Source organism: Mobula birostris, chromosome 8 (genome assembly GCF_030028105.1).
Source record: "Mobula birostris isolate sMobBir1 chromosome 8, sMobBir1.hap1, whole genome shotgun sequence".
Lineage (NCBI taxonomy): Eukaryota > Metazoa > Chordata > Chondrichthyes > Myliobatiformes > Myliobatidae > Mobula > Mobula birostris.
The window spans coordinates 145,664,218-145,736,306 of record NC_092377.1 but is presented as its reverse complement, the minus strand read 5'-3'; the positions used below and the strand labels follow the sequence as shown (position 1 = coordinate 145,736,306).

The following is a 72,089-nucleotide window of genomic DNA, read 5'->3' as shown; positions in this document are numbered from 1 at the left end:
TGATACTGATTTTATTAAAATGATCAAGTGCCAATATTAATCTGGACAACTGAGTACCTATCATCATCGTTATCAGGTGCCTCGTCCAGTTTGAGCTTTGAGTGCCATGGCCCACACACTCCTGTTTCGGGTCAAGTGGATCAATTCATTGGTATTCATTTCCAATTTTCTGGCTGCTGTCTCCATCATTATTTGTCTTTGTCTTCCTGTTGCTTTCTTCCCTTCATCTTTCCCATAATTACGTGCGTTCTAACTCCTCCTTCCTAACCACATGTCCAATGAAGTTACGTTGCTCTTTCATGATCTCATACATTATTTCTCTTTTTGTGTTTGCTCTGCTCATGATATCCTCGTTAGATATTAGTTTCTTCCGTGATATTCTTTGCATCCTCCTCAAAAACCACATTTGTGCTGCTACAATTCGTTTCCTCATGTTATTAGATATTGTCCAACATTCTGAGCCATATAACATAACTGGATAAACGTAACATTTCAGTACTCTAAAGCGGGTTGTCATGCCTAGTTCAGTATTGGTTTGTATACTCTTCATTCTCGTAATTCACTTCATTAAATGCCTGCACTGTTCTTCTATGAAGTCATCTGATGTCTTTTTAAGGTCAATATTAAGAAGTCCAGAGTTAGTGTGGTGAGTTCTTTAATTGAGTTTGGCATTTGAGGCCTGTCACAATTTGCGTTCCAACATCCCGTTCAAACCGAGGTAAATAGTGCAACATTGGCTTCTTGGATTTAGTGCCTGGAATAGAAATTAGAGTTCTCAGCTGCTTAGGCAGAACACAGCCAGCTGCGAAGAATAGATTTGGCATATCAGAGGAAAGATAAACGAAACATACGTTCAACAATCGGCGTGATAGCAGGTGTTTCCTGCCAGTTCAATGGAGAGGCCATATTTGCCGAGACATTCACGTATCACTTCAGAATGTTGAACAAACTGTGTGTACACACGGAATAAAATATTAAAAACTAATGTTCCAAGGCCATTTTCCCGATGCATCTCACTAAGGATGAAAAGCAGCATTGCATAAACATTTTCCTAAAACCCACGGCGAATTGTCTCGAATACTCAAAAAAGACACGCGTGACATATTGTTCTGTAGCACTTTCAATTGTCATTGCTTGGGTGAAATCTATTGCAATGCCAAATTGCACTATCCCTTCGATATCTGCTACCAAGCAGAGAATAATATACGCCGGTATAAGATCGCAAAATAAACAATCAGCTCACATAACATGGATAAATGCCGCAAAACTGCCGATATTTTGTATTATACCGAAAAAAAAGACCCGTTTGTTCTTGAAGTATCGTGAATGTAGTAAAATACTTCTGACCTAATTTGAATTGTGCCTATTTTTATTGGTGTGCGAATTGTATGAAAAAGTTTGTTGATGAAAGAATGAACTGGCAAATGGCTTATTATAGAAAATCCATGATATTCCTATATAATAAATAGAATACCATGAGGTGTTCCAGAAATGGTGTAGTATGGTAATTTTTTATTGTGAACAGTGGTACTGCTTATGTAGAACGCGTTGATCGAGAAATTATGCTGAAATTTGGTACACGAAGCGGAGAAGCCTCTTGTGAAGTTCCAATTTGTGAAATGGGTAGGATGGCTTCCGCCTTTGTTAGATATTTACTGGGCAAAGTTTTAGGCACTGTTATATCAGTAGGCATTATTTATATCAATGTGGTTCTATTAATGAATGTAGAAAGATGCGAAGTACATTTGGCAAAATCATTGTCAAGTGGCTGTGGCTGCTGTAGAAATCTGTGAAAATTCATCTTCCATTCGGGACGTAGTGAACCGCCCCTTCTCATTTTTTACGAGTTCTTTCCATCTTATTTTTCTAAAACATTAATACTGCAGTCCAGACCGTAGTGTTTCCACACACTTTCCATCACCCATCTAAGCTCCTTTCATTGATCAGATTGCTGGAAACTTGTGGATCCGTACCTCATCTATTGTTGTGCACATTGTATGTTTCATACGCCACTCAGCAATGAAAGCAGAAATTTCAAGTTGTAAATGCAGCTCAGTTTTCAGAGCAAATGCGATGGTATCAAATCTCCTCGGTTCTGATCTGACTTTCCTTCCACATTCCTGTACTTCTGTCATGCTTCCCTTTTCATTTTCTATATTCTTTATGTCAGGATTTACCTGGCAGCGTTCTACTTTGGTCACTCTTTTTCTTGCAGACAGAAAGCCTCATAGCAAATGCAACAGTATTTCTAAGCCAAATAGTCCTATCTGGCCTATTGAGTGCTTCCAGCAGTTCTCACTTGATTTGCCTTGCAATGACTTTTGTTAGGCTCTAGGCGTCTCCTCTTTCAATTTTTCAGTTTGAGATTGATGGTAGGAGATTGAGTATATATATTGCCCAATCCTAATTTCAAGAGAAATGCTGAATCTCTGCCACTTTCCAGAAAAAGGATTTCCACTACATGTGGCGAAGCTATAATATGCGTGCACAAATGTCACACAAAATTAATGTCACACAACATGCAGTGCTGCACCTCAATATTTTTAAACCCCCAACTATACTAAAATAAGGTACACAATGTTCATTTTAATAGTGAAATTATTCAGTAATAAGCTTATATAGCACCCGAAGACACTGAGATGTTTTCGCAAGAAGCGTCTGAGGATGGCTTGGCACCAACTGGACAGTTCCGTTGACATGTACTGTTGGATGATATGTTTTGAAACCTTCGTGGATTTGGTTTACACATCAGTACTCGAATATTAAATAGATGTAATAACGATGAATCTTAGACATGTTATTATTTTTCAAATGTTTTCTAAAAAAAGTTGAAACTTAATTAATGAATTTTGAACTGAAATGCAAATTTTATTTTCAAACTGTTTCTTTTATACTTTCCTTAATGGTAAAAGGATGAATGCACGCAATAAGCAACAGAACTCATCTTTTGTTCATGTTAAAATCCATAACTATGTGAACTATGTCATTAATCAGTGTTAATCAATGTTCGAAATTGCCAAGGGTTGCAAGAGAATTTTTAGAAATTTATTATAAAGAGTTTTACACGGCCCAACAAATAGTAGTAAGGATGTTGTCTACAACTAACAACCCGAGATAGAAAATGCATGCAAAAATGGCAATACAGGTATGACAATAGACATGGGCGATTTCATTATGCACACAGATCAGGAAAATCGGTCTGGTGCTGGATCCCAAGGGGAGTGGGGAATTTCCAGAATACCTACGAGAGGGCATTTTAGAGCAATTCGTGGTTGAGCCCAGAAGGGGATCAGCAATTCTGAATTGGTGGTGTTGTGTTCGAGGGACGGCCTGAGCTAAGCAGTTACGCCTCGGATCCATGTTCCCCACCCCCCACCACTTCTTAACGATGGAATGCACTGAACTCCAAGTGTGTGCAATGAGCTTGAAATTATCCTGTACCCTTCACATAGTTGTGCTTCTCGTTATCCTGACTTATGTTTAATACACTTTTGTCTACGTTTTGGTTTTGTGCATTGAAAATCTACTGTACGTTTCAACCTTGGAGATAGAAGGAGAATTTACACTTATAATTTCATTGAAAACCTACTATTTTCCAATTTTCCACGTCAATGAGTTGCAAAGGTAGTATACAGTATTGCTACGGATGAAAGTATAATAGTAATTACAAAGGGAATGCTTTTTTTTTCAGCGTCGCTTTAGGGTTTACTAGAAATTTTTAATTCTTAATGTTAACATTTTTTGTAACTTGTTGAGAGGTTAAAAAATGTAATCTTTAGTAACTTGTTGAGAGCTTCTGGATTTTATATTTGATTTGAGATGATGCGCTATGTTTTGTTGATTAGCTCAAAGCTTTACTTCAATGGAAAGCAGCCAGTGAGTGAGTGGGCCAGTGAAAGAGTGGAGATTTGAGGTTTTGACTGGAGAGATTCTGTCAGTTTTGGCAGTTGGACTGTGCAATCAAGTCAATCAAGATTTGAATAGCTCAGCAGAAAGCAGTTGAGTGGACAATCAAGATGTGAATAGCTCAGACTCAGCCGAAAGCAGTTAATTGGGCAATCGAGGTCAGGTGACCAAGCAGTTTGAACAGCTCAAGCAAATAAATTGATTGGTAGCTCAAGCGGAGCGGCCTGTGGAAAGCGGCCAGTGAGTGAGTGGAACGTTGAGGCTTTGACTCGAGAGGCTTCGACGAGAAGAGGAGGAGGACGAGCTTGTTTGCAGTTAGTCTCTACAATGCCTTCTGAAACGGTGATGTGCCTCTCATGTGAGATGTGGCAATCTTGGGGGAACGTCCTTCTCCCGCAGAGTCACATCTGCCAGAAGGAATATCGAGCAGCATCTGGATGACCTTCGACTCGTAATGGAGAATGAAGTAGTGATAGATGAGAGCTACAGGGAGGTAGTCACAGGTAGGCTGCCAGAAGCAGGTCGTTGGGTGACCCACAGAGGGGCTAAACGAAGGTGAGTAGACAGGTAGTGCACAGCACCCCTGTAGCTATTTCCCTGAATAATAAGTTTATCGTCCTGGATACTGTTGGTGGGGACGACCGACCAGGTGTGAGCCACGGTGGCAGGGCCTCGGGTACTGAGTCTGAACCTGTGGTGCATAAGGTTGAGATGGAAAACAGGAGAGCTGTCGACATTGAAGACTTTGTTGTCAGAGGAGGAGACAGGAGATTTTGTGACGTGAGAAGGACTCCCGCATGGTTTCCTGCCTCCCGGGTACCAGGGTCCGGGATGTCTCTGACCGGGTGCACGACATGCTGGTGCGAGAGGGAAAGCAACGAGAAGTCGTGATACATATTGGCGCCAACGACATAGGCAGGAAGAGGGATGAGGTCCTGAAGTGATAGTTTCGGAAACTAGGCAGAATGCTGAAGAATAGGACCTCAAGGGTGGCGTTCTCAGGATTTCTGCCAGGGCTGCGTGATAGTGATGCTAAGAATTGGAGGAGATGGCAGTTGAATGCGTGGCTAAGGAGTTGGTGCAGGCGGCAGCGTTTTAGATATTTGGATCATTGGGATCTCTTCTGGGGAAGGTGGGACCTGCACAGATTGGATGGGTTGAACCTAAATTCGACGGGGAGCAATATCCTTCTAGGTCGGTTGGTTAGCATGGTCGGGAGGGTTTAAAATAATTTGCAAGGGGGATGGGATCCGGACCGATAGAGCAGTGAAAGAAGTGCATGGAGTAAAGCCAGATCTAACATATAGAGAGGCTTTGAGGAAAGAGAAGCAGGATAAAGGGTGTAAAGGTAGAAGGTAGAAGGGCTAAAGTGCGTGTACTTCAATGCAAGAAGCATCAGGAATAAAGCTGATGAACTGAGAACTTGTAAGCATACATGGAATTATGATGTAGTGGGCATTACAGAGACTTGGCTGGCACCAGGGCAGGAATGGATTCTCAATATTCCTGGATTTCAGTGCATTAAAAGGGATAGAGAGGGGGAAAGGTGGAGGAGGGGTGGCATTACTGGTTAGGAATACCATTACAGCGACAGAAAGGGTTGGGTAATGTAGCAGGATCCTCTTTTGAGTCAGTATGGGTGGAAGTCAGGAAGAGGAAGGGAGCAGTTACCCTATTGGGAGTATTCTATAGGCCCCCTTGTAGCAGCAGAGATGCCAAGGAGCAGATCGAGAGGCAGATTTTGGAAAGGTGCAAAAACAAAAGGTTGTTATCATGGGTGACTTTAACTTCCCCAACATTGATTGGCAACTGATTAGTTCCAAGGGTTTGGACGTGGCAGAGTTTGTTAAGTATGTCCACGACGGATTCCTGTCACAGTATGTTGACAGGGCGACTAGGGGGAATGCCATGCTAGATCTTGTATTATGTAAGGAACCGGGTCAGGTCACAGATCTCTCAATGGTTGAGCATCTGGGGGACAGTGACCACCACTCCCTGGCCTTCAGTATTATCATGGAAAAGGATAGAATCAGAGAGGACAGGAAAATTTTTAATTGGGGTAGGGCAAATAATGAGGCTATAAGATAGAATTTGCGGGTGTGAATTGGGATGCTGTTTTTGCAGGGAAATGTACTATGGGCATGTGGTCGATGTTTAGAGATCTTTTGCAGGATGTTAGGGAGGAATTTGTCCCGGTGAGGAAAATACAGAATGGTAGGGTGAAGAAAGCATGGGTGACAATTGAGATGGAAAATCTAGTCAGGTGGAAGAACGCAGCATAAATGAGGTTTAGGAGGCAAGAGTCAGATGGTTCTATTGAAGAATATAGGGTAGCAGAAAAGGAGCTTAGGAAAGGGCTGAGAAGAACAAGAAGGGGGCATGAGATGGCCTTGGCGAGCAGGGTAAAGGAAAACTCCAAGGCATTCTTCAGTTATGTGAAGAACAAAAGGATGACAGGAGTGAAGGTAGGACCGATTAGAGATAAAGGTATGAAGATGTGCCTCGAGTTTGTGGACGTGAGCTCTGTCCTCAATGAATACTTCTCTTCGGTATTCACCAATGCGAGGGAACTTGATGACGGTGAGGACAATACGGGTGAGGTTGATGTTCTGGAGCATGTTTATTTTGAGGCAGAGGAGGTGTTGGAGTTATTAAATACATTAGGACAGATAAATCCCTGGGACCTGACGGAATATTCCCCAGGCTGCTCCACGAGGCGAGGGAAGAGATTGCTGAGCCTCTGGCTAGGATCTTTATGTTCTCGTTATCTACGGGAATGGTACCGCAGGATTGGAGGGAGGCAAATGTTGTCCCCTTGTTCAAAAATGGTAGTAGGGATAGTCCGGGTAATTATAGACCAGTGAGCCTTACGTCTATGGTGGGAAACCTGTTGGAAAGGATTCTTAGAGATAGAATCTATGGGCATTTAGAGAATCATGGTCTGATCAGGGACAGTCAAAGCATGGCTTTGTGAAAGGCAGATCGTGTCTAACAAGCCTGATAGAATTCTTTGAGTAGGTGACCAGGCATATAGATGAGGGTAGTGCAGTGGATGTGATCTATATGGATTTTAGTAAGGTATTTGCGAAGGTTCCACAAGGTAGGCTTATTCAGAAAGTCAGAAGGCATGGGATCCAGGGAAGTTTGGCCAGGTGGATTGAGAATTGGCTTGCATGCAGAAGGCAGAGGGTGGTGGTGGAGGGAATGTATTCGGATTGGAATGTTGTGACTATTGGTGTTCCAGAAGGATCGGATCTGGGCCCTCTACTTTTCGTGATTTTTATTAACGACCTGGATGTGGGGGTAGAAGGGTGGGTTGGCAAGTTTGCAGACGACACAAAGGTTGGTGCTGTTGTATATAGTGTAGAGGATTGTCGAAGATTGCAGAGAGACATTGATATGTTGCAGAAATGGGCTGAGAAGTGGCAGATGGTGTTCAACCCGGAGAAGTGTGAGGTTGTACAGCTCGGAAGGACAAATTCCAATGCACAGTACAAAGTAAGTGGCAGGATACTTGGTAGTGTGGAGGAGTAGGTGGAACCTGGGAAACATGTCCACAGATCCCTGAATGTTGACTCACAGATAGATCGGTTAGTTAAGAAAGCTTATGGTTGTCAGCTTTCATAAGTCGAGGGATAGTGTTTAAGAGTCGCGAGGTAATGATGCAGCTCTGTAAAACTCTGGTTAGGCCGCACATGGAGCACTGTCTGCAGTTCTGGTCGCCTCGCTATGGGAAGGATGTGAAAGCATTGGAAAGGGTACAGAGGAGATTTAACAGGATGCTGCCTGATTTAGAGAGTATGGATGCAGGGTGACTTGGATAGGTTGGGTGAATGGGCAAATTCATGGCAGATGCAATTTAATGTGGATAAATGTGAAGTTATCCACTTTGGTGGCAAAAACAGGAAAACAGATTATTATCTGAATGGTAACACACATCAAAGTGGCTGCTGAATGGAGAAGGCCAGGCAGCATCTCTAGGAAGAGGTGCAGTCGACGTTTCAGGCCGAGACCCTTCGTCAGAACGAACTGAAGGAAGAGTGTGTACGAGATTTCAAAGTGGGAGGGGGAGGGGGAGATCCAAAATGATAGGAGAAGACAGGATGGGGAGGGATGGAGCCAAGAGCTGAACAGGTGATTGGCAAAAGGGATACGAGAGGATCATGGGACAGGAGGACCGGGAAGAAAGACAAGGGGGGGGGGAACCCAGAGGATGGGCAAGGGGTATATTCAGAGGAACAGAGGGAAAAAAAGGAGAGTGAGAGAAAGAAAGTGTGTATAAAAATAAGTACCAGATGGGGTACGAGGGTGAGGTGGGGCATTAGCGGAAGTTAGAGAAGTCGATGTTCATGCCATCAGGTTGGAGGCTACCCAGACGGAATATATGGTGTTGTTCCTCCAACCAGAGTGGTTGGATGAATGGTGGCCGATTAGGAAAAGGGGAGGTGCAACGAGACCTGGGTGTCATTATACACCAGTCATTGAAATTGGGCATGCAGGTACAGCAGGCGGTGAAAAAGGTGAATGGTATGCTGGCATTTATAGCAGGAGGATTCGAGTACAGGAGCAGGGAGGTACTACTGCAGTTGTACAAGGCCTTGGTGAGACCACACCTGGAGTATTGTGTGCAGTTTTGGTCCCCTAATCTGAGGAAAGACATCCTTGCCATAGAGGGAGTACAAAGAAAGTTCACCAGATTGATTTCTGGGATGGCAGGACTTTCATATGATGAAAGACTGGATCGACTAGGCTTATACTCGTTGGAATTTAGAAGATTGAGGGGAGATCTGATTGAAACGTATAAAATCCTGAAGAGATTGGACAGGCTAGATGCAGGAAGATTGTTCCCGATGTTGGCGAAGTCCAGAACGAGGGGTCACAGTTTGAGGATAAAGGGGAAGCCTTTTAGGAATGATATTAGGAAAAACTTCTTCAGACTGAGAGTGGTGAATCTGTGGAATTCTCTGCCACAGGAAACAGTTGAGGCCAGTTCATTGGCTATATTTAAGAGGGAGTTAGATATGGCCCTTGTGGCTAAAGGGATCAGGGGGTATGGAGGGAAGGCTGGTACACGGTTCTGAGTTGCATGATCAGCCATGATCATACTGAATGGCGGTGCAGGCTCGAAGGGCAGAATGGCCTACTCCTGCACCTATTCTCTATGTTTCTATGTTTCTATGATCAGAATTTAAGGGTTTTACTCTTTGGAGAGAAGGAGCAAGAGAGGAGATATGATAGAGGCATACAAGATATTAAGAGGAATAGGTAGAATCGATAGCCAGTGCCTCTTCTGCAGTGCACCTCTGCTCAATACAAGGGGACATGGCTTTTTCGTAAGGTGTGGGAAGTCTAACGGGGATATTAAAGGAAGGTTTTCTTTACTCAGAGTGGTTGGTGCGTGGAGCACACTACCTAAGTCAGTGGTGGAGGCAGACACACTAGTGAAATTTAAGACACAACTAGACAGGTATATGGAGGAATTTAGAGTGGGGGGTTATATGGGAGGCAGGGTTTGAGGGTCGGCAGAACACTGTGGGCGGCAGGGCCTGTACTGTGCTGTACTATTATATGTTCTATGTATTTTAAATTGAGAAAATGACACCGTAAAATGTGAAAATAGTCCTGAGGCCTAAGTAGTTTTCCAAGGCACTATATTTTAAAATGGAAGCAATGTTCTATTATGAGAATAAGATAAGCTGTGAAGTTGGTACGATCTGATAGTGGAAAATAAATGCTGGATATAAAGCAATAACCATGAAGTTGCTAAAATATATATTCAATGAAAGAATTCGTAAGAAATAATAAAGTAATATACTAGGGAAAACTTGAGCCTGTATAAACAAATACACAAGAATTGCAATTGAGGAAGAGCGAAATTGGAACATTGTAAGTTGCTGCAATAAGCAAGGACAATGATGAAATTGAAACTGTGAAAAAAAAGCAAACAGAGCTAAAAAAAACAGCATGTAAAATCGATGTATCATGCTAGAATGTCCGGGAAACTGCCAACAGTGTGCAGTAATAAGAAATTTGAATCGATGCTTTCGAAATATACGTATTTATTTATTGAGATACAACCTAGCCCTTCGAGCCTCGCCGCAAAGCAATACCCAGACTTAACCCTCTACTAACCACGGGTCAATTTTCAAACACCAGTTGGCTGCAGACCTTTTACGTTGTTGGACTGTGGAAGGAAAACGGATCAACCGAGTTGTCAAGGGGAGAAATTGCAAGCTCCTTACAGACAGTGGCAGGAATTGGACTTTTTTTGCTGGTACTGTAAGACGTTGTGCTAACCACGTCGCTTTTCCACAATATTGCAGAACCAGCACTCATGGTAATTGTGGAAGTAAAAATATACTGCTTCCAAAATAGTTCTCGAGAAGCTATCATGCTGAACAAACGTAACTTTAATGGATATATTCATACACATGAAGGAGCTGGCTTTGGGTTTGTGGCTGTTATCACGTTCACACAATATTATGGTTTATTTTTCACATTGACGGGTAGTACAATCATCATCCCTGATAATCAACTATTCACCATCACGGTCCACAATTATGGCTTCAGATAGGACTTAAGGAAACATTTCCAGTCGAAGTGAAAACATGAAAATGAAATTTCAAAGCTGGAATTTCAAAGAAAATTATTGTGGAAGTACAAATTATCATGATTACAATCCTGACATTAATTTTCTTGCGGACCTTCAGAGTAAGTACAACAAAAACAACAGCAACAACACCAGCAACTACAGCAACAATACTACTACTACTACTAAAAATAATAATAATAATAATAATAATAAAATATGCAATAAATGTCATGTGATAGTGCCTTATGTCGTGCTCAACGGTGGGAAGGGCTTTACTTATGATGGATTGCGCTTTACCCATTATTTTTTGTGGGTAATCCCTTTGTATGTTAAACGTGTTAACATACAAAGGGATTAATGGAAACTGTCATGGTCTGGTCCGTGAAGACCGCATTCCGGTTCACGGTCCGGTCCGTGGACTCGGTACTCCGGGTCTTCCAGCTGTCCCTTGTTTGAGTTAATCATAGGCACCTGATTCCCATCTTTGGGCTTGCAATATAAGTAGCCCTGGGCTTGAGTGTGGGCTCCTGGTTTGTCTTGTCAGCCCCCCTTGGAGCAACTTGCTGATGGATCGTTCGTGAAACCATTGTGATCTCTAGACCTGGTTGTAGGACCACCGCTTCATGGAGCCTTGTTGCCACTTGTTGGAGTAATATTTGCGGTATGGATTCGGTTGTTTCCCGGGCCAGCTGAGTGGCCCTCAGCCACTCCGAGCTAGGTGGGGATCCGGCTGTTTCAGTGGCCAGCGGAGGTTGCTGGCTGTAACTGCAACTCGGCGCAACCCTGAAGCAGAGATGGATCCGTCTGTCGTTCTTTGTTTTTTGTCTCTTCTTGTCCTCACCTCTGTGGGGTAAGTCAGGCTGTTTTGCCGTTGCCCTGTGGGGGGACCTGCCTTGTCTTGTCCTTGCCACTGTTGGGTAAGTCCGGCCGTTCTGCCGTTACCTGACGGAGAGACCTGTCCCAACTTGGTGTGGAGACGAAGTTGAGTCCCGGCTTGTCTTAGGATAAGTCCCGGCTCTATGTTATGTTCTGTCCTGTCTTATGTTAGTGTCGTGTTAAAGATGAGTCCCGGCTTGTTGAAGGATACGTCCTGGCTCTATGTTGATGTTCAGTTCCCAGTCAGTCTCTGAGCTTCAAGAACCCTAGCCTCGAGGATCCCGCAGCAAAGCACAAGACTCAAGAACCCAAGCCTCGAGGATCCCGCAGACAAGCTCAAGACTCAAGAACCCAAGCCTCGAGGATCCCAAGCCAAGCTCAAGACCCAAGACCCCAGCCTCTAGCTTCAAGAGCTAAGACCCCAGCCTGTCTCCAAGCTCAGGGCTCTAGACCACAGCCACATCCTGTCTGGAAGCCATGTCATGTCCTTGCTTGGTTCCGGGGTCCGAGCCCGAGGCAAGACCCAGGTTCTGGGTCCTTGTCCAGTCTGGGACTCGGAGTCCAAGCCTTGTCTCCTAGTCCCGGTCCCGCTTTCCCTAGCCCAAGTCTGCATTCTTGTCCCTGCTCCTTGCCTGAATCCTGTCACGTCCCTCTTTAGTCAAGTCCTGTTCCTTTTTCTTCTGTGTCTGCGTCTCGCATTTGGGTCCGTTCCCAGCACACCATTGTGGCAGGAAACTACATACTGGCTACAGAGTGGTAAACACGTTGCCTGTGTAACATTATGCTGAACACTGAAATTTCCTGCTTAAATAGAAAGAAAAAATATACTGAAGATTATGAAATATAGCACCAATAAGTCGGTAAAGTGTACTATATGAAAAGCATGCAAGGTACTGTTCTAGTCACGTGCATAGCCTAACATTTGAAGCAATGGTCTTCATCTTTTTAATACTTTCAAAAGAACCAGGTTGAAGATGGGGTAGAAGTACATTATTAAAATTTATGCAGTGGAAGCACATGATATCGGTCCAACCATATAAAGAACCTGGCTGCATTGTACTATTCACAATGTTACTTTTCATTACTTTTATTGAACATAAACGCATATATGACACAATTTCTTCCATTTAACAGCTTCCTCTATTTTGATATTGAGAGAAATTGACTATCTTCAATTATTTCGGAAAGAGGGAAGTATGAATAATGACTTTTTGGTGGAATGAACAGATGTTCTGGACAGTTGGAAGCTCAGCAAGGAGACCAGTAGGGGACACATTTTGATGAGTACTTCATTTTGGAAGATGTTGGTGTGATTTGTGAACAACTGAAGTGTGGTGCAGTAAATGCAACTCCCAGATGTGTATACGGGTATTTGTGGAAGGAGAATTACCGTTGTCTGGGGAACGAGTCGTTATTAGCTGCGTGTCCGGTTTCCGGATAGAGGCAAATGAGCTGTTCACATGGGAATGCCGCCGATGTCATCTGCTCTGCTGACGGGAGGATGTGGTGAGAGCAGATGTGCCTGAAATGGGAGAGATGCGTTTGAGAGCAGAGTTGATGGTTGAGGAAGCGATGACCCTTTCTTTAAAAAAGGAGGACATCTCTTTCGTCCTGGAATGAAAAGCCTCATACTGAGAGCAGATTCGGCGGAGACGAAGGATTTGTCAGAAGGGGATGTCATTTTTGCAAGAGACAGGGTGAGGAGAAGAGGGATAGTCCAGATAGCTGTGAGAGTCGTAGGCTTATACTAGACATCCGTACCCCATTGGAGCCATTTCGTGTCAATTCGTGTCATTTCTTGAGGTCGTATCCCATCCGTTATTTATTTATTTATTATATACTATTTTTTTTCTCTCTCTCTTTTTCTCCCTCTCTACCTCTCACTATACTCCTTGCCCATCCCCCGGACTTTACCCCTCCCCATTTGTTTCTCCTTAGGCTTCACGTCCCATGATCCTCTCAGATCCCTTTTGTCAATTAACTGTTCAGCCCTAAGCTCCATCCCTCCCCCTCCTATCTTCTCCTATCATTTCGGTTCTCTCCCTCCCCCTCTGACATTCAAATCTCTTACTAGCTCTTCGTTCAGTTTGTCCTGACAAAGGGTCTCGGCCCGAAACGTCGAGTGTACCTCTTCATATAGATGCTGACAGGCCTGCTGCGTTCACCAGCAACTTTTACGTGCGTTGATTGAAATTCCAGAATCTGCAGATTTCCTCGTGTTTCTGCTTTGCTCACTCAATGATATCTCTCTGAACTATTCTTGTTTCCCGGCTTTTCTTGTAACTGTTAATAAAATCTATTTTGTTAACGCTTCAAAACGCGTTGTGTTCTGCATTTATGTCCACCCATGCTCCGCACTTGTGACATAGTCAGCATGGCCTTATAAAGGGCACGTTGTGCCTTATGAGCCTGAATGAATTATTTTGAGGATGTAACAAAACACATTGATGAAGGTAGAGCAGTGGATGTAGTGTATAAGGATTTCAGTAAGGCATTTGATAAGGTTCCACATACAAATCTCCTTCAGAAAGTAAGGAGACATGGGATCCAAGTAGACTTTGCTTTGTGGATTCAGGATTGGCTTTCCCACAGAAGGCAAAGTGTTGGTGTGAGATGGTTCGTATTGTGCATGGAGGTCGGGGAGCAGTTCCGAGGCGTTCCGCAGGGATCTGTTCAGAGAACCCTCCTGTCTGTGATTTTTATAAATTACCTGGATGAAGAAGTACAAGGGTGGATTGGTAGCCCTGGGCTTGAGTGTGGGCTGCTGGTTTGTCTTGTCAGCCCCCCTTGGAGCAACTTGCTGATGGATGGTTCGTGAAACCATTGTGATCTCTAGACCTGGTTGTAGGACCACCGCTTTATGGAGCCTTGTTGCCACTTGTTGGAGTAGTATTTGCGGTATGGATTCGGCTTTTTCCCGGGCCAGCTGAGTGGCCCTCAGCCACTCCGAGCTAGGTGGGAATCCGGCTGTTTCAGTAGCCAGCGGAGGTTGCTGGCTGTAACTGCAACTCGGCGCAACCCTGAAGCAGAGATGGATCTGTCTGTCGTTCTTTGTTTTTTGTCTCTTCTTGTCCTCACCTCTGTGGGGTAAGGCAGGCTGTTTTGCCGTTGCCCTGCGGGGGGACCTGCCTTGTCTTGTCCTTGCCACTGTTGGGTAAGTCTGGCCGTTCTGCCGTTACCTGACGGAGAGACCTGTCCCAACTTAGTGTGGAGACGAAGTTGAGTCCCGGCTTGTCTTAGGATAAGTCCCGGCTCTGTTATGTTCTGTCCTCTCTTATGTTAGTGTCGTGTTAAAGATGAGTCCCGGCTTGTTGAAGGATACGTCCTGGCTCTATGTTGATGTTCAGTTCCCAGTCTGTCTCTGAGCTTCAAGAACCCTAGCCTCGAGGATCCCGCAGCAAAGCTCAAGACTCAAGAACCCAAGCCTCGAGGATCCCGCAGACAAGCTCAAGGCTCAAGAACCCAAGCCTCGAGGATCCCAAGCCAAGCTCAAGATCCAATACCCCAAGCCTCGAGGATCCCAAACCATGCTCAAGACCCAAGACCCCAAGCCTCGAGGATCCCAAGCCAAGCTCAAGACCCAAGACCCCAGCCTCTAGCTTCAAGAGCTAAGACCCCAGCCTGTCTCCAAGCTCAGGGCTCTAGACCACAGCCACATCCTGTCTGGAAGTCATGTCATGTCCTTGCTTGGTTCCAGGGTCCGAGCCCGAGGCAAGACGCAGGTTCTGGGTCTTGTCCAGTCTGGGACTTTGAGTCCAAGCCTTGTCTCCTAGTCCATTGCTCCTAGTCCCGGTCCCGCTTTCCCTCACCCAAGTCTGCATTCTTGTCCCTGCTCCTTGCCTGAATCCTGTCACGTCCCACTCTAGTCAAGTCCTGTTCCTTTTTCTTCTGTGTCTGCGTCTCGCATTTGGGTCCGTTCCCAGCAAACCATTGTGGCAGGAAACTATATACTGGCTACAGAGTGGTAAACACGTTGCCTGTGGAATATGATGCTGAACACTGAAATATCCTGCTTAAATAGAAAGAAAAAATATACTGAAGATTATGAAATATAGCACCAATAAGTCGGTAAAGTGTACTATATGTAAAGCATGCAAGGTACTGTTCTAGTCACGTGCATAGCCTAACATTTGAAGCAATGGTCTTTATCTTTTTAATACTTTCAAAAGAACCAGGTTGAAGATGGGGTAGAAGTACATTATTAAAATTTATGCAGTGGAAGCACATGATATCGGTACAACCAGATAAAGAACCTGGCTGCATTGTACTATTCACAGTGTTACTTTCCATTACTTTTATTGAACATAAACACATATATGTTCATTTGATTGAATGAGTGATGAGAGACAATATGAAGTGTAGAGCCAAATTTAAATTGGGTGAGTATGAACATAGTGCAGTACCTATACACGGAGCAGAGAAGATTACAACATCGCACAGTTCTTTCGGCCTACGATGTATTGCCGAGCTTTTAACTTAACTCTAAGATCAATATAACCCTTCTCTCCTGCACAACCATCGTTTATTGTATTATCCATGTGCCTATTTAAGAGTTTCGGAAATGTCCCCAGTCCTTCTGCCTCTATCATCACCCCTAGTGGGGGTTGTTCCACGCACGCACACACCCCCATTCCCTGTCTAAAAAAATAAATCTGGCATTCACGCTATACATTTCTGCAACCACTTTTAAATTACGCTTCCTTAGCATTGTGACTCTGGAAAGTCTCTGGCCACCCATTCTATATAAAATTGATATTGTACATTTCTATTAAGTCCCCACTTTCCCTGCTGCGCTACAAAGAAAACTCCAAAGCCCTTGATTCTGTCTTTTCCTCCTTCGGCCAGTGGGAAGGAAAAAATTGGCACCTACTTCTGATGCTGTAATTCCGAAAGACCACATCCGAGCTTAAAGAGTGGCCCGGACAGGTGTCAGAAGATGCAATACATCCTCTACTTATCAGTAGGTACAAAAATGACAAAAAGATCATTCAGTTTGTCTGCCTGATATTTCTCGCTTTTTTTTTCCAGAGATGAGGTCCTATACTAAACTAGCATGTATTGCGGGAGTATGGACTGATTATGCTTATTGCAGAAGCGGTAGGGGTGTGGGGGTACAAAAAGATGTGCTTAGTGGTCGGTCCTGTTGCAGACGGCGTAAATTACAGAGATTTGTATGTTGGACCCGGAGAATGGTGGGGTGGTAGGTGAGGACAAGGGGAACCCTATTCCTATCGGCCTGGCAGGACGATGGAATGAGTGCAGGTGTGTGTGAAACGGGAGAGATGCATTTGGGAGCAGAGTTGATCGTGGAGGAAGCGAAGACCCTTTCTTTAAAAACAAAAAGGGCATCTCCTTCGTCCCGGAATGAAAGCCTCATTCCGTGAGCATATGCGGCGGAGACGGAGGAATTGCAAGAAGGGGATGGCATGCTTTGCAAGAGACAGGGTGGGAAGAGGAATAGTCCTGGTAGCAGTGAGAGTAGATAGGCTTATAGTAGACATCAGTGGATAAGCTGTCTCCAGAGGTAGAGACAGAAATATCAGAAAAGGGGAGGAAATGGACCAGGTAAACTTGAGGGCAGGGTGAAAGTTGGAGGCAAAGTTAATGAAGTCAACGAGCTCAGCATGCGTGCAGGAAGCAGCGCCAATGTAGTCGTCGAGGTCGCGAAAGAAAAGTGGGGGACAGATGCAAGTAGAGGTTTGGAACATGGATTGTTCCACAGAGCGAAGGAAAAGGCAGGCATAGCTGGGACCCATACGGGTGCCCATGACTACACCTTTAGTTTGGAGGAAGTGGGAGGAGTCAAGGGAGAATTTATTAAGAGTAAGGACTAATTCCGCTAGTCGGAGTAGAGTGGTGGTAGAGGGGAACTGGTTAGGCCTGGAATCTAAAGAAGAAGCGGAGAGCTTTTAGACCTTCTAGGTGGGGGATGGAGGTATATAGGGACTGGACATCCATAGTGAAAATAAAGCGGTGTGGGGCAGGGAATTTAAAATCATTGAAAAAATCAGAGCTTGAGAAGTTAGATGGATATGGCAGGAACACCTCATCAACAGTTTCACAGTAATATCTATGTAAATCTTCAGAAAGCCACAATACGAAACACAGTAGAAATGTAGAATAGCATGAAAGTTCCTAACAATTGACAAACTAGTGCACCTGGCTAGGCCAGTACTTCAGAACAATTAATATAATACATAGAGCCATTCCAAACACACAAAACTTACAGAAATCAATAAGTGAAATACACCATAAATGCGCTAAATTACAAGAGGAATTTTAAAGATTATGGAACATGAACAGGTTATACATCGTCCCAAGAGTAATACCTACAACTGATATGATCCCAAAATCATTACACAATAAACCAAAGCTGCAATATCTATGTGAATTTCTGGAAAGCAACAATATCAAATCACACACACAAAAAAAATACAGTCGGAAGGTTCATAACCTTTGAAACGTGACTGTGCTTGGCAAAGCCAGTATCCGAGTTTTTACCAGCGTGAGTGAGAAAAAAAATACAGCAGAAATAATAATAGAACAATAATAACTTTATTTATGTAGCAACTTTTAGACATCCGCATGCGGCCTCAAATGCTTTACGTAGATTCTAAAGTAAAAACAATTTGTATTGATGTTTGTTGCTGGATTAAGACAGCAAGCGTGGGTTCTTAATCAGTTTAATTGCGCAACGCTTACTAGCTGTTGCTTTGAAATCTACCTTTCAGATTCACGAAAGCATCCTGAGTCAAAGTCGCCCAAAAAACGGAAAGATTATGGATTTTGGACATCGGCGATTCATATGGGTATCACTAACATCATTGTGGTGCAAGATTTTCTTTGCGGAGTATTAATTTTCAGTCTACCTTTGCATAATAACCAGTATTAAAATGACCCAGCTGAAGGGATAGAAATATAATACAATTTTCCAGTTCTATGGCCTCAATCCAAGACATTTAACCACAGACACAACATAGGTTAAAATGTCCTACTTTCAAAGAAGAGCAACATTTCAGGCTCTAGACTGACTACTAATTACGAGGGAGCACTAACTGCTCAGTAATTCTACATAGGAAAGACTGGAAACATTCAGTATGGGTTCATAATATGAATCAAATGTCACTGTTAATATTGTCGTGTGTATACCTATTCCCTTCTTCTGTGAAATCATACGAAAGGATGTTGACATATATGTTAAGGACCGCGGATTTGGAATGAAACGGGTTATTAATCAACTTTTAATTTGAAGGATGTCAGTATTTGCATCCTACCATTCTGTTCACAAAAAATATACATATTAGCAATGGCTTCTTGTGTTAAGTAACAGGACCAAAAAATGGACCCGTAAACTTTTTTTGAGTCAGAATTCAGTCTGCTACCAAATTTAGATTCGGCATTTCAATACTTCAGAGGAGAAGAAAAATAAAATCCCCCATAGCAGGTGTTTCCTGCCACCTCAAGAGATAAACGGTTTTGCAGAGACGTTGCTGTGCTGCTGCAGAATGCTGCAGCAGTCTCTGTATACAGCGAATGAAATGGAAAAAAAAAGACACAATGCTCAATTATTACTGCCTCAATTATTCCTTGCAAATAGTTGGTAAGGAAGACAATACTCAGCTATCATATAGTGAAAACCTTTTAATACTGTAAAGGAAGACTGTGGGTCATTGGATTTCCTAAAATCCTTGGCAAATGACCATGAATACACAAAATAAGTACATTTGTCTTTCTTTGAAGTAGTTCCGAGAGTCAACTTTCTGGCAAAATTAATTAGTGTGGAAAGACTTAGAAACGCAATAATCTCTGCTCACAGCAGAGCAGAGTAAACTCGAGTATAAAATCTGAAAAAAAAAGCAAACAGCTCATTCCAAATGGATAACTTCTGCAAGATAGTTCAAATTGTTATATTAAATTGACCGAGAATGATCTGATTCACATTGATGATGTGAAAATTGATACAAAAAGTGATCAGGCATAAATTTGAAATTTAAATTGTTTTATTGAAAGTGGCACACTGAATTTCGTAACAAGTAACCCGAATTTCTGTTCTGTTTGGCATCGCTCTTCTCTCTTTCAGTTGAATCTGCACATTTCCACCCCTTCAATCGGAGCATGTCAGGCTGTTTTTTAATTAATTCAGGACTGAGTTCAGGAAATTTAGGTTGTAAACACAGCTCAACTTTTAAAAAAGTTAGAAGATTATTGTATTGCTTTTGTAGTTTGAGAGTTGTGCTCCACATTCAGAAAGCCTCTTTACTCTCCTCTTTACACCTCGCTTTTCATTAGAGCACTTATTTGTAACCTTTCGTATTCATGACATTTGTGACAGTCACAATAGTCTATGCGTGGTCTGTTGAGTGCTACTAGAATTATATGCATGATTTTTTCTTCTTTTTACCTTGCAGTGTCTTTCATTTAAGCTCTATATAATCTCTCTTTTCAGTTTCTATTGCGATTGCTTCTAGGAATGTGAGTATGTATTACCCAGTTCTAACTTCCATTGAAAAGTTGATTATCAACCACCTTCCAGAGACGGAATTCCCACGATCTTCAGGAACGCACGGCGAGGAGAAGGTACATAAACAGGCAAAGAAACCAATCTTGGGACACTTGTCTGTCAGCATGTCCGTAAACAGAAACACAATGATGACGACAAAGAAGACATCGAGTGCATAGAAAAACGCTATAATTGGGATATGTCAGTGCATATAGGAGGGAGATTACAAATGTGCCCGAGTGGTGCCACAACAACCTCCTGTCAATGTCAGCAGAATTATTGATTTCAAGAGGAGGAAACCGGAGGTCTATGAGTTAGTCCACATCGGGGGATCTGAGGTTGAGAGGATTAGCAACTTTAAATTCCTCAGTGTCATAATTTCAGAGGATCTGTCCTGGGCCTAGCAGAGGAAATCTATTATGATGAAGCACAACAGCATCTATATTTCCGAAGATTCGGCATGATATCGAAAACTTTGAAAATTTTCCACAGATGTTCAGCGAGGAGTATATTGTCTGATTGCATCACGGCCTGGTATGGAATATCCTGCATGAAATACTCGGTACGGCCCAGTCCGTATTGGAACCGATACTGCTAAAGCTCTCACCATCACTGAGCACCATCTTCCGTCATCATGGACATCCACCGTCCAGGCCATTCTCGCCTCACGTTGGTGCCATTAGGAAATATGCTGTAGGAGCCTCAGGACACATATCATCAGGATCAGGAACAGTTATTTTCCATTATCCACCAGGCTGTTGGATCAGAGAGGATAACATCACTCAACCTCACTCGTCCAATCGCTGAACTGCTCTCACAGCCTATGAACTCATTATAACAACGTGTGATCAAGGGTTTTTCATTTGATGTTATTAAAATGTATTGCTTATTTTTGTCATCATCATTATTATTTTCTTTTGCATTTGCACAATTGGTTGTCTTTTGCACGCTGATTGTTTTTCTTCCTTCCTGTTGGTTGCAGTATTTCATTGCTGGTATTGCGTTTTTTGGATTAGTGTTTGTGTCCCCGAAACCTCCCACAAATCTTAGGGTTCTACGTGCTGAAGTGGAAAAAAAAAATATAAGTAAATATATTTTAACCTTTGAAGAGATTGCAGTTGCATCAAATATAAATCTGTACAGAAGAGGAACAGCCCTTGCGCCCATCATGTCTATGAGGAACACCACATCAAGTACTGCTCATGCATTCTCCTTGCCCATTTCCAGTTTCTCCAACCCTTGCCTGTTCAGGCACATAGATGAACGTCTCCTAAACGCAACGAACATATCTGCTTCCACGGCAGACCTGGCAATGTTTGTAAGTACCCATTTTCGTTGTGTCATGAACACGCCCGAATCACTGTCCCTCACCTATGTCTCATATAATTTGATGAATTTTTATCACGTCTATCCTTGAAATAATCATAGGTTGTCTAGCCTGTCCTTACAAGTAAGGCAGTATAATCCCGGCAGCATCAGATTAATAGACTTCTGCACCATGAACAAAACTTCCATATGTTTCAGAAATCGTTGATGACAATGGAAAGTCGTATCCAGGTGCAGCCGAACGTATGTTTTACACAGCTACGCTATGTAATCCTGACTCATACTCGGTGGCCTTAGTAATGTTGTTATGGGTGCAATGTTTTATCCTTTCCATCCACTGAATTTATTTTTTCACTTTCAGCATGGGATGGACTTGAACCCCAGGATCCCTGTTTACAATCGTGCACCTAACCATTTATCATCGTCGGACTACGTTCCCATACTCTTGCCTCACCTCACACGCACCCAAGTGGAACTTGATTTGCCATTTTCCGCCGGCAAGTGTTAATGATCCATATCCTGTTGCATCAGTGATGGTATTGTTCCATCTTCACACCTCCACCACATTTTTATGATTCTCCGAGTAAAATATAAAAAAAAAACAGATATATCTGAATCAACAGACAATTTGCAGACACCTGGATACATATATCCAGCCAGATAATCCCTTCCACCACTACAATATGCCATTGTTGTGCAACCCGTTTCAGACTCTAAACTATCATGTAACTGTACGTTAGTCTTCCGGATAAACCCAGCAAAATGGATATTTGCAAGTACATTTATACTTGATAGATTGCATGTGGACGACATCCAAGCAGAACCACCATCAATCGACTTGGTCACAATCTGCAATCATCCAAGCAGTTTTTAAAGCGATGACTTCTTCCACAGAAAGACATGGTGGTTGCTACTTATATCCTGTGTTTTTCCAAACTGTGACAATTCCTAACATTTAAACTCCACTTCAATAGTTCAAAGCGTTAATATGAGAGCGAAGCTTATAAATTCCAGGATTTTCCCCTACCCCCTCTTAATCAAGGAAACAACATTGATCCTCCTAACTACTTATTTAGTACTTTCCCACATCGTCTAGTTTCACGTACTAATTACCTCTCTTATCCTTGAGCAGTCAATCCTTCACTCTGTTCAGCCTCTTGTTCTGAATCAATGGTAAAATAGATTGTGATTCTTTTAACATAAATTGTAAAGTTCATGTTTATACGCTATTGGCATTTCTATTCCTTTTTTAACGTTTTCCCCTATATCCCTAAATGGGGCAGTCCAATTTCATTTCCCATTTTTATCTATGCTTCGATTTACTTTCTGCCAAGAGCCAATAACATAATCGGTCTAGTAAGAATTCAAATTTTCATCCTTACCCATTGTTGCATCAGTGAATGTTTGTCTGCTCTGAGTAGAGCTGTGACATACTTTGATAGACACAGAACTCACCTATCATTTTACTTCAATTTATATCGTTTTTGGCTTGGTGGAATCCCGGTGAGCAGTCAGTCCTGTTCCAATCGCAACCTCTTATTTCTCATTGAAACACGATCATATTTTAATGCAGTAATCGAGACTGTAAGTCCATCGGCCTTTTGTCTATTTCTCACTGAGTTGGAATAAACGCCATTTTAGTCCCATCATGTCAATTGAACTCTCTCTGCTTGTTTTCTTCTCACACATACTTCTCAGAACATTTATACTTCTATCACTTTCTCTATCTAACGTACAACTTAGGTTCCCACCGTCTGTTAATCCGGTTTAACCCCTCCCGGCGACAAATCGTGAACCTTTCTACAAGGGCTTCGGTGTCTTTTCTCTAGTGCAGCATCGCATCTTTCTACATGGGTTGCAGCTGCCCCAGAAGATCACCTAAAAACCAACATCTCTAAAGCCTCCCGACTGCACCAACTGCTGACACATGCAATGACCTGCAGTCTCTTTCAATTAGATACCTCAGCAGTATATGCCACAGGCAGTAAGCTTTCAATGACAAACCCGGAGTTCATATTTTTTAACTTCTGCCTGAGTCACAACATTCAGTTTGAAGATCTACAAATTCTTCTGTGCCAAATGATGCACGACCAATTACTACACAGCAACTCCATCAGAATGTCCTGTGCCCGCTCAGGGACGTACTTGAGCCTGGGATCAGTGAGGAAACATATCTATCTGGATTTTGTTTTAGGACCACAGATACAGCTTCCTGTACCTCTGCTTTAAGAACTTCCTATCGCCTCAGCACCCCACGATTAAACAGTGAGAGACTGTATTGCTCCTTCAGGCTGTTGCTACTCTTTTTCCTGAGGAGACACCGCAACTCAACTCTTAAATGGTACTTTCATATCCGGGTAGCCCTGGGGATTCATTCAATGCTTCCCTTTCGGTTACCCATCTATATGGCTGACTGTCTCCCTACAAAATTCTCTAACTCCTGTATGACGATTACTGGACTCAGTGCTACTCCAGGCCAGTCATTCTTCCTCACAGGAACAGCAACTGTAGATACCTCTTGCAGACAGAGTCGTGGGGACCATTGACTGTCCCCTGATTTTCCATTACTGGCAGGGGAACCGCACTGTATCGGATGGTATCACTGCTCACCCAATAATAAAAGAAGGCAAGAAATTAACATAGAAGCAAAGAACACCGTTAACACATACAGGCCATTCGGCCCACAAAACTGTGCCGAACATGTCCTTACCTTCGAAATTACCCAGAGTTGCTCATAGCCCTCTGCTTTTCTAATTTCATGTACCTATTCAGGCGTCTCTTGATAGAGTCTACCGTTTCTGCCTCCACCATCGCCGCCGGCAGCCCATTCCACGCACTCACCGCTCTCTGCATTAAAAAAAACCTTACCCCTGACATGTTCTCTGTATCTACTTCCAAGCACCTTAAAACTATGCCTCTCGTGCTGGCCATCTCAGGCCTGAGGAAAAGCCTCTGACTATCCATATGATCAATTCCTCTCATCAGCTTGTACATTCTATCAGGTCACATCGCATCCTCCGTTGCTCCAAGGAGAAAAGGCCAAGTTAACTTAACCTATTCTCATAAGGCATGCTCCCAAATTCAGGCAACATCCTTGTAAATCTCCTCTGCACCCTTTATATGGTTTCCACATCCTTCCTTTAGTGAGGCGACAAGAACTGAGCACAGTACAGGTGCTCGAAGTGGGGTCTGACCAGGGTCCGATATAGTTGCAACATTACGTCTTGGCTCTTAAACTCAATCTCACTATTGATGAAAACCAATGCACCGTATGATTTCTTAACCACAGAGTCAACCTGTGCAGCAGCTTTGAGTGTCCTGTGGACTCGGACCCCATGATTCCTCTGATCCTACACACTGTCAAGAGTCATACGGTTATTGCTATATTCTACTATCTTATTTGGCCTACCAAAATGAACCGCTTCGCACTTATGTGGGTTGAAATCCATCTGCCATTTCCCAGCCAATTTTTGCATTCTATCAATGTCTCGTTGTATCTTCTGACAGCCCTCCACACTACCCACAACAGCCCCAAACTTTATTTCATCAGCAAATTTACTAACCTATTTCTCCACTTTCTCATCTACGGCATTTATAAAAATATCAAAGAGGAAGCGTTCCAGAACGGTTCCCTGAAACACACTACTGGTCACTGACCTCCATGCAGAATATGACCCGTCTCTAACCATGCTTTTCCTTCTGTGGACAAGTCATTTCTGGATCCACAAAGCAACGTCCCCTTGGATCGATCCCATGCCTCCTTACTTTCTCAATGAGACTAGAATGGGGTACCTTATCAAATGCTTTGCTGAAATCCATATGCACGACATCTACGGCTCTACTTGCATCAATGTGCTTAGTTACATCCTCAAAAACATTCAATCAGGCTCGTAACGCAAGACCTGCATTTGATAAACCCGTGCCGACTATACCTAATCTTATTATACCTCTCGAAATTTTCATAAATCCTGCCTCTCAGCATCTTCTCCATCAATTTACCAACCACTCGAGTAAGACGCACTGTCTATAATTTCCTGGGCTACATCTACTCGCTTTCTTGAATGAGGGAACAACATCCGCAACCCTGCAATCCTCCAGAACTTCTCGCGTCCACATTGGTGATGCAAAGATCATCGCCAGAGGCTCAGTAGTCTCCTCCCTCGCTTCCCGCAGTTGCCTGGGATATATTCCGTCTCGTCCCAGGGACTTATCGAACATGATGCTTTCCAAAAGCTCCAGGACATCCTCTTCCTTAATATATACATGCTGAAGGGCTTCAGTCCGCTGTAAGTTATCCCTACAATCGCCAATATCCTTTCCCATAGGGAATACTGTAGCAAAGAAAACAAGCAACTTAACTTCGGTTTGCACTGTTGTTTTTTGTCCTTTTCCAGAAGTTTGATAGATTCAGACTGCACTGTTTAACCCAGCAGCCGCACATTCACCTCCAAGTCGTCACGATGAAAATGGCTGCCGCGATACTGCGGGTCTTCCATATTTTCACTTTAAACCAGTGCTTACTACGAGCAAGCTTCCCAGCGGTTCAGATTCCCCATCTCGGATGCATATTGTCTCTTATTCGCCATTGTACATCACATTGGAAGCTCGTTTATCTCCCTCCACCGCAAGAATTTGGAAAATGTTTTTATACGCTTCAGGTTCTCTGATCCGACACGAAAATGGGAAGAACGATTCACTCTGTGAACGGTGTGTGTTGTGTTTGTGTGTGTGTGGGGGGGGGGAGGGGCGTGGGTTGATGTGGTGGGGGTGATGATGAGCTTTCACTAGGATGAATGCCAGGATGAGCGAGTGGGAATATCATTGAAATAAATATTCCTGAGAATTAGAGCATCATCAAAAGAAGAGGAGGGATACTGAGAGCACACAATAATCAAACTATCATACATTTCTGGCAAAAAAAACCGGAAATGAATACTGGAGAAGCATCGAGAGATAAAACATAATTTTGTTTTAAGTCTTTAGTGTTTTTTGATGGAAATAACCTAATAGATTTGTTGTGACAACGAACGATATTGATCGGTAAAACAGACAAGAAAACGAAATTGATTTGTTATTTTTTTGTGAAATTCGGAGTCGGGACAAGATCGCTGACCAAATGGCCAAAGTTTCCAACTGCATGATATTGGGAAAGAGGGAGATATGTAATGTGGTCTCCGAGAAAGCCCACCGAATCAGAAATGGTCTTTGCAATGATCTGAATAGCCTCCTCCTGGGCGGTTAGCTTCTACCACTGAATGCTTTCTTTAGGATGTAGATACCGCGTCATTGTATCATTGCCTTTTCAGATTATCTCAGCTCATTGTTTCCTCAGAAGATGAACGCATCAGTTCCATTAATGGACAAGTCCTTTCCCATTGGTGCGTTTCAACAAACTGTAATTCACGCGTCAATTTAGAGAAAAACTATTGGATGCTGAGAGAGAAATATTGCATACTCAAAAACATTCTCGTAGAACCTGCTTTCAGATCAAATATTCAGTTACTGGTGTGCCTATCTTTGAACATACAGGACCGATAGCTCTAAATGACTACCGAGAGGTTACCGTTGACTATCTTGGCACTGATGGTGTTGAAGATCTGGAATTGTGAGTTCTTTAAGAAAATTGAAATTATTAGATGGTCTGTTGATATGCTCATTATCATTAATGTCCAATGTCGCATAATTTCATAATACTGTTACAGGAGATTGAGTGAAATGGAAAGTAAAACAGTAAATAAAAGTTCCTCTTCCACTTCCAACTTTGTGATAAATCAATGTTGATATAGTAGACAAAAAGGAGAGGAACATATCTGTCTCCCTGCGAATTTCGCGACGAAATCAATGTTTCATGTGCTTCAAAATTTGCAGCGCGCTGGTTGAATAGATCAGGAATAGGCCGATTTGTTTCCAAGAAATGACGCCGTACATGCTACGTTGAAATTTGGTATTGAATTTGCAGATTTTGTTTCCTTTCTAGAAGCAAATTTTAATTTCTATCATATGCAGTATAAGTGCTTCTATTAATTACATGGAGTTCCTGTTGAGTTTCTGTCAAATACTTCACTGTAAAATTGCAGCAAAAGGTAGATTAGTTGCTTCGGCTCGAAAATTCTCGCTTTAGAAAACAGTCGGCTGCTGCCTTCTTATATTCTATGTAAATTATTAATCGATGTTGGAGAGTGGTCGCACTTGGGAAAAACCAGTCAGATTTCACAGCATATAGTTCAGTGAATGCGAGCAGCAACCAAAGTTACAGCTGCTGCTCTTGTTTAACGCTGGTACTCATTCCTATCGCTCTCAATTATCAGTTCTTTCAAAACACTATGTTGCACAATCAGGTGAACAAGATTATCTAGTTCATTAGGCTCAGCTTTTGGAAATTACTTTCATATTTTACATTATTGAAATCATTCGGTAATACTATGAGTTTGATTAGTATCTTCAATTAAATGGTATTTGTATTTTGTATTTTTGTGCCGCCGGAGAAAAGCTCCAAGCATTTTTCTTGCTACATTGCAAGTATGAGAGAATTTGCTGTTCATAACATTTTGAACTCGACATTCCTTTTCCTATCCAAGTTAAACATATAGTGCAAATTTTAATGGGAAAATTGTTTTCTTTTTCTCATTTTACTTTATGTAAAACATTTAATGCGTTACTGCCGTATAACGGAAGAAAACCATGAGAAATTCAGGGTGCAGTGAAGGGCAAAGGAAATTATCGAAGTAAAATGCTTCTGTTTCTTTTGACGCAGATGCATGTTAATCTGCCACGTATTCTTGAATTTCATCTCACTTGCCGAATACTTGTGTGCTATTTATTTTTTAAAAAATGAAAGTATTGCAAATTTTGTTCAGATTTCTGATTAAGCTAATAACTATGTAAACTGAATATTGATAGATTTTGCATAATTTTGATTATTCATTAGCATTTAAGTATACTCTCTCCTCGATCCTTTAATTGAAAGCAAATTATTTCGTGTTATTTCTCGATGGAATTAATGATGACTTAATTTCTCTCTCGGAAAGTAAGGCTATATAGTCACCCATACACAAACGCTCCCTACGGACTTCTAGTCTGTGCCGAGTAGGAAACACTAACTTACAATTGAACCCTATTTTAAGTTTTCCTTCTTTCTAAATCTCCACCCATAGATACTCCCAATCACCAATATACCGGGTGGTATATTGCCTCCCGGGTGCCGAGTCTGGGATATCTCCGATTGACTCCTCAGCATTCTTAAGTGGGAGGCCGAACAACCGCAAGTGGTGGTTCATATTAGTACCAATGACATAGGGAGGGCAGGTTACGAGATTCTACATAGAGATTTCAGTGAGTTAGGTGGTCAGTTAATGGGCAGGACTTCTTGGTTTGTGATCTCAGGAAGGCTATCCGTCCCACGTGTAAGTGAGGCCAGAACTGGGAATATTAAACAATTTATTACGTTGCTAATGAATTTGTGTTGGAAGGATGGCATGTAATATTTTGACCACTGTGATCTCTTCCAGAGAAAATCGGACCTATACAGAAGGGCCGGCTTACCTTGAACAAGAGGGTGTTAATATCCTGCGGGAGCGATAGTTAATGACGCATGGTGGGCTTTAAATTAGAATTGCATTGGGGTGACAACCTGAGTATTAGAACAGTTAGTGGAGTTGTTGTGGTCGGAGATGTTGGCATGATCTCAGACAAAATTAGCAATCAAAAAGTTGAACGTGGTGCAAATAGTGTCCTGAGCCACGTGTATTTGAATGCCAGGAAATTGAGACGAAAATCCGATGATAGTGCTGATGATGGTTTACATATAGAGGCAATGTGTAGTGAGAAGAGGCTGTTGATAGGGCAAAATTGTAGAAAAATAGATGAGCTCTAACGTAAAAGCCGGACAAAATCGGGAAGGGTAAATATAGCACTGAAGGTGTCATATTTGAATGCGGTCAGAATGTAGAATCAGTTAAATTGACTTGCAGCATAATTTCAGATTGGCAATTCTGATATTGCAGGCATCGCAGAATTATAGATGAATGAAGATGATAGCTGGGAGTTAAATGTCCAAGGGTACATATTGTATGGATAGGCAGGAGGGCAGAGACGGCGACGTGGCTCTGATGATAAAATAGGAAACCAAGCATTAGAAAGCGCTGGAATCGGATCGGAAGGTGTTAACATATTGTGGATAGAGCTAAAGATCTGCAAGGCTAAAATGACCCTGATGAGTCATTGAGAGAAGTAATAAGGATGTGTCCTATAAATTTCAAGGCGAGGTAGAAAATATATGACAAAAGGATAAAGTTACCATGGTCATGGGTGATTTCAATATGCAGGTAGATTGGAAAAATTACGTTTGTGCTGGAGTCCAGTGAGGAAGATTTAGAGCTGGCCATAATTGAGCCCACTTTGTGATCAGATATTCAATAATGTGTTTTGTGCGATGAACTGGAGTTTAACAGAGAGCTTGAAGAAAAAGAATCTCTGGGAGAAATTATCATAATATGATCGAATTAAATTGAAATTTGAGAAGGGGGAGTTAAGATCAGATGAATCAGTATTCCAGTGCAGTAAAGGGAATTACAGAAGCATGATATCAGATGGCCAGATTTAATTGGAAAATAACACTGGAAGGGCGGCCGGCACAGTATAAAGATCTGATACTTCTGAAAGCAATTCGGAAGACATACAAGAAATATATCTTGCAGAGGAAGAAAAGAAGAAGAAAGAGATGGTTGAAGGGATTATGGAGGCATTAGTAATGATCACTAAACGATAACCAGACTCTGGCAAGATTCTGGAAGACCGGTACTTTGCAAAAGTCACTCCATGTTTCAAAAAAGGAGAGAAGCAGAAGAAAGGAAACTATAGAACTGTTAGCTGGCCTCAGTGGTTGGGAAGACGTTTGTGTCCATTATTAAGGTTGAGGTTTCAGGGTAATTGAAAACGCGTAATAAAATAGGCGGCAGTCAGAATAGTTCATCAGGAGAAAATCTTGTCCCGCAAAATTATTAGAACTCTTTGTAGAACTAGCATGCAGGATAGATAAAGGAGAAACGTTGATGTTGTGTTTATGGATTTTTAAAAGGCCTTTGGCAAGGTGCTACACATGAGGCTGCATAACAAGTTAGGAGCCCATGGATTTACAGGAAATAATGTAGCATGGAGAAAGCAAGATGCAAAGTGTAGATATAAAGGTCACATTTTATGGTTAGCTGCCGGTGTCTTTGGTATTCCACAGGGGATTGTGTTGGGACTCTTTATTTTTATGTCTAATGCCAATGATATGGATGATGGTATTGATAGTTTTATTGCAGTTTTCAGATGATATGAATATTGTTGTTGAGGCAGGTAGTTTTGAGGAAGTAGATAGGCTGCAGAAGGTCTTCGGGGGATGAGAAGTATGGGTAAAGATATGGCAAATGGAATTATGTATCGGGAAATGTATAACTCGTGAAATTTGCTGGAAGAAATGAAAAGGCTGACTATTTTCTAAATGAAAAGAAAATATGGAAAAAGAACCGAGGCGCAAAATGTGAACTTGCAGGCTGCATATGTGGTGAGGAAGGCAACTGCTATATTAGCATTCATTTCAAGAGAACTAGAATATAAAAGCAACAATCTAATGGTGAGAATTTATACAGCAAATGGGATGTCTTCCTTGGAGTATTGTGAGCATTTTGGGCCCCTTATCTTCGAACGGATGTGCTGAAGCAGCAAAGGCTTCTAAGGTGGTTGAAAAACATTTCAGGATTGAACGGGTTTGATGGCTCTGAGAGTGTGTTCACTATAATACAGAAGTAAGTGCTCTGACCTAATTGAAAATTGTCAAGTACAGAGGGGCCCTGATGGAGTGGATGACCAGAGGATGTTTCCAGTCGTGGGAAAGTCAAAGACCAGACAATACAGCCTCAGAATATAGAGGCGTTCTTTCAAAACGCATATGAAGGGGAATCTATTTTTCCAGAGAAAGGGGAATTTATGGAATTCTGTGTCACATGCAGCTGTGGAAGCAAAGTCGTTATGTATATTAAAGACAGACCTTGTTATATTCTTCATTGGTCAGGGCATGAAGGGATATAGAGAAATGGCAAGAGACTGGAGCTAAGAGGAATTTGATGAAATGGAGGAACACACTCGTCGGGCCAAATTTCCTGGTTCTGCTCCTATGTCTTCTGCGTGTTCCCAGTTAACTTAAAAATAAACTCTATCAGGGAAGTGGGCAAAGCCCGAGTTTCAAATGGAGTACATGCTAATCCACACAGGGTGAACTTGAGTTTAGAACTGAACGCCGATCATCTGTGCCTGAGCGCAGTGTCCCTATTAATGCAACGTACCCTTTACTTAATAATGCGTCGTGCTGCAACTGTGTACTTGTAGAGACACATACTTGTGTCTATCCGACGGTGCTATCTGCGAGATGTGCAGTGTATGTTTCCCCGTGAGCTCGCCTGTTTCTCCAGGTACTCTTATACCTTCCCATATTCGATGGCTTGCTGGTTGGTAGTTTAATTGGATACCATAAACAATTGCTTGGTGGAACCCTAAATATAATGCACATGGCAGTTCATCGGATTTCCTGAGATGTAATTCGTGCAGAATGAATGAAATAATGAGTACAAGACGAAACTGATTTTTCTTCGGAAATGTACGTCGATTAGAGAGCTTGATAGGTTTCTTTTTTATCGTACGCTAAGAAATAATAAAAAAATAAAAAAGTTCTCTTCAATACACTGCGATGAGGTTTAAACAACAGGAAATTGCTTCAACGGTTACGAAAAATAAATAAATTATTATCTTTACTGAATTGTCACATGTAGATCAAAACAAACAGCGACATATGTTGTTTGGGGCAAATCCAATCTGCGCGGCCTGCGCTGGTCTGTGCAAAAATATCGCTACGCTCATGGTGGCAACATTGCATGCCAACAACTCACCAAACATAGGCACACGTCTTTGGAATGTGGTAGGAAACTAAAGGAAGTCCACACAATCACAGAGCGAACGTGAAAACTCCTTTGAGTAGGGAAGTGTTCCTAAGCTGGCGCTTTACATCGATGCGCGAGAGGGTAAACTGCCGCTGAATTGAAAAAAAATCTGGTCATTTATTTCCAGTTCTGTGGCTGACTTAATTTATAGGCATTACGACTGATAAGACATAAACCTAACGTAACGAGCCTCAACATTGCCTTGTTGACAATATAAGGATGTTGGATCCTCGACATTCTAACCCAAAGACCACAATCTGTGCGGATTAGCGAGGTCATCTTCTCCTCGTTGATGATGAACACTGGTGCACTTCAGGGGTGTGTGCTTAGCCCACTGCTCTACTCTCTCTGTACCCATAAATGTGTGGCTAGGTATAGATAAAATATCATCTAAAAATTTGTTGATGCTACGATCAGTTTTGGTAGAATCACAGATGGTGACGAGAGGGCATACAGGAGCGAGACATGCCAACTAGATTAGTGGCGTCGCAGCAACAACGTGGCATTCAACGTCAGTAAGACCAAAGAGTTGATTGTGGACTTCAGGAAGGTTAAGATGCAGGAACACATATCAATCCTCATAAAGGGATCAGAAGTGGAGAGAGTGAGCAGTTTCAAGTTCCTGGTTGTCAAGATCTCTAAGGACATAACCTGGCCCCAACATATGGATGCAGTTATAAAGAAGGCAGGACAGCGACTATACATCATTCCGAGTTTGAAGAGATTTGGTATGACAAAAAAAAAAAAAAACACACAACACTTCTATAGATGTACCGTGGAGAGCATTCTGAGAGGCTACATCACAGTCTGGTATGGGACGTGGAGAGGGTGGGGAGTGGCTAGTTCACAGGATCGGAAAAAGCTACAGAGGGTTGAAAATTCAGTCGGCTTCATCATGTGTACTAGCCTACAAAATACCCAGGACATCTTCAAGAAAGGCAGCGTCCATTAAGGACCTTCAGCACCCAGGGCATGCCCTTTTCTCACCGTTACCATCAGCTAAGAGGGACAAAATCCTGAAGGCACACACTCAGAAATTCAGGGACCTCTGCCATCCTTTTCCTGACTGGACATTGATCCCCTTGAACACCACCTCACCTTTTAAATATATATATATATATATATATCTGTTTTTTGCATGATTTTTAATCTATTCAATATACGTATACTGCAATTGATTTATTATTATTATTATTATTACTACTACTATTACTCCTACTATTATTATTATTACTCCTATTGTTATTATTATTTTATTTTATTTATTTTTCTTCTATATTGCATTGAACTGCTGCTGCTAATTTAACAAATTCCACCACATTTATCGGTGATATAAAACCTGATTCTGATTCTGATATAAATGGAAGAGTGTGTTTGAACTGGACCAGAGGAAATGGCGTGAAAATCGTTCACAAATTATAACAGTGGCCTTGAATTTATGAATATAATCATGCAGTTTCCACTTGTTAAAAATCGGTTACATGAACATAGCAATGCGTCAGACAGATCCTGTCACTTGACAGTTGCAATCCATTTTAGGTGCATAACACGCTGTATTAACGAGCACATTTATACACATTAGAATATCATTCTATCAATATCCACAAACGAATATGAATAGACAAATGAACTTTGACGTGCCTAAATAGAGAGAGTGGAGAGCAGGTTTATTTTTGGGCAGAGTAACCTCATTAATCTGCATTCAAGTTGCTTTTTACGCAGGAGGCAATGTTAAGCAATGAGAGTTTTCGCTGGTTTTGTGGAAGTAATAACAACCGGTCATTTGCAATATCCGGAAATACATGAGCGGTAGCGAGCGGTGTGAGTTAATGGATCAGTCTGCCAAAGGGAAAATATCATGTTGTTTTGCTTTTGAATTTAAATTTATTGTGAAAATCGCAGCGGCGTCGTCAGAACCACAAAATCAAGCAATGCAGCGAAACAAAGAGTTAATGTATCAGTCTGCCAAAGGGAAAATATCCTGTTGTTTTGCTTTTGAATTTAAATTTATTGTGAAAATCGCAGCTGCGTCTTCAGAACCACAAAATCAAGCAATGCAGCGAAATAAAGGAGGGCGGGACTGATCGTGGGAGGGAAGAGGATGTGGGGGTGGGGCAATCTGGCGGATGCGGGTGTTTTTACCTTTGATCGCATATTAATTTCATATCCCTCATACCATGACCTCATAATCCATAAGTGTACCACCGCTGTAACTCCAAAATGAAATCTAATTGTACATTTCTCATTTCAGGCCGTCCAGCGCATTCTCAGACCGAGCAGTCAGGTAAACTCGCTTAATTTTCACTGAGTAATGGTCTGGGTTGTTGAAACTAATTGTTAAAGTGTATCTGGCTGAGAGGCGCCTGCTCTTCTCATGGAACGACGACAAACATCAAACTTCATACAGGGCAGTCAGCAGAGAAACAGCCTTCGCTGACTTTACTAATTCCTGAAAGTAAAAAAGAGCCTCCCATTTTTCATTCCATCCTTTCAGTGCTCAGCTGACTTCATGTGGAAGCTCAGTTCGATTCTTTCTCCAGGAAACTTCCACACCTCTATTAATGTTTGAGTTCGATTACCCGATTGATGAGGACTAAATACAGTGAAGGCACGGAAACAGCAGACCATCAGTAGCTCTAAGAAGAGTAAAAACAATTCAATGTTCACTATAAGCTCTGTGAGTACGCACCCGCGCTCTTAGATTTCGTAGCCGCGGAGCCGTTTTTTTCACATTTAATCATTTAAAATGGTGTACAGTTATAAGGGTGTGTAAAACTTTACTTATTAGAGCAATGGTCGGTCCGCAAAGCTGTAAAACAAATTAGAGGGAAGATTGAAGCAGATTATCTTGATTTCCTCGGAGACACCCATTCCTTCCCGTAGAACGACCGGTTGACTCTCGGTTCTCCAGACGTTGTCCAGCTCATTGACTAATCTCGTTATGTTAAGCAGTTTATTAGGGGTTTGCCACAGTCTCAACTTTCCGTTGATCACCACGTTGTTCATGAAGAATGTTAATGTTTCAGGAGGCTGAAATCATCGTCGTCTTATGATATTTTATTTTTTGATATTTTTCAGAAATCCCAACGTTAAGATTGGTGAATGGTGGCAGTCGATGCGCCGGGAGAGTAGAGATTCTCCACAAGAGAAACTGGTGGACTGTGGTTGACACTGACTTTGTCGATAACTGGAACGATCAGGCTACGGATGTGGCGTGTCGGGAGCTGGACTGCGGCGCCAGGCAGAAAATCTTGCGCAATGCTCACTTTGGGCAAGGATCTGGACCCGTTTTAAATTCCGATGTTAAGTGCAACGGGAGGGAGGCCACTCTGCGGGACTGTACAGTCGATGAGTGGTTTGACTATGGCTCACATTCAAACGATGTTGGCGTTATTTGCAAAGGTAAATATCTGGCTTTTGTATCTGTAGTCCCGCCATTTTGATGTCGTCCGGGATGTGTGGCTGAGGAACTGGTGCAGGAAGTAAGGATTTACATTCTTGGACCACTGGGGTATATTTCGGGGTAAGGATGAATTGAACGAAAGGAACTGGTTGCACCTTAATAAGCGGGGCACCAGCATTGTGGCAGGCAGGTTTGCCTCTGCAACGGGTGTGTTTAAACGAAGTAGTGGGGGTGGGGTTGGGGTGGGGAGGGGAACGGGACGAACTGGAAACATAAGGATAGAGATAAAGGAAAAGTGAGAATAAGAAAAGTTAAGAATGACAGCAGAATCAACAGAGCAGAGAGCTCAAGAAGGGGTCGTAGAGTATGGCCAAGTGAAATAGGAATTGATATTGGAGGTGAGGGGAGTAATGAATTAAAAGTATTGTATATGAATGCACGGAGCATGGAAATAACCTGGATGAGCTTGAGGCACAGTTGGAAATTGGTAAGTATGATCTTGTGGGAATAACAGAGACATGGCTTCAAGTGAACAGGGCCTGGGAAATGAATATTCAAGGTTATACGTCCTATCGAAAGGACAGACTGTTGGGCAGAGGGGGTGAGGTGGCTCAGCTGGTGAAGGATGATATTCAGTCCCTTCCGAGGGGAGGCATAGAATCAGGAGACGTAGAGTCAGTATGGAGAGAACTGAGAAATTCTAAGGGTGGAAAGATCCTAATGGGAGTTATCTGCAGGCCCCCAAACAGTAGTCTGGAAGTAGGGTGTAAGTTGAATCAAGAGCTAAAATTGGCATGTCACAAAGGTGATGCACAGTTGTTATGGGGGACTTCAACATGCAGGTAGACTGGAGTAATCAGATTGGTACTGGACCCCAAGAAAGGGAGTTTGTGGAGTCCCTCCGAGGTGGATTCTTAGAACAGCTTATACTGGAACCTACCAGAGAGAACGCAATTCTAGATTTAGTGTTGTGCAATGAACCAGATTTGATCAGGTAAAGGAACCATTAGGAGGAAGTGACTATAATGTGATAAGTTTTAATCTACAATTTGAGAGGGAGAAAGGAAACTGGGAAGTGTCAGTATGACAGTTGAACAAAGGGAACTATAGAGCTACGAGGGAGGAGCTGGCCAAAGTTTAATGGAACAATGCCCTAGCACGGATGACAGTGGAACAGCAATGACAAGTGTTTCTGGGAATAATGCGGAAGGTGCAGGATCAGTTCATTCCAAAGAGGAAGACAGATTCTAAGGGGAGTAAGGGGAGGTCGTGGCTGACAAGGAAGTAATGGACAGTATAAAAATAAAAGATAATTAGTATAACATAGCAAAGACGAGTGGGAAGCCGGAGGGTTGGGAAACATTTAAAGAGCAACAGAAGGTAACTAAAAAGGCAATACACGGAGAGAAAATTAGGTACGAAGGGAAACTAGCCAAGAATATAAAGGGGGATAGTAAAAGCTTCTTTAGGTATGTGAAAAGGAAAAAAATGTTAGGACCAAAATTGGGCCTTTGAAGACAGAAGCGGGTGAATTTATTATGGGAACAAGGAAATGGCAGACGAGTTGAACAGGTACTTTGGATCTGTCTTCACTAGGGAATACACAAATAATTTCCCAGATGTAATAGCGGAAAAAAGACCTAGGGTAATGGATGAATTGAAGGAAATTTATATTAGGCAGAAAATGGTGTTGGATAGGCTGTTAAGTCTGAAGGCTGATAAGTTCCCGGGACCTGATGGTCTGCATCCCAGGGTACTTAAGGAGGTGGCTTTAGAAATCGTGGACGCATTGGTAATCATTCTCCAATGTTCTATAGATTCAGGATAAGTTCCTGTGGATTGGAAGGTGGCTAATGTTGTCCCTCTCTTCAAGAATGGAGGAAGAGAGAAAACAGGGAATTATAGATGGTTAGCCTGACGTCGGTGGTGGGAAAGATGCTGGAGTCAATTATAAAGGATGAAATTACGACACATCTGGATAGTAGTAACAGGATTGGTCCAAGTCAGCATGGATTTACGAAGGGGAAATCGTGCTTGACTAATCTTCCGGAATTTTTTGAGGATGTAACTATGAAAATGGACAAGGGACAGCCAGTGAATGTAGTGTACCTGGACCTTCAGAAAGCCGTTGATAAAATCCCACATAGGAGATTAGTGGGCAAAATTAAGGCTCATGGTATTGGGGGAAGAGTACTGACATGCATTGAAAATTGGCTGGCTGACAGAAAACAAAGAGTAGCGATTAACGGATCCCTTTGAGAATGGCAGTTGGTGACCAATGGGGTACTGCAGGGTTCAGTGTTGGGACCGCAGCTGTTTACAATATATATTAATGATTTAAATGAGGAAATTAAAAGTAACATTAGCAAATTTGCCGATGACACAAAGTTGGGTGGCAGTGTGAAATGTGAGGAGGATGTTATGAGAATGCAGGGTGACTTGGACAGGCTGGGTGATTGGGAAGATGCATGGCAGATGCAGTTTAATGTGGATAAATGTGAGGTTATCCACTTTGGTGGTAAGAACGCGAAGACATTATTATCTAAATGGAGTCAAGTTAGGAAAAGGGGAAGCACAACGAGATCTAGGTGTTCTTGTACATCAATCACTGAAAGCAAGCATGCAAGTAGAGCCGGGAGTGGAGAAAGCTAATGGCATGCTGGCCTTCATAACAAGGGGAATTGAGTACAAGAGGAAAGAGGTCCTTCAGCAGCTGTACAGGGCCCTGGTGAGACCACACCTGGAGTACTGTGTGCAGTTTTGGTCTCCAAATTTGAGGAAGGACATTCTTGCTATTGAAGGAGTGCAGCATAGGTTCACAAGGTTAATTCCCGGGATGGCGGGACTGTTATATGTCGAAAGATTGGGGCTATTTGGCTTGTACACTCTGGAATTTAGAAGGCTGAGAGGGGATCTTATTGAAACATATAATATTATTAAGGAATTGGACACGCTGGAGGCAGAAAGGATGTTCCCGCTGATGGGTGAGTCCAGAACCAGAGGCCACTGTTTAGAATAAGGGGTAGGCCATTTAGAACTGAGTTGAGGAAAAACTTTTCCACCCAGAGCATGGTGTAATATATGGAATGCTCTATCTCAGATGGCTGTGGAGGCCAAGTCTCTGGATGCTTTCAAAAAAGAGATGGATAGAGCTCTTAAAGATAGCGGAATCAAAAGTTAATAGGATAAGGCAGGAAGTGGATACTGATTGTGGATGATCAGCCATGATCACAGTGAATGGCGGTGCTGGCTCCAAAGGCCGAATGGCCTACTCCTGCACCTATTGTCTATTGTCTATTGACTCGATAGCAAATAATCAGGACTGGCCACACTTCGCTTGTGATGTCGAACTAAATCCAATTTATATCGGGATTATTCCCGTCATGTTGGAAAAGCATTTCCTGTTATCATACTCCTGCTGTGATGTTAATTAAATAGCACCAAGTGTATATATAGTCCAGCGTCTTCTAAGCTACTCGAAACAGTCGAGTAACATTTGTGGCGTGCCAGAAATGATGTCGTCAGGCCTGTACAGATACGGGCCAGAAACGTCGAGCATTTCCTATCCCCCCAGATGATGGGTTCCTCCGTAGTTTGTTTTTATTTGTTCCAGCATCCAGCATTTCCTACCGTTGATTAATAGCGTAATATGGCACGGAACTGGTCCTGTCCTATCGCCCTACAAACATTTTCTATACAAGTACCTCGGTAAATGTTTCCTCTTCGGTCCTTCTGATTTATTTGGTAAGTTCATGGAGAAGATCCAGAGAGGCAGGATTTATGAACAATTGGAGAGGTATAACATGATTCTGGTGTTAGCGCGTGGCCAAGTGGTTAAGGCGTTTGTCTAGTGAAATGAAGATCGCTAGTTCGTACTTCGGCGGAGGCAGCGTGTTGTGTCCTTGAGCAAGACACTTAACCACACATTGCTCTGCAACGACACCGGTGCCAAGCTGTATGGGTCCTAATGCCCTTCCCTTGGACAACATCGGTGGCGTGGAGAGGAGAGACATGCTGCATGGGCAACTGCTGGTCTTCCATACAAACTTGCCCAGGCTTGCGCCCTGGAAACCTTCCAAGGCGCAAATCCATGGTCTCACGAGACTAACGGTTGCCTATTATTAATGTGATTAGGAGTAGTCAGAATGGCTTTGTCAAGGGTAGGTCATGCCTTACGAGCCTGATGAATTTTTTCAAGATGTGACTAAACACATTGATAAAGGAAGAGCAGTAGATGTACTGTATATGGATTTCAGCAAGGCATTTGATAAGGTACCCCATGCAAGGCTTATTGTGAAAGTAACGAGGCATGGGATCCAAGGGGACATTGTTTTTTGGATCAGGAGCTGGCTTGCCCACAGAAGGCAAAGAGTGGTTGTAGAAGTGTCATATTCTGCATGGAGGTCGGTCACCAGTGGTCTGCTTCAGGGTTCTGTTCTGGGACCTTTACTCTTCGTGATTTTTATAAATGATCTGGATGAGGGACTGGAGGGATGTGTTAGTATGTTTGCTGACGATACGAAGGTTGGGGCTGTTGTAGATAGTGTGGAGGGCTGTCAGATGTTACAGCGCGACATTGATAGGATGCACAAATGGGCTGAGAAGTGGCAGATGGAGTTCAACCCAGAGAAGTATGAAGTGGTTCATTTTGGTAGGTCAAATATGATGGCGGAATGTAGCATGAATGGTAAATCTCTTGGCAGTGTGGAAGATCGGAGGGATCTGGTGTCCGAGTACATAGGACACTCAATGCCGCTGCGCAGGTTGGCTCTGTGGTGAAGAAGGCGTATGGTGTAGTGGCCTTCATCAATCATTGAGTTTAATTTAGCAGCCGATAGGTAATGTTGCAGTTATGTAGGACCCTGGTTAGACCACACTTGGAGTACTGCGCTCATTTCTGGTCGCCTCACCACAGGAAGGCTGTGGAAGCCGTAGAGAGGTTGCAGAGGAGATTTACATGGATGCTGCCTGGATTGGGGAGCATGCCTTATGAGAATAGATTGAGTGAACTCGGCCTTTTCTCCTCGGAGCTACGGAGGATGAGAGGTAACCTGATGGAGGTGCATAAGATGATGAGAGGCATTGATCGTTTGGATCGTGAGAGGCTTTTTCCCAAGGCTTGAAATGGTTGCCACAAGAGAACATAGGTTTAAGGTGCTGGGAAGTAGGTACAAAGGACATGTCAGGGATAAGTGTTTTACTCAGGGAGTGGTGAGTGCGTGGAATGGGCTGCCGGCAACGGTGGTGGAGGCGGGTACGATAGTGTCTTTTAGGAGACTTTTAGACAGGTACGTGGAGCTTCGTAAAATAGAGGGCTATAGGTAATCCGAGCAATTTGTAAGGTAGAGACATGTTCGGCACAACTTCGTGGGCCGGAGGGCGTGTATTGTGTTGTAAGTTTTCTATGTTTATATGTTCTATTTCGTCCCTCACGATAAACATAGGTTTCCAATTTTTAATCCTCTTTCCCTAAGTGCCGAGAGGTTCTCTTCCCTGACAGAATATGCTTATGCCGTCGAAATGCTCCCGGTTCCAGCATTTCAAACTGTTGATTAGTAAAGTCATACAGCACGTAAACAGTTCTCCCCCTCCCACAAAGAAAGGAGGCAAAAATCGCCCATGACAAGCAATATGTCAATCTGCGTCAGTCTGGCCACATGAGTTCCTATATCCATCAAAACAATTCCTATTCTTTACCTGTCAAATAGCTTGCAAATATTGTCACTTCACCTGCCTCAGCCACTTTCTCTTGCAGGACACCGTCTACAGACCGTCATTTAGATGGAGAGTTTGCCCCTCAGGGCCTTGTGAACCATCTGCTATCTCCGCTAAACCTGTGCTTTCAGGTTTTAATAAATTATATCTGAAAGTAAAGGACCCTTATATTCACCACATTTATACCACTCATGCTTTACAAACCAGGCATTTCATAGGGCATCAAGCCAGTTTTACAGGTCAAGAGCTGCCATTCCTCAATTGCCTGCTGTGTTCAATAGGACAGTGTGTATAGCTGGGAATTCTTCGAGTTTGACAGTGAAAGGTCTTCTCGTGATTTGCACCCAACAGCTCAAGCATGTGTTAGGATATTTCTGGGACATCAGACTTGTTAAAGTCTGTGTTTGTTTTCAATAAAATGTAATGCATTCTTTCAACGTTGCTTAAATATGAAAACACCTATTAATAGAACTGTTGAAATTATTGAGGTTGCTGGGCAACCTTCGTCTGAACTTATCGTTGGCTTCTCACAAACTGCGCTAAGTGTTGGAACTCGAAACAATTATATTTGTGCACATCCAGAAGAAGGAAATCTGGAAAAGCAGATGCGGGTTAGATTATTGATCATACTTTTGTGTGGGATAAACATGTCTCACTAATTCATTTGAGTGTTTGAAGAGTTGCTGAGAATATTGATGAAGACACACAAGTAAACTTTGGTAACGTTGTCCATGTCTTCGCATTCGAATCTCACAGAAAGTTCAGGCGCATGGTTTCCAAGCGGATCAGGCTAATTAGCTATGTACTGCACGACAGGAGTCCGATAGAAGAATGATATTCTTGTGAGCAAACCGGACCAGCGGTGTGCCATAGACATTATTATTGAGAATGTTGCTTTGCCTGACACACACACACACACACACACACACACACACACACACAGACATAAGTGGATTAGCAGAGGGGATTGTCGAACGCAAAGGACCGTGTTTAGTGAAGGATCAATTATTTGGCTTTAATTAATGATTAATCATAGAAAAAAAATATTTTTTTATGGTGCTCTGATATCCCGACGTGAATTTCGATAATAAACGAACATAGAGTATGCACTTGCGATCAAAAGATTATTTGTTAATGATTTTAGAATATTCATGATCCATTTATTGTTACCGGCTGTTTTGTTCGCACACACAATTAGCTTGCAACATGGGCGTGCAAAATGTTCAGTAAAAATTAATTCACCAGAACTCAATAAATATGGTGCATTCTGGTGGTGGAAAACCAGGTTATCCCTCCGAGAACAGATTGCAACCCAACGATTTCGGGCCATGATATATGCTGAATGCAACATGATTTGACTGTACATTGTTGTAATTTTCTTTGCCATGTTTGCTCTTCACATCTTTCTCAGGTCATAGAACTGCAAGATTAGTGTCCAGAAATGACGAATGTTCGGGAAGACTGGAAGTGCAGTTTGGTGAAGAATGGGGAACAGTTTGTGACTTGCACTGGGATATGAATAATGCCAACGTGGTGTGCAATCAACTTCAATGCGGAGTCGCTGTTTCTGTGCTGGGGGGAGCTTATTTTGGAGAGGGAAAAGAGCATGTATGGGACAGAATCCTTAAATGTCAAGGTAATGAGTCGAGCCTATGCGACTGTCCAGATTATTCAACGACTCAACATTGCAACCACATGAATGACGTCGGTCTGATCTGTTCTGGTGAGTGTCGGGTTTCAGAAAAAAAAAAACAATATTATGCTTTGATTGTATTTTGAAGACAGAATTTACTTAACAATAATTCTTCCAAATAATGTCTCATAAGTTGCATTAGTGCAGTATCATTCGATATTATTTTGATGTGAAATTGACCGACAGTAAAGGTGGGGGGGGGGGGCAATTGAAGTGTTTACAATAAGACAACATTAATGATTGAGTTCAGTGTGAGGTTCGGAAGGAGGAAATTTAGAATACCTATGATTGGAAATTACAGTGCTATGAGAGAAGAACTGGCCCTAGTCGATTGGAAAAGTAAGCTAAGTGGAGGGACGGCAGAGCAGAATTGGATGAAATTCCAACAAGAAATAAGGAAAATGCAGGAAAAATATATTCCAAGAAAAAAGAAAATCATGAATGGAAAAATGGCACAAATGTGGCAACGACAGAGGTTGAGGCAAAAATAAAAGCAAAAGAAACGGCGTACAAGGAAGCAAAAATTATTGGGAAAATGAGGACTGGAAGACTTTTAAAAACTTACAGAAAGAACCTAAGAAAGTCATTAGGAAAGAAAAGATGAATTATGAAAGGAAGTTGGCGATTAACATAAAAAAAAGATACTTAGATTTTTTTTTAAATATATGATGAGTAAAAGAGTGACAAGGGTAGATACGGGACCGATTGAAAATGATGCTGCAAAAATTATAATGGGTAACAAAGAGATGGTGGAGGAACTGAACGAGTATTTTTCATCAGTCTACACAGTGGAAGACATGAGCAATATACTTGATAGCCAGAGGTATCAAGGAATAGAATTAGGTACGGTCAGGATTACTAGAGAGAAAGTGTTTGGGAAGTTAAGTGGACTAAGAATAAATAAATCTCCCGGTCCGGATGAGGTGCACCCAGGGGTTCCAAAGGAGGTGGCTTTGGTGATTGTGGAAGCATTGGAAATGATCTTCCAGGAATCAATAGACTCTGGCATGGTTCTGGAGGACTGGAAGGTCGCAAATGTAGTTCCGTTATTTAAGAAAGGAAGGAGGCAGCAAAAAGAAAATTACAGACCTAGTAGTCTGGCATCGGTAGTTGGAAAGATATTGGAGTCAATCCTCAAGGGACGAGGTTATGAAATACCTCGAGGTGCATGACAAGGTAGGCTGAAGCCAGCATGGTTTCATGAAGGGATGATCCTGCCTCACCAACCTAATGGAATGTTTTGAGGTAATCTCGAATAAGATGGACAAGGGAGAGGCTGTGGATGTTGTCTATTTGGATTTTCAAAAAGCCTTCGATAAGGTGCCGCATATAAGGCTGCTTAATAAGATGAGAGCCCATGTAATTACAGTAAAGATATTGAAATGGGTGGAGCATTTGATTGATAGGCAGAAAACAATGGGTGGGAATAAAGGGATTCATTCTGATTGGTTGCCGGTTACTAGTGGTGTTCCGCAGGGCTCGGTGTTGGGGCCGTTTATTTTTACGATGTTTATCGATGATTTGGATTATGGATTAAATGGTTTTGTGGCTAAATTTGCGGATGATACCCAGATAGGTGGAGGAGCAGGAAATGTTGAAGAAACGGAAAGGTTGCAGAGAGGCTTAGTCAGTTTAGGAGAGTGGGCAAAGAAATGGCAGATGAGATACAACGTTGACAAATGTACGGTTTTGTACATTTCGGAAGAAGAAATAATCGGGCAGATTACTATTTAGATGTGGAGAAAATTCAAAAATCGGAAGTGCAAAGGGATTTGGGGGTCCTCTTGCAGGATACCCTAAAGGTTAACCACCAATTTGGATCAGCGGTAAGGAAAGCGAATGCTATGTTGTTATTTTTTCAAGAGCAATAGTGTATAAGAGTAAGGATGTGTTGATGAGGCTCTATGGGGCATTAGTGAGTCCTTATTTGGAATACTGTGTGCAGCTTTGGGCCCCCTATCATAGAAAGGATGTACTAATGTTGAAGAGAGTTCAGAGAAGATTTACGAGGATGTTTCCTTGGATTGTATTCATTAGAGTATAGAAGAATGAGAGAGTATCTCATAGAAATATTTGGAATGTTGAAACGGTATGACCGAGTAGATGTGGAAAGGTTGTTTCCCTTGGTGGGTGAGACCAGGACAAGAAACCATAGTCACAGAATTAGAGGGTACCCAGTTAAAACAGAGGTGAGGAGATTTTTTTTTTTTAGCTAGAGGGTCGTGGATTTGTGGAATTCTTTGCCACATACAGCTGTGGAGGCCCGATCATTGAGGGTGTTCAAGGAGGAGATTGACAGGTATCTAATTAGTCAGGGTATCAAGGGATATGGGGAAAAGCCGGAAATTGGAACTAGATGAGTGAATAGTTTAGCTCATGGGGGAGCTGCGGAGCAGATTCGATGGGCCGAATGGCCTACTTCTACTCCTTTGCCTTGTGATCTTGTGAAACTTTAGAATGGATGAAAAAAAGAATCTCCTATCAAAACTTGACCAATAGGCTGATAAATTACGATGGCATTGAGCAAGGAGTTAGCATATTAGCAAAGTACTTAGGGATTATTCACCAATTTCATTAAGGACTAGTGATATAGCTGCACAAAAAAAAAGGAGTATTGGACCACGGAAGAGGGAGATTGCCCAGCGGATCTTATGGACGGACGAGATGGTGGAACATACTGCAGGCAGCATACCGTTTAGAAAGGAATGCAAATAAAGTACATGAACATAAGTACTCAAAAGTATGTTGTGATTTTATAGGTTTGTAGGGAAGTATGTTGTTCAGGCAGCACTCTGAAATTGAACGGGAAGCACATGGCGATAGTTTCAGAAAACATCATTCAGGTAAAATCAGAAACCACATCGTAATAGAACATAAACTTAAGCATCTGGAGCAATTGCATGCCCTTCGATATAGAATGTTATGCCGACCATGTAACTGACTCTAGAAGCTGCCTAGAATGTTCCTACCGTATAGCCCTCTATTTTTCTAAGCTCTATGTGCCCATCTGAGAATCTCATAAAAGACCGTATTGTATCTGCTCCTACAACCATCGCAGACAGTGCTTTCCACTTCATCCGGCACGCTCTGTGTGAAAATCTTACCTCTGACATCATCCAGTACCACTTCCAAGCACCTTGAAACTATGCCCCCTAGTGCTACCCATTTCAGCCCTGGGGCAAAAAAGCCTGGCTATCCAGGCGATCAATATACACCTCTACCAGGTCACCTCTTATCCTTGGTCGCTTCAAAGAGAAACCGGTAAGTTCACTCAACTTATTCTCATAAGGCATGTTCTCCAATCCAGACAGCATCTATGTAACTCTCCACTGCACTCTCTCTACTATAGCCACATTCTCCCTGTAGTAATATAGAGTGTATAAGATGATGAGAGGCATTGATCGTGTGGATAGTCAGAGGCTTTTACCCGGGGCTGTAATGCCTAACATGAGAGGGCACAGTTTTAAGGTGCTTGGAGGTAGGTACAGAGGAGATGTCAAGGGTAAGCTTTTCACGCATGGTGTGTGCATGGAATGGGCTGCCGACGGCGGTGGTGGAGCAGGATTCGATAGCGACTTTTAAGAGACTCCTGGATAGGTACATGGAGTTTAGAAAAATAGAAGGCTATGGGTACCGTAGGTAATTTCTAAAGTAAAGACATGCTCGGCACAGCTTAGCGCGCCGAAGGGCCTGTAGTGTGCTGTAGGCTTTCTATGTTGTATGTTCAATGAAGTGACCTGAGCTGAACACAATACTCCAAGTCTGTTCTAACTGTCTTGTATTGCTTTAACATTCTCTCACGGCTACTGAATTCAAATCAAACTAAAATAAAAGAAAACAATAAAATAGTTCAAATAAAACTAAATATGTAAGCTCTAATAAAATGCTGACAACGGCCTGAAACAGATTAAACGCTAAAGTCCAAAGAAGATAACATCTTCAGATTCCTGAACTAAAACGAATACACACAAAAATACACGAAGGGTCATTTGCCAGAAACGTCGCATGTTTACTCTTTTCCCATAGATGCTGGCTGGACCGCAGCGTTCCTCCAGCAATTTGTGTTAATCTTTTGAGAAAAAAACATTTAACAACTAAACCGTTGTCATTCATCACTACTGCAACAACGGAATAAAAATAATTTATTTTAGTTAATAGTTAATATCCAGATGCTTGGAAAATTTTGAAGAGATTACTCCTTTCTTGGAAAACGGACCGCACAAGATATGTTATCCAGAAATGTGTCAAAAACTGAAGACATTGTTTATGTTCCTTCATTTCTAAGCATCTATCGAATGCATTAGTGAGGAATGCAATTAGGTCGAAACACTCTGTGCCATTACCATCCGAGTTTCTTGCTGCAGAACCGAACAGAATAAATATCCGCATTGATCATGCATAGAGGCAAAGGATGAGAAGCCAATAACATAGTCGTTAATCGTACACAAAGTACCTTATGAATCCCCTGCAAATTAGGTTCAGGCCGGGGAATATTGATGATGTCTTAACAAAACCATAAGACCAGACCAGTCGATATAGGAGCAGAAATAGGTCATTCGTTCCATCGAATCTGCTCTCCCATTTTATGTCTGATCCATTTTATCTTTTAGCTCTAACCCCCTGCTTTCTCCCCCATAACCCTTCATGCTCTGACTAATGAAGAATTTGTCAAGCTCTACCTTAATTATACCCTAAGAGTTGAACTCCACAGCTGCCTGAAGCAACGAAGCCCACTCACTAGCTAAAGAAATTCTCTCTCATCTTCGTTCTAAAAGGACAGCCCTCTATTCCAAGGCATTGTCCTCTGGTCTTCGGCTATCGCACCATAGGAAACATCCTCTCTACATCGACTCTATCGAGAACGTTCAATATCGGTTTCACTTGGGTCAACACTTATTCTTCAGAATTCCAGTGAGCACAGGCTCAGAACCATCAAAAGCTCCCCATATGATAAGGCTTTCAATCTCGAAATAATTTTCCCAGACAGGCCAGTCAGCCTGAGAGCCAGAGGTGGAGAAGTTACTGGAAAATACTCTAATCGCCAGGATCTACGAGCTATTCATCAACAGAGTCTCATTTGGAGTCAGAATGGTATTGTGAATGGAAAATTGCGGTTACCAATACATTTTAAGCTTTTCTTTTTAACATTTAACGAAAATTGTAAATGACGGTAGGGCTGCGGATGTTTTACACAGGACTTCTGTACAGCCTTTGATCAGGTTCCACATGGGAGCTTGGTCTGAAAGATTCCGTCGTCCATTTGTCCATCCCCACTAATCTCCCTCCTGACATTTATCCTTTCAAGTGGCGCAAGTACAATACCTGCCCCTATATCTACACACCCATTATCATTCAGGGCCCCAAACAGTCTTTCCAGATGAGGCGACACTTCACCTGTGAGTATTTTGGTGTCATCTACTGTATTCGGTGCTCCCGGTGTGGCCTGCTGTTTATCAATAAGACCTGGAATAGATCGGGAGACCGTTTCACCGGGCATGTACAATCCGTTCTTCCAAAAAAGTAGGGTCTCCCAGTGGCCGTTAATTTCAATTCCACTTCCTGTTCCCATTCTGACATGAGCATCTTTCTGCTATCGCGATGAAGTCACACTGAGGTTGGAGGAGCAGCACCTTATATTCCGTGTGGGTAGCCCCAACCCAATCTGTTGGCATGAACATCGAGTTTTTAGAACTTCCGTTAATGCCTCCTCCTTCCCTTTACCATTTCCCATTTCCAATATATTCTTTCACTTTATCCCCTTACCTGCCTATTCCCACCCTTGAATGATCATCTCCCCTTTCTTTCTTCTAGTCCTTCTGTCCTTCACAATCAGATTTCCCCATTATCTAGCTCTGTATCCAGTAATTTTTCTAGATCTGCAATTCACCCCTTCCCCCTCCTGGTTGCTCCTATCAACTTGTGGTTCATCCTTCCCGCACTTCCTTACTCTGAATCCTCATCTTTTGTTTTTCCTCTCCTAGTGCAGGAACTCGGCCCGAAACATCGACTGCACTCCTTTCCATTCAGCTGCCTGGCCTGCTGAGTTCCATGGGCTTCCTGTATATAGTGCTTGGATTTCCAACATCTGCAGATTTTCTTATGTTTATGATAGGATCTCATAGCGAGGTGAAGAACACATCTGCATTGTACTGCTCAATGCGTTCCATTTCGATGAATCTTCATGTTGTGGAACAATTGCCAGGCAGTCATGTGGAGAAGGTGGAAAATCAAACAATTTCTCCAGTTTAGTATTTTACTCTGTTTTTATTGAGAGTACTTAACTACCTTCAATTATGTCTACAACAGGGAAGCATGGACCACGTTTGGTTAATGGGAAGAGCAGATGCTCTGGGCGTGTGGAAGTACTGCACGGAGGCCAGTGGGGGACACTTTGCGATGAACATTTTAGCCTGGAAGATGCTGCCGTGGTCTGTGAACATCTACAGTGCGGGGCAGTAAGTGCAACTCCTAGAGGTGCTAAATTTAGCGAAGGTAAAGGGCCATTGTGGAAGGATGACTACCGCTGCCTGGGGAACGAGTCCCGACTAACCGATTGTCCAGTCTCAGCCTGGGGTCAGATTAGCTGTTCACATGGGAATGACGCTGGTCTTATCTGCTCTGGTGAGTCACAAGGAATGTCGGACAGAAACAAACTACTCTTTGGTCGTAGAAATTTACACAACGGCGACGTGTTAAGTAATTTAAAGGATAGTTTACTGGTGACTATATCTGATTGAGATTAAGAAGATATTTGATGCTTCTTAATTTCGCAGATGCATGCCATAAGACCATAGAGACCAGAGAAAAACTACAGCACAGAAACAGGCCTTTTGGCCCTTCTTGGCTGTGCCGAACCATTTTCTGCCTAGTTCCACTGACCTGCACACGGACCATATCCCTCCATACACCTCCCATCCATATATCTGTTCAATTTATTCTTAAATGTTTTAAAAAAACACATTTACCACCTCGTCTGGCAGCTCATTCCATACTCCCAACACTCTCTGTGTGAAGAAGCCCCCGCTAATGTTCTCTTTAAACTTTTCCCCCCTCACCCTTAACCCATGTCCTCTGTTTTTTTTTCTCCCCTTGCCTCAGTTGAAAAAGCCTGCTTGCATTCACTCTATCTATACCCATCATAATTTTATAAACCTCTATCAAATCTCCCCTCATTCTTCTACGCTCCAGGGAATAAAGTCCTAACCTATTCAAACTTTCTCTGTAACTGAGTTTCTCAAGTCCCGGCAATTTCGTTGTATTATAATAGACTGTTTTAAGTATAGAGTGAATAATTCGTAAGTTGGAGAATAACCGTGCAGAAGGCTGCAGGATGATGGCAATTTGTTTATCAGCACAGCAGTCTTTGGCACAATGTAACATTCTACAAATATGGAAATATAATATCTGTGCAGAGAACAACTGTGTTATAGACTTTATTAATGAGTTGACGAGGGACAATAAGAAATGAAGGTTCCCATTTAAATTAGGTGAGTAAGAAAAAAGCGCGGCATTTTTACTATGAACATAGAATACTTGTAACTTAGAAGACACAATTCATTCTGCGTATTATGTATCACCGCCTCTTTAACCTCCTCCAATAGCAGTCCAATCCTTCCCGACTAAACAACCCTCCATTGTTTTAATATCATCCATGTGTTCCTTAAATATCTCTACTGTATCTGCCTCTTTCGGCGCAGTAGCAAGCCGTTGCATGCGCACAACTGAACTCTCTGGGTAAGAAACTCAGCGCTGATTTTTTACCTATACTTTCCTCGATTTACCGTAAAGTGATACCTGCATGTATTCGCCATTTTGACTGTTGGGAAAAATCTCCGTCTATCCACACTACATAAGGCTCTTATCATCTTGTACATCTCAATCAATACCTATGTTGCTCTGCTTCGCTGCAAAGAAAAAAAAAAGTCGCTTTTTTTTTTATTTTTGTGTGTTTTTCTTTCGCCATTCGTAAAGGGAATTTGTAACTCGTTCCTGGGATGGCTGTACCTAATGTTCGGGAACAAAATAAAGAGATTTACGGAGGAGCCGCCGGCGCCAACAATGTAGATTTGGTTAGGGATCAGACTACGTAAATATTCAGTATTTATCAATATGGTCAAAGTTTAATTGTATGCCTCATAATTTCTAGTTTCTGAGATAAAGTACAGAAATAGTTTTTATTGCTCAAAAGGGCTGATAAACTTTACTGATATTGCTGGCAACCTAAGTAACATGTGGGAAAATTAGTGTATAAAACAAACCATACAGCAACATCTGGAAAAAAAAAATATTGTGGATACCTTTCCTTGATATTAACTCTTTTATCTATCTTCTTCGGTATCGTAGCTGAAATGTGGTCTTTGAGACTGAGCGATGGGGGAAGCCGATGCGACGGCCGAGTGGAGGTTTATGCTAACGGCACCTGGCATAGATTGCAGGATAAAGATTGGAACCTCAATGACGCAAACGTTGTCTGTGGACAATTGCGTTGCGGCTTCGCCAAATCCGCCTACAACTCCTCAAGGTACAGAGAAACTGCACGGCCCGTGTGGGTGACCGAAGTTCAATGCGAAGGAAACGAGTCACATCTCCGAAACTGCAACATCTCGGTGTTGAACAGGTCTTCTTCTGACATCTTGGGCGTTGGTGTCCTATGTTCAGGTGAATATTGTCAATGGGAATTTGTGAACTAGTGTGGTCATTAGTAATGCATCGAGAAATTCAGAGACAATAAGGCATACAGATAGATTTATCGCCACATCGGAGCAAACGTCCTTATTGAAGGATCTCCGTTTTATAGTACAATGACCCCCAACCACCCTCCCCACCACGCACACACATACAACGCCTCCCGAAGCCCCGTTCCACAGAGACTACAACATATTTGAATATCAGAGGGAATTTGCAGTAGTCCCTGAGTTTACCAGCGTAACAGGTTGCACAACCTTGGGATATGGAGGAAAATCTAAATACATTATCTAAATCTAAAGCATCCTGTTTTCTAGCAGAATACGCAAAATTCGCCCAGAGAATCGGTATTTAATCTGCGTCAATGGATCTGTGACGCACCAGCTGTAATGCTATGAACACGATTTCGCAGAATCATTCGCCATTGGACTGTATGCCAAACCGGAGTGTCTTGCAGAGCGTCAATAGGGGGGGGGGGGAGCTGCTCATTTATCTGTTCGCTTCAATCTAATCAGGAATCGCATTCAGATTTCTGTGGATTGCAAACGGCTAAATTACTGTGTATGCACTTGTAAATAACATACATTAATTCATTTTGATGACCACCGACCTGGGAGGATGAAAGCCCATCTTGCATGCTGTACAATTACGAGGTTGAAGTTTCAGTTCCATATACCTGAAACTCTCAGCTTGAACACTTAGTTTGAGATCTTTCAATGAGACCGCACTAGTTTGGCTGTGAAACTATCTGTCTTCAATTGTGTTCAGTGAATAGATGTGTGTTAATTACCTTAGTACATAGATGTGTACTTGTCTACAGCGACTACAACAGTAAATTGAATGAGAAGAAGATACATCTATTTTGTATAGTCATCAAAGAAAAACATTATATCCCGGAACATTTCTCTTATAGGGCGGACAAACCTTGGTTGGTGTCTCCAGCTGCATCTTCTAACACGCGCTCTCCAATTCCCACCACTCTTGCGTTCGTGAGTTCATTCCTTTGATAGTATCATGTTTTGTTTAACTCATGTCACCTCCTGCATTACATGCTGAAGGAACACACAAAATCAGGGAATCAACGTTGCAGTTGTGCACAAAGAAACTTCGCCAGTACCGGAAAGGAGGTGTGTGTGTGTGGTGTGTGTGTGTGTGTGTGTGTGTGTGTGTGTGTGTGTGTGTGTGTGTGTGTGTGTGTGTGTGTGTGTGTGTGTGTGTGTGTGTGTGTGGGTTGGTGGTGTCGGTGGTAAATGATGTAAGAGATTCAAGTGTTAGGCTGAGATGAATGAATCCGCTATGAATCTGATTTATGACAGCTGGCGATGGAAACAATGAAAGAAGACGGGGCATCAGATAGTGATGATGACCGGGTAATGAGAAGATATGAGAGGGGAACGTGAACGGGAAAAGTTGAACGAAAGAATAGAGGGCGGCTACTGGAGAAATTACCGGAAGTAACAGTATTTCCTTCAGATTGAGGTGGACGGTATTTTGATCGCGTTGACGTATGCGGAGAATGCAGTTTACGGCGTATCCAGTAAAACTTTCTGATAGTTCAGTTTCATGCTGCAGGTGCAGGTTTGGCTAACGAAAGAGCAACGAGAGCTGATGTCTGACCTTATTTCACTTTAAATCATGTGGATGATCAAGAATTTTCAGTGTTTATCCGATAATTGCCATTAGATGCATGAGCGAAATTCTCAGAGAACATATTTTTTTATTGGTTTGACTTTTATGCACTGCTGCTTTAACATGCAATAATTCAATTGCAATTTGCTCATCCAGGCATATGCACATTGACAGCACGGAGTTCACTTTTTTTCCAAATTTATGTTGCACAGATACTGTGTGAGTTCGAGCATCAAATATTTCATGTAATGTGATTTTCCAGTCACGCGATGATGATTGGAAGGAGATAGGACAGTGGTTTACAGTTTTCATCGATTAAGCCAATTGAATTGTATTGCTATATAATACACACACACAGAAACACACACACTCACACACACACACACACTCACACACACACACATACACACACACACACTCACACACACACATACACACACACACACTCACACACAGACATACACACACACATATACACACACACTCACACACACACACACTCACACACACACTCACACACACACATATACACATACACATACACACACACACACTCTCTCTCTCACACACACACACACATACACACACACACTCACACACACATACACACACACTCACACACAGACATGCACACACACATACACACACACACACTCACACACACATATACACACACATACACACACACACTCACACACACGCACACACACTCTCTCTCTCTCTCACACACACATACACACACACACACACACTCACACACACATACACACAGACACACTCACACACACATACACACACACACACTCACACACAGACAAACACACACACGCACACACACACACACACTCTCTCTCTCTCTCACACACACACACACACACACACACACACACACACACACACACACACACACATGAGGAGGTTAGTTCACTACAGGGGGATGGGAACCAGTGCAGAGGGTCAGAGGGGTGTAAAGTGAGGGTAGAAACAAGAAGTACTATGGAGAAAAGTAAAAGTGGCAGGCCGACAAATCCAGGGCAAGCATTAAAAAGGGCCACTTTTCAGCATAATTGTATAAGGGCTAAGAGAGTTGTAAAAGAGCGCCTGAAGGCTTTGTGTGTCAATGCAAGGAGCATTCGTAATAAGGTGGATGAATTGAAAGTGCAGATTGTTATTAATGATTATGATATAGTTGGGATCACAGAGACATGGCTCCAGGGTGACCAGGGATGGGAGCTCAACGTTCAGGGATATTCAATATTCAGGAGGGATAGACATGAAGGAGGGGAGGTGGGATGTCGTTGCTGGTTAAAGAAGAGATTAACGCAATAGAAAGGAAGGACATAAGCCGGGAAGATGTGGAATCGATATGGGTAGAGCTGCGTAACACTAAGGGGCAGAAGACGCTGGTGGGAGTTGTGTACAGGCCACCTAACAGTAGTAGTGAGGTCGGAGATGGTATTAAACAGGAAATTAGAAATGTGTGCAATAAAGGAACAGCAGTTATAATGGGTGACTTCAATCTACATGTAGATTGGGTGAACCAAATTGGTAAAGGTGCTGAGGAAGAGGATTTCTTGGAATGTATGCGGGATGTTTTTTTGAACCAACATGTCGAGGAACCAACTAGAGAGCAGGCTATTCTGGACTGGGTTTTGAGCAATGAGGAAGGGTTAATTAGCAATCTTGTCGTGAGAGGTCCCTTGGGTAAGAGTGACCATAATATGGTGGAATTCTTCATTCAGATGGAGAGTGACATAGTTAATTCAGAAACAAAGGTTCTGAACTTAAAGAGGGGTAACTTTGAAGGTATGAGACGTGAATTAGCTAAGATAGACTGGCAAATGACACTTAAAGGATTGACGGTGGATATGCAATGGCAAGCATTTAAAGGTTGCATGAATGAACTGCAACAAAAGTTCATCCCAGTTTGGCAAAAGAATAAATGAAGGAAGGTAGTGCACCCGTGGCTGACAAGAGAAATTAGGGATAGTATCAATTCCAAAGAAGAAGCATACAAATTAGCCAGAGAAAGTGGCTCACCTGAGGACTGGGAGAAATTCAGAGGTCAGCAGAGGAGGACAAAGGGCTTAATTAGAAAGGGGAAAAAAGATTATGAGAGAAAACTGGCAGGAAACATAAAAACGGACTGTAAAAGCCTTTATAGATATGTAAAAAGGAAAAGACTGGTAAAGACAAATGTAGGTCCCCTGCAGACAGAAACAGGTGAATTGATTATGGGGAGCAAGGAAATGGCAGACCAATTGAATAATTACTTTGGCTCTGTCTTCACTAAGGAGGACATAAATAATCTTCCAGAAATATTAGGGGACAGAGGGTCCAGTGAGATGGAGGAACTGAGCGAAATACATGTTAGTAGGGAAGTGGTGTTAGGTAAATTGAAGGGATTGAAGGCAGATAACTCCCCAGGGCAAGATGGTCTGCATCCCAGGGTGCTTAAGGAAGTAGCCCAAGAAATAGTGGATGCATTAGTGATAATTTTTCAAAACTAGTTAGATTCTGGACTAGTTCCTGAGGATTGGAGGGTGGCTAATGTAACTCCACTTTTTAAAAAAGGAGGGAGAGAGAAACCGGGGAAAAATACACCGGTTAGCCTAACGTCGGTGGTGAGGAAACTGCTGGAGTCAGTTATCAAGGATGTGATAACAGCACATTTGGAAAGCGGTGAAATGATCGGACAAAGTCAGCATGGATTTGTGAAAGGAAAATCATGTCTGACGAATCTCATAGAATTTTTTCAGGATGTAACTAGTAGAGAGGATAGGGGAGAACCAGTGGATATGGTATATTTGGATTTTCAGAAGGCTTTTGACAAGGTCCCACACAGGAGATTAGTGTGCAAACTTAAAGCACACGGTATTGGGGGTAAGGTATTGGTGTGGGTGGAGAGTTGGTTAGCAGACAGGAAGCAAAGAGTGGGAATAAACGGGACCTTTTCAGAATGGCAGGCGGTGGCTAGTGGGGTACCGCAAGGCTCAGTGCTGGGACCCCAGTTGTTTACAATATATATTAATGACTTGGATGAGAGAATTAAATGCAGCATCTCCAAGTTTGCGGATGACACGAAGCTGAGTGGCAGTGTAAGCTGTGAGGAGGATGCTAAGAGGATGCAGGGTGACTTGGATAGGTTGGGTGAGTGGGCAAATTCATGGCAGATGCAATTTAATGTGGATAAATGTGAAGTTATCCACTTTGGTGGCAAAAATAGGAAAACAGATTATTATCTGAATGGTGGCCGATTAGGAAAAGGGGAGGTGCAACGAGACCTGGGTGTCATTATACACCAGTCATTGAAAGTGGGCATGCAGGTACAGCAGGCGGTGAAAAAGGCGAATGGTATGCTGGCATTTATAGTGAGAAGATTCGAGTACAAGAGCAGGGAGGTACTACTGCAGTTGTACAAGGCCTTGGTGAGACCACACCTGGAGTATTGTGTGCAGTTTTGGTCCCCTAATCTGAGGAAAGACATCCTTGCCATAGAGGGAGTACAAAGAAGGTTCACCAGATTGATTCCTGGGATGGCAGGACTTTCATATGAAGAAAGACTGGATGAACTGGGCTTGTACTCGTTGGAATTTAGAAGATTGAGGGGGGATCTGATTGAAACGTATAAGATCCTGAAGGGATTGGACAGGCTAGATGCAGGAAGATTGTTCCCGATGTTGGGGAAGTCCAGAACGAGGGGTCACAGTTTGAGGATAGAGGGGATGCCTTTTAGGACCGAGATTAGGAAAAACTTCTTCACACAGAGAGTGGTAGATCTGTGGAATTCTCTGCCACAGGAAACAGTTGAGGCCAGTTCATTGGCTATATTTAAGAGGGAGTTAGATATGGCCCTTGTGGCTACGGGGGTCAGGGGGTATGGAGGGAAGGCTGGGGCGGTGTTCTGAGTTGGATGATCAGCCATGATCATAATAAATGGCGGTGCAAGCTCGTAGGGCCAAATGGCCTATTCCTGCACCTATTTTCTATGTTTCTATGTTTCTATATACACACACACACACACACACACACACAGACACACACACACACACACACACACACACACACACACACACACACACACACACACACTCACACACACATATAGACTGTAGAGCTGAATTGCAAACATTTTACTTGAAGATGCTCTTCTTACTCTCCTGAAACTCTTTCACCCACACTGGAGCACAAGTCGCCAACAGCAGCTCGCCAGTGACCTCTGTGATTGATTTTGCTGCCTTTGCTGTTGTGTTTTGGGCTTTCGGTTTTCACCACACGGCTTCATACATGTTCTTAAGAAAGTTCCTTCCTCTCCCAGGAATGATGTCTTTGTAGTTTCTGACGAAACATTTGTAGCACCGTTTTTTTTTTCAAACTGGGTTTTGTGTTTGTCCATGTCCGTTCACAAGATGTTCCTCCGTGCTTCTCATGTCCGTCATCCGTAGAATCAGGATTGTGAACGGAATCCTACTGGACAAATAACAGATATTCATTCTGGAGTGGCCGCTGCGTACTGTGTAGCGCCGCCATCTTCTCTTGATTGGGTATAAAACAACAACAACAACAACAACAACAACAACAACAACATTATTAAACATATAGTGAAAAAGTGACATTTTCTAGCCTGGGCTCTCAGCAAAACGGACAACCGAAGGAGTAGAAGATAACATTTACACTTTAAACATATCCTAGCACATTTGTTATAAAGGTTAATTCTGCACAATACTTTAAGCTTCATATTAGCGAGGTATGGATGTAATTAGCTGGAAAGATAGACACTTCCTCAGAACGTGACCGCAATTTTGTGCACTCGTCGTTTGGAGGCACCTTGTGCTTAACCGCAGTTCCTGCAGCAAAAAAAAAGAAATTTTATCAGAGTAAGAGGCAGAAAAAAATAGTAAGCAATGTCTTTATACATGAAAGAGCATCAATTGTCTCCCAGTCCTTTTCTCCAGAAATATAACACCTGGTTTGTTTAATGACTATCCTACGTATATTTTCCAACGCTCAATATCCATGATGGTCTTTGCTCTGTTTTTCAATGTGAATTATTTTCATTGGCAAAGACATTATTCATTATTCAATAGTATAAATACCTTAATTTGTACGATGAAAGAAACAGTCATATATCTTCGCCGAAAATATAGACGACAATGAAAATAATGACATAGTTCCACTGTAGACATCATATGTCGTTAGACCCGAGTGCATGAACATCAGTTCCTTATCAATTTCTGGTAAAATGAGACTGATTAGATCATCCCATATTCGCCATTGTGATTAGAAAGCCGGAGATACTGGGCACGAGGTATAGTGGTAAGATGCTCACTTCCCAACGATGTGGCCCAAAGCTCTTTCCGCCGCCTTGGGAGAGGACGACATCTTCAAATTAGGGATCACCACTCTGGTGTTGGCCATGATCCACACAGTGAAACTGTCCGATTAAAAGAAATGCCAACTCCGTAGAGTAATGTAGCCAATGCCTGCCACAATGATTGATGTATGGTTCCTCATACAGTGCCTCGTCCAAAGAAAAACCCAACCTGGAATAGTCAATGCCCAACTTTCTATGTTGGGTACGAATGTTGGGCACAGCGACCTGGTTCAGATATAAACCAGTGACTGAATGCTCAGCTCCGTGGAAGCTCAAACCCGCCTGGGTATCTTACTGAATTCTGACAGTCTTTTCGCTTTTGAGTTTATACTTCAGCACTTTCAGCTACAAATATTCGTGACACCATTGCACAATTATTTTCAATGTTTGTTTTCAGATGAAGTTTCAGAAATACGAACGAGGTGATGGAATCAATTTTTAATGGAATGGGTAAACTCGTATGTTTCTTTTCAACAGACCACTTACAGTTAAGGCTATTCGGCAGTGAAGATGGGTGTGCTGGAAGACTGGAGATTTATTACCATGGATCCTGGGGAACAGTCTGCGATGACTCCTGGGATCTAGTTGACGCTAACGTGGTTTGCAGGCAACTAGGTTGTGGTTATGCTTTGGCGGCAAAAATTCATGGCACCTGTGGACGAAGCACTGGAGAAATTTGGTTGGATGAAATGAGATGCTCGGGTAATGAAACGTATCTCTGGAAATGTCCATCAGCCCCGTGGGGCCAACATGACTGCAGCCATAAGGAAGATGTGACAGTGGAATGTTCCGGTAAGCTATGTACATTTTGCTCATTTTCTGCAACGTGTTATTTCAGTCTTCACTTTGGAGATTTGTGGAACGATTTACGGCACACAATAGGGTTATTGAAATATAACCATAGAAATCTACAGTGCATGACAGACCCCTCGGCCCACAATGCTGTGCCTATCATATAATCTAGTCTAGAAACTGCCTACAATTTCCCTGCTGCATAACCTTCTATTTTTCGAAGCTCCATGTACCTATCTTCATCACCGTCACTGGCAGCGCGTGCCACGCACCCAACACCATTACACTAACAATACCGGCTAATCTGTGTAATGTTTTCGCTCTGCTTATTCAAACTAAAACACTTAACATGTTGTACCCAATTACTTTCAAAAAGAATGTGAAAGCGAAAAGCCATATAATCAGAGCAGCATATAAGATAGAGAGGTGAATGTGTAACACAATGTCAACACCACTAATTGCAGCAAACGTATCAATTAATGTAGCATTGAAGGTAACTGATTCAGATTACGCCTTGTTCTTTTGCCAGATGCGTTGCTCTTCGCAATTTTTTTCTGTTATGCACTTTTGGGCAGAAAACTCTATTTGTTTTACTATGAGGTAGAGAACTGTATCGAACATCCCCCGACCCAACGAGATAAGCAAACAATTGTCTTGCTAACCCTTAGCTCCTGGAATCCCGAGCCCCCAGAGCAAAGCAGTACGTCACGTGGGAACGCATAAATTCTTTACAGACAGCGGCGGTATTAATCCCGGGGGGAAAAAAAGTGAAAACAGTAACAAGTAGAAAAAAAATGATTCTGTGGCAAATTGGAAATACGCAAAAATTGAAATACCTAACTCTAGATAATACAATATTGATTCCGGACGATTACATGGAACCAAATTGTTTCTCAAGCTTCTGTGACATTTGATTGTTACAGTAAGGGGCGTCAAGATATAAAATAAATAAGTAGGTGCGGAACAGCGTTGTTGATTATTAGGGGACCAGAGCTCATCTGCACTACTCACTTGAACGCAGGTGTTGATCAGAGCGATTAAGCTGTGAAAGGGAGACAAATTGTTAACAACGCCAATAACACCTGCAAGATGTAAGAATCGATGGAGTGCAAGGGAAACTTTGCGTCAATGGCGAAGGCTAAGATAGAGGGAAGACAATAGAGTCGTTTCTGAAGCACTTGCAGCAGAGAGCGTCTTGGATTGTATTCATTAGAGTATAGAAGAATGAGAGGGGATCTCATAGAAACGTTTCAAATGTTGAAAGGGTTGGACAGAGTAGATGTGGAAAGGTTGTTTCCCTCGGTTGGTGAGTCCAAGACAAGAGGCCATAGTCTTAGAATTAGAGGGTACCCAGTTAAAACAGAGATGAGGAGGTTTTTTTTTAGCCAGAAGGTCGTGGATTTGTGGAATTCGTTCCCACATATGGCTGTGGAGGGCCGATCATTGAAGGTGTTTAAGGAGGAGATTGACAGGTATCTAATTAGTCAGGGTATCAAGGGATATGTGGAAAAAGCCGGAAGTGGAACTAGATGGGTGAATAGTTTATCTCATGGGGGAGCTGCGGAGCAGACTCGATGGACCGAAAGACCTACTTCTGCTCCTTTGTCTTGTGATCTTGTGATAATCTAATTGGCGGTTTCTGCAGATTGGACACTGAGTGAGCATTTCTCTCGAAAGACTGAAGCGTGGCTCATTACTTATGAAAATTTGCAGGGACCTTTTCCGTTTATTTCCTATTATTTATTTCTTGCAGCTCTGCTCATTTTCAACATCGTGTTCAGAGTGGAAAAAAAAACTAACACCTGTTCCTCATTTTCACCCAAACCATCCTCAGATTCAATGCTTGATCCTTCGCAAAACCGGTGAAGTGCAATAAAATTTCACTAACAGTCCCACGTTTCTGTTCCTCCACATTCCATAATTAATTAGAATAGAGCTCTTTGTTGTTCCCTGATTTCCTTATCCGTCCACACTTTCCCTTCTGAGTGTTCCGTGCGCTTTCAGATTTTTGAGGTACTACAAATTTGTATCACGTGCTTTTTTTTTGTTGGCCGAAAATAAGACAAGTTTTCTGTGGTATGAAAGCATTCTTAGGACCTTCGAATTAACTGCTTTGTTCTCAGAACACAAAGAAATGCGCCTGGTGAATGGAAATCACAGCTGTGAAGGGAGAGTGGAAGTGCGGTACAATGGGAGGTGGGGAACAGTTTGTTCCGAGAAACTGGATGATACGGATGCTAACGTGATCTGTAAGCAAATGAACTGCGGGCCCATCGAATCTATTGAGTATGACTCCAAGAAGTATCTAGAAGGATCTGATCCAATCTGGCTGGATGAAATAAGATGTCTCTCGTATGAGTCGACTCTTTGGCAGTGTCATGCAGACCCTTGGGGGAAACACGACTGTCAACATAGCGAAGATGCAGGTGTTAAATGTAAAGGTAACAGATGGAACTCATTATCTGGCGATTTGCATTATATACGTAGTTGTTAAGAATAAACAGAGAACTTTTTTCTCTTGTCATCAGAAGCGAAAATACCGGAGAGGTCCAGTGAAAAGGTCTGTGAAGCACCCTATGTACCTCAAGCAGGTAATTAATGCTACAAGTTACAATATCAGCTAATCAGTTTAAATTCAGTTTCGGAGTTATGATTAAGGAAAAATAAGTGTTTTTTTTTCAGCGTTAGAACTACCGTTGCGTCTTTCTGGCGGCAACACCAATTGCTCCGGAAGGTTGGAGATAGAATCCAATAAGACTTGGGGCACGATATGCGATGATTCCTGGGATATAGCCGATGCCAATGTAGCGTGCAGGCAGCTGGGCTGTGGCTCTGCCCTTTGGACTCTCGTGTCGGATAAAAATGTCCAGGACATCGGTGATATTTGGATGGATGAAGTGAAATGCAAAGGAAGTGAAGCTTTTCTGTCTAGTTGTTCTTCCTCTCCACTCGGTCAACATGACTGTGATCATAAGGAAGTTGTCTTTATTGTTTGTTCAGGTAGGCGTCCTTGGACAAATTCCATGTTTTCTTCAACTGATTTGTAAACGTCGGAATCATAAACAACTGAAAAATAGAACCAAAAAAAATGAAGTTATTAACATTTATCCAATAATTCTCTTCACAACAGATTCCGCTCCTCTCACTGGTTCGACGGGTTCAGGTATTTGATATTATGGCATTTCTCCTTTATTCGAACTCGAAAATAGTTAACAGCAGCACTGATTTTCCTCTGTTACTAATTGTCCATCCCAAAGGAATTGAGCGGTTAACTGAGCGTTTAACATATTTGCCGAAATCCTTGTTGTCCAATCAAGTGTTTGTATCGGGATGTTGTAAAATTCTTAAAAATAATATATCCAACACCTGCCAAATATCTCGGTGAAATTACCTTATGTGGACTTCAGGATAATTGCCTCATTATTGAGGATCCACAAAGTGCCTTGAACAAGTGTTCTTATTGAAACTTTGAAGAATTTCCACTGTAGATTTGGTAAATGATAGTTGATCATTGTGTCAATAGTGACAATTAATTCATATCATTTGTTGTGAACTTCTCCATTAGTGTATCGTGCTCTAACCATGCAGAGAGGACGGCTCAGAAAGCTCAACAACCTCTCTATTTCATCAGAAAGTTAAAGGCATTTGAACATTCCAATCGGCCCCCACCAATTATTAAGGAAGCGCCGTAGGAAGTATCCTGTTTGGATGCATAAGGGATTGCTATGAGTCCTCTACCATGGTATAGAGCAACTACAAATGTTTAACAGATCAGGGAAAACTGCATTCCTTCTATAGACTCTGACTTACCTTCTCGCTGCTACCGTAAAGCATGCGGTATAATCAAAGCTCCCAACCACCCCATGATTTTTTTCATGAATTCTTTCCATGACGCAGAATTTGCAAAAGCCTGAAAGCAGGATCAAAAATAGTTGTTAGTACCCTTGTATAAACCTTGTAAATAGATGTCTAGTACAAAAGTATTGACTCCAATTTACTTTATGATCTTGCTCTTTATTGTATACCTGTACTGCATTTTCTCTTCAGCTGCTGCACATTTTATGCCTTCTGTTATTGTTTTATCTTCTGCATCACCGCATTATGATGTTAGCTGCGTGGCCAGTATGTAAAACACACTTTTTACTGAATTTCGATACACGTGACAACAATAAATATGTTCCAATTCGAATTCCAGAATGTTCACATTTAGTCAGTTTGTTCTCGAGCCGGAAGAATTGAACAGACTGCGCATATCTTTCCACTGCTTGTGAAATGGTCTGTATGGACCTTGATGGAAAGTGCGCTGTGAGTCTGGCTGGTTGGGATGCATATTTTGTATGAAGTACTGTACTGCTTTGCGCTGTTGTTATACAGTGTCATTGGTGGTAAATCTACAGCTTGCTGGTATCTTCTGCATTTATCACAGTGCAGTACGGAGAGCAATGTCATCGTTTCACAAAGGCACCTTGGATGTCATAACTGCAGTGCAGTGGTCAAGGGGGACAAAGAAAAAAAACTAGGAATTAAATACTTACAAAGCTAAGTTTGAATGCTATTCCCTGTTTTGCGTTTTGCCTGACAGGCCGAGATTTAATTTCGTCTGGAAAGAATGTTGATAAGTTTGAAAGATAATTTTGACATTGGAGTATTGATCCAGAGTCATTGTATTTTTCAATATGATGAGGAAACAAATGCCCTGCAGCGTCTGCTTTGTACTGCGGCTTCAATGCTATAATTCCATTAGTTTGATCTCTATACTATCCGAAAATCCCGAGTTGTGAAAATGGATGTTTGTGGTTGAAAGGATTTGGAGTCGGTATGAATAATGGAAACCACGAAGAACCTTCGAGCAGTGGACATGCTTGCCAGGACAAATACCATTCTTGCAGAAATAACTTGACTCTTTATTTATTCAAGATGTCCTCCGGACTCCGTGTGTACGTTTTGTTTCTTTTCACAAAAAAAAAAAAAAAAAAAAAAAAATCAACCACAGCTCTGTGACCTTTGGCGATAACCCATTACCTATTATGTAACTTCTCATGGCCGTCATGTTTTGAACAGATTATTCTGTCATTTAAACAGGTTATCCTGTTCGACTCACAATATATTTTCAGAGCTATTGACTTCCACTTGAGAGACATTCACCAATGCATTCTATTTTTTTTAATCTCCATAATTCTCTCGTCGTAGCATTTGCTTCATTTTCCTTTGCCATTTTCACCACGGATGACGTATTGTCTAACGTTTATCGGGTTTTGTTCCATAGTGTCGTTTTACAAGCTTACTTTTTTTTCCAACATCATAACCCGTAACTATCAGTTCCATTTTTTTACACGACATATCTGACGTCTTTCCATAAATCTTATTCTTCGAGTAATTCTGCATTATGCAGACTAACTTCGATAAATAAAAATAAGCATTTCTCTTTGTGAATGTCTAAACCTTAAAGTTATAATATCTGTTTTAATTTGTCTAATGAATTTGTGTTTAAGTATTGGAAAACAAGTTCTCCTCCATCTTGTTTGCTGTCTGCGTGACGTTTGGAATCGTTGTCGTGGGCGAGTTATTCGCAACGATGGTGATAAAGCGGAGAAGAGGTAAGATTCAAGCTTTAAACTTTCTTATTTTTCGGAATAGTATTTCAAATTTTGTTAAGAGTAATGTATGCTGATTTTTTACAGGCGGTCGTGTTATTATCCGGTACAATACGGATGGTACCCACACCTGTGTAGTAATAATAAACGTCTCATCATTTGGAATGTTGTATACCAAACGGTGGAACAACTATTGGCAGATATGTTTTATATATCTACAGACAGCCTGCATTCAGTCTTTCTACTGTTACTGTAATTCTTCCAAATGTACAGATTATATGAATGATGATGACAGAATTTTCAAAGTTCTCGTTCATCAACAGACATATATGATTGTTTCTCCATTATTAATTTTAATACCGAGAGTTAACTCTTCAATTTGTATCTTGTAAATGAACATGGTTTTCCGAACTGTCACTTCAACAGACGCAGAGTTTAGAGGCAGAGCTTCATCTGATATCTTTTACCAAGCAATTTATGAAGAAATTGATGATACTCCTCGCATCAAGAACTTGAATTATTCACAAGATTCAGGTACGTCTTGCTTCTTTCATTTACTTTTCAGGAGGTCAACACCGTCTCCACCCATACCGGCACAAGAAATCGAGAAATACCGCTTAAAGATAACAAAACGTACTTCAAAGTTGAAACGAAAAGAATCAGAGAAAAAAAGAAATGAAATGTCTGACAGCAAGATGTCTGTTGGCCATAGGAAAATTCAGACTTTGGCTTATGGAGTTTATGGTGGACAGAAGCCAAGGCCCTCCGTTTTTTTTTAAAAAAAAATCTTCCTTTCTTTCTTCTTTCACAACTAGAGCACTGTGGAGACTAGGTAAGTTCGTACAATGTTCCTCTTGCGGGATGGGGCAAGGCAAAGTGACCTTTAGTGTCCGTGGCGACTGCACTTGGAAGAAATGCATCAAGCTGCAGTTTCCTACAGATTGTGCAAAGGAACTGGAGCTGGAACTAGATGAATTCCCGATTATTAGGGAGGTTGAGAGGCTGACCGGCGGGACTTACATGTAGGTAGTTACACCTAAGGGGCAGGACACAGGTAACTGGCTGACCTTCAGAAGGAGAATGAGATAATTAGCCAATGCAGAGTACCTTCGTGGCTGCTCTCCTCAACAGCAGTGGTACTGCTTTGGACACTATGTGGCAGGAATGACTTTTCAAGGGAAAGGCATACTCGTCAGTTCTCTGGCAGTGAGTGTGGCCCTGTGGCTCAGAAGGAAAGGCAGGAGGAGAGGCGTCCTGCACTGCTGGACGATTCATTTGGTTAAGTAATCAGGCAGATGTTTCTGGCTACGTGAACGATATTATTATTTCCCAGGTGGCAGGGTCACGAACATCTCTGATCAACTCCAAATAATTATTAAGTCGGGAGTGGGAGAGTGAGCAGCAAAAGGTCATGATCAACGTCGGTTTGTAAGAATGGGTGATCAGGTCCTACAAAGAGTGCTTACGGAATTAGGGGATGAGTGAAAGGACAAAAATTCCAGGGTTGTGATCTTAGGATTGCTATGAAAATTATACTGAAGGAACGGTTTGACAGTGCTGAAAAGTGGTGAGGTGTTGGTGGGGTTGTGGTTTAAATTACACTTGTAGGTGGATGCGAGCTGGGGCATAAGAACAGATAGTGGCGTGGTTGTGGGGAACGAAGTTGTTGAGCAACATACAACGTCAAGAATCGAGAGACTGACCGTGTTCTGAGTTGTGTATTTTTCAATGAAGGAAGTATGTAAGAAAACGCTGATGAGCTTACGGTACGGATCAGCACATGGGGCAATGACATTATTGTCATTAGTGAAACTTGGTTGCAGTATTGATAGGGTCGTCACTGAGAACCCCAGGATTTCATTGCCTTAGACTTGATAGTACAGCAGTGATTAAATGGGGAGTGGTGACATCACTTATATGAGAAAATGTCACAGCAGAGTTCAGTAGGAAAGACTGGTGAGCTCGCCTGCTGAGGCTATATGAGTGGAACTATTGAACAAGTGAAGGACAGCGATTGTAATATATTTTTAACACAGACCACCCAACAATCAGCCGGATTTAGAGCTGCAGAATTAAGAAAGAGAGGAGAGAGAGAGAGACAGGGGGACGGGAGAGAGAGAGAGGGAGAGAGAAAGCTCATACTGCTGCAAGAGCATATGGCACTGATAGTTGGTACTTTAAAATTCACACATATTCATTGGAATCCTTATACTGGAACATAGCCTGATGGAATAGTTTATCAAATATAGGCAGGTGACTTCCGAATTAGATAGAGCGAAATACTAGATCTCCTATTAGGGATGAGACAGGACAGGTGACAGGAGTTTGTGTCGTAGAAAATTTTGCATCTGGTGATCATAATTCCATTAGTTTCAAGACAATCGCTGAGAAAGGTAGATGTGATCATAGGGTTGCATTTCTTAATTGGGGAAATACTAAATTTAATGGTGTAAGAAAGAATCTGGAAAGTGTGAATTGGAATAGGTTGTTTTATGGGAAAGGCTTTCTTGTTAAGTGGGAGGACCCTCAAAAGTGAAATTCTCAGAGTACAGACTTTGTAATTGTCTGACAGAATAAAAGACAACGATAACATATTTTTGGAAAATAATAATTAAGAGAAAGGGACTACCCGAGGTAGGAGAAGCGCCTTATTTTCTGTCTGGGTATTAATTTCGATATTTCATTTTGATGAACAGGTGTTCTCCCCCCACAAACTTCCTCTGTACCCAACTCTGACATTTTACCTTCCTCATCTGCCCCGGCTCCTTATAACTATTACTCCTTCTTTCTCCCGTGCTCCACGCTCCTTTCCTATCAGAATCCGCTTTTCTCCAGCACTTGACCTTTCGAACTCACCTGGCTTCAGGAATCACCCCGCCTCTAGCCTCCTCCAGCTCCCTTCACGTTACAACTCTGGTATCTTCCCCTTTCTTCTGAGAGCTGAAGAAAGATCTTCGTTTGAAACTTAAATGATTTAAGACCTGATGAATTTCTCCTGCAGTTTGTGTGTGTTGTTTAGGATTTCTAGCATCTGCAGACTTTCTCGTGTGCATAATTTTTAGAGTCTGGAGGAATGATCAGACGAATGTCAAAGGTATTTTGATACACAGATGGCTGTAGGTTGGTGAAACGTTCTGCTAGGGGTAGTTGTAGCAGCAGATACACTAGATCCGTTAAAGAGACTCATAGGAAACATAGATGAAAGTACAGTGGAGGACGATACGGGAAGGAATGTTGGGACAAAGCTTCTGTGATGTGCTGAAAAACTCTGTGTTCCCTGCTGGAGAATCTTGAAATCGCAGTGAACTGGAATGTTGGAGGAAAAACAGTCGCCGATTGAGCTGCAGAGGTGTACTGATGCTACTAGCAGTAGTGCCCTCATCCATCTTTAAAAAATATATTTATCATACTCTATCAGTTTGTGTCATTGCTATCTCTCGTTCCTCATCATAATACAGACATTCCTTTCCTGCTCTCGTTCACCCAGCGCATCTACTCTGCAGTATTTGCACCAGCCTTGATTTTCACTTTTCTGACTGCGATCAGAGTAGCCTCACAGGAAGTGCCCACACTACTCTTACTGAGATGATGAAGGATTTATGAATTCCGTCCTGTAGATGAAATAAATCGCTCCATCATTATCTCTTTCGTTTACTTCTAGTCGCTGGTTCCATTGATTCCATCAATCAAATCGAATATTACACTTGTGATGCATTTAACAGCACCAAAATGAAACCAGGATGTACTGAAGGAAACTCGAGCGTTGAAGGTTGGTGTATGCTTCTTTATGATGTTATTTATTTTTCTTTATTTATCCGTTCTAATGACGGCGATCATAACCCCGACCAAGCAAGTTTTACAGGCATTATGACATTAAGTGATAAGAAATGTCAAACTTCTTTGAGGGATTTTCATTATTTCATGTGTGTGCCAAAAAATCTCGCCTGCAGACAGCCGAGTAATTGAATTAACTGCTATTTTTTGTTCATTTCGTTTTGGGATAATTAGAGAGCAGTTTTGGTGCACGATAACTTGTTCAAAGCCAACACAGTGATAAAGACCGGTCCTTCATCAGAATGCCGATCTCACGTGGAACAAAACGAATATCTTTCATCCAGCAGGGCGCGGTGTACAACATCTATTTTCAGGAATATCGATTTCATTAATGCTTCTCCTAGATCTGGTTCCCAACATATATGATGGCGTTGAGTACAGAACCATTGATTCTCCTGATGCTACGATCCCGATACCCGACGTAGCGACCGATACTCTAATGCTCAGAGTTGCCCATGATGACCTAGAAAATGAAGGTAATTTCAGCTCCATCATATACGCACGAAACAAAGTTCTGGGTAACAAAACACTGATCGTCTTATGCTTTTGACGCATTCAAATTTGTGTGTATATTTTGATTCTTAAAAATACAAGTCCTGGGAACGTAGTTCCCAGCAATTATAAATTACCCCGTGGTGCATTGAAACTTCCAGCCATTTCAGTCCCAAGAGTCGTCGACAGCTCGTTCACATACTTTACATCTTCACCATGAAGTTAGTAAGAAGGATTTTATTTGTATTTGTTCACTATTTGTGTCCCGTCAGCTGTAATTAATATTAATTGAAATCAGTTGAAATTAGGGTTCACGGAGTTGCTCAGTTCATGGAGGACTTTCCTTCACTGCAAAAAGTATTGTGTATTTTTTTTTCCTAAATTTTGAATGCAAATAATTAAATCCAGGATAAAGTTTCATAGATTTGTCCTGAAATATACTCTATACTGGGTTGATAACTAATCATGACGCATTACTGTCTGTTCAGGTTGAGGAGCCGAATACTTTCAGTGAAATTGCCCTGTGCCTTCCAATTTTGTCACTGAAATAAAAAAAAAAGACAGATAATATGTCCAACACTATTTGTATTTAATTTACAGTCTTCACTTAACCAGCTTAATCTATCAACTTTGTTTCCTTTCTCAGGTAAATTATTCTGAACTCCACGATCCCTTCTTCTAATGTGAGTCTTGAAGGGAGTGGAAATATTGCGAATAAACTATCCTTTCATCTCTCCAGAAAGATGAGCATGTAGATCGTCACGTTTTTGGTTTCTCACGTTGTAATACCAATAGCAGAAAGGTTGAGTTATTTTGAGACATTTGCTTTCTCTCTTGCCCTATAACATGCAAGAAATGATGTTTATTCAGCTGACCCGAAAGAAATCTGGTGAAATTAAAATGAAAATCAGTATTTTACTTCTTGAGCCTTCATGGTATCTCGTATGGTTCTTAAATATATCCCAGGATGCTCAGAAGAATGGTCTTATGGCTTTATCGTTCTTTATTTTGCTGTGGTTGGTGCCAGTCGCAGTTACATTTTACATTGTTCCGTGAAAGTTTGAAACAAATAAAATAAATATATTATTGTATGTATAATGTGATTCTCATTCATGTTATTAATGTGTTCATATTTTGGCCTAAACTTGTCACAGCCACCGATTCGGCAGCGCAGCGGATATGGCAATTGCCCTCGTGAATATGCACGTTTCAGCTAATTATTATTTTATTGTAATAGTATTTAATTCCATTCATTCCTTCGTATTATTTGTCGAGACTTGGACACAGCACAGCAACGCTTCGTTTCCTGTTTGCATTCGGCCTTGCCTGAGAACTTAGACAGTCGAGTGTACTGACTCTAAAGACTAGCGGTATTCATTTAATATTTAATTGTTCCTTTCAGCAGCAGAGTAGGCTTCGTTTTCCATTTAAGAGTTTTAGATAACGGTCCCGTTTGGTTGAGAGTTTATTTTCATTTCACTTTAACACTCTTTGCATTGAAGTCTGTGAACTATCAACCTGCTTCGGTGTCTCTCAGTAGGCTCTGGGGCCATATGTGAACCTGGTGACAAAACTCATGCCAGGCCAGCAGCATAGCGCTTGCGGATTACCTCTAATCCGAGCAAGAGATACATACTATCACAATATCCCTTTTGATGATGATTCAGATGTCGTGGCTACTTACCTTTGGCAGAGATGTGTGAATAAAGTCACAAAGTTGCAATCAGCAGTTTAAGGCAACGCTGGTGACGGTCATGAGACGCGATCGAGAGGAAGAGAGGGAGAGGGGACGAACAAACATTTTTCGCTCAACTTAATAAGTAAAAGAGTTTTCAGAATAAAGCTAATCGTTTCTACTTCGAAACAGGGCAGCAAAAAATTCCAGATGTTGGTTAATCTTCCGATATTATTTAAATCTGCAATTGCATTAGGTGAAGATCCAATATTCTCCCTTACCTTAAGTGTGGACATTATGAGAATCAGAATCAGAATTAGTTTTATTATCGCCGGCATGTGTTGTGAAATTTATTAACTTGGGAGCAGGAGGTCAATGTAATTCATAATACAGAAGAACAAAATTAATGAAATTATTATTATTATTATTTTCATTATTATCATTAACTATCATAATAATCATAATAATCATCTTCACCATCATCATTATCACCATCATCACAAATGAGTAAATCAACAGCATATATATATTGGATATTTAAAAAATTGTGCCAAACACAGAAATACTATTCATTTAATCAGTGAGGTAGTGTCCACGGGTTCAATGTAGCAATCAGATGGCAGAGGGGAAGAAGCTGTTCTTGAATCGCTGAGTGTGTGCCTTCAGCCTTCTGTATCCCGTACCTGATGGTAACAGTGGGAAAAAGGCATGCCTTCAGTGCTGGTGGAACTTAATAATGTAAGTTGTTTTTCTGAGAGACCGCTCCTTGAAGATGGCCTGTGTAATTTGTAGACAAGTACGCAAGGTGGAGCCGACTAAATTTACAATCCTCTGCAGCTTCTTTTGGTCCTGAGCAGTCGCCCCACCGCATACCAGACAGAGATGCAGCCTGTTAGAATGCTCTCTATGGTATATCTATAGAAGTTTCTGAGTCTACTTGTTGACATAACAAACCTCTTCAAACTCCTCATGAATTTAGTCGCTGTCTTGCCTTCTTTTCAACTCTATCAATATGTTGGGACAAGGA

General features: G+C 42.1%; 1 protein-coding gene across 2 annotated transcripts; it reads left to right on the top strand.

Annotated features, from left to right (window-relative positions):
• The first annotated feature begins 26,758 nt into the window (after positions 1-26,758).
• LOC140201802 (scavenger receptor cysteine-rich domain-containing protein DMBT1-like) lies at positions 26,759-69,794 on the top strand. Of its 2 annotated transcripts, XM_072266489.1 has the most exons (15): positions 26,759-26,805; positions 34,428-34,460; positions 35,255-35,578; positions 42,706-43,017; positions 49,294-49,608; positions 51,331-51,645; positions 59,153-59,467; positions 61,591-61,908; positions 61,996-62,058; positions 62,150-62,467; positions 62,598-62,630; positions 64,960-65,064; positions 65,488-65,595; positions 68,723-68,830; positions 69,240-69,794. In XM_072266489.1, exons 1-15 carry the CDS (start codon positions 26,784-26,786, stop codon positions 69,443-69,445), a joined length of 2,895 nt encoding a protein of 964 aa, XP_072122590.1. In that variant the 5' UTR covers positions 26,759-26,783; the 3' UTR covers positions 69,446-69,794. The 2 variants fall into 2 exon arrangements, with proteins under 2 accessions (XP_072122590.1, XP_072122589.1); XM_072266488.1 differs by lacking the exon at positions 26,759-26,805 and having other exon boundaries at positions 34,385-34,460.
• Positions 69,795-72,089: the final 2,295 nt, after the last annotated feature.

Excerpts from the sequence above, each read along its gene's own strand:
- LOC140201802 (XM_072266488.1), top strand. The coding sequence starts at position 34,397 with ATGAAATCTAATTGTACATTTCTCATTTCAGGCCGTCCAGCGCATTCT. Across the intron at positions 62,059-62,149 it reads ACCCTATGTACCTCAAGCAG|CGTTAGAACTACCGTTGCGT; the intron begins GTAATTAATGCT and ends TTTTTTTTTCAG. Across the intron at positions 62,631-64,959 it reads CACTGGTTCGACGGGTTCAG|TATTGGAAAACAAGTTCTCC; the intron begins GTATTTGATATT and ends TTTGTGTTTAAG.